The sequence below is a fragment of the Tamandua tetradactyla genome, chromosome 20, assembly GCF_023851605.1.
Source record: "Tamandua tetradactyla isolate mTamTet1 chromosome 20, mTamTet1.pri, whole genome shotgun sequence".
Classification (NCBI taxonomy): Eukaryota; Metazoa; Chordata; class Mammalia; order Pilosa; family Myrmecophagidae; genus Tamandua; species Tamandua tetradactyla.
In genome coordinates this window covers 28,468,779-28,540,867 of record NC_135346.1, presented here as the reverse complement: position 1 = coordinate 28,540,867, position 72,089 = coordinate 28,468,779, and the positions used below count along the sequence as shown (strand labels likewise).

The 72,089-nt window shown below is 37.9% G+C and overlaps 2 protein-coding genes across 2 annotated transcripts; one reads left to right on the top strand and one right to left on the bottom strand.

Moving 5' to 3' along the window:
- Positions 1-21,773: 21,773 nt before the first annotated feature.
- On the top strand, positions 21,774-33,974 carry C20H5orf46 (chromosome 20 C5orf46 homolog). The gene is made up of 4 exons (XM_077137351.1): positions 21,774-21,901; positions 26,213-26,348; positions 29,736-29,793; positions 32,832-33,974. The coding sequence occupies exons 1-3, from the start codon at positions 21,793-21,795 to the stop codon at positions 29,782-29,784; spliced, it is 294 nt and encodes a 97-aa protein (XP_076993466.1). The 5' UTR covers positions 21,774-21,792; the 3' UTR covers positions 29,785-29,793; positions 32,832-33,974.
- Positions 33,975-40,590: 6,616 nt separating this feature from the next.
- SCGB3A2 (secretoglobin family 3A member 2) lies at positions 40,591-45,903 on the bottom strand. Its single transcript, XM_077138063.1, has 3 exons — positions 45,723-45,903; positions 41,149-41,351; positions 40,591-40,749 (listed from the first exon to the last, which is right to left on the bottom strand). Exons 1-3 carry the CDS (start codon positions 45,775-45,777, stop codon positions 40,726-40,728), a joined length of 282 nt encoding a protein of 93 aa, XP_076994178.1. The 5' UTR covers positions 45,778-45,903; the 3' UTR covers positions 40,591-40,725.
- Between the last annotated feature and the right edge of the window lie 26,186 nt (positions 45,904-72,089).

Here is a 72,089-nt window from a genome sequence, read left to right as displayed (position 1 = left end):
AGAATGAAAGAGGGAACGAGATGACGAGATCATTCTAAGACCAGTCTCCATAAGGCTGCTGGTTTTGCAGTAGAGCAATTATCATGGTTATTTATACAAAAAATAACATGTAACGTTGATAGGAAGAATGTTTTACTATTGTCACAGTTTCGTCATTCAAAATAAATTGTGTTAAACTGTTAACGCTTGTATTTTACTTGGAGAAATAGTTTCATTGACCCCATTGTCAAGTTTGCTAGAGATTTATTTATAATCTTACTATTTCTCATTTTCTTACTCCTGTCAGTCATGACTACCTATCAATGAAAAATAGACCGCTTTTACACAGATTTAATATGGTTAATGTCATTCACAGTTTTTAAATTTATTTTTAAATAACAGAAATAAAAAATGCTATAATATGAAAAGGAAACTGTTTTTTGTTTTGATCATTAAATTGATCATTTTTAGGTCTGACCCATAAATCTCTAATTTGAAAGTTCTTCTTTTGTGTTTGCTTGTTTGGTAAGAGTTTTAAATAATTTTTATTTGTTTCTGTGTTTGTATTTGTAACATGTATTTTGGAGAGCAGCAGCAGAATCTTAAAGAATCTATTCAACCACTGAATTCATGGATTTGTGGCAACTTCTGAAACCTACTTTAAGCCAAATGATTGTGACTTTATTTTTAAAGAAAAAAATTGTGTTTGCCATGTTTGGAGATAGGTGAATTTACCCTTTCTTCTTCAGACTGAGATCATGGTATGCTCAGGTCTATTAAGTAATGTTTTCATGTATGATTCTTCTTTCTCCTATTAGCAATTCTTTGTGATCTCATTTCTTTGCTGATTTATTCCCCTCTCCCACTTCACCTCAAAAAATTGGGAGATGTGTATAACAAGGAAAACCTTTGGTCTTTAATCTCAACCACCTTTTAAATAGTTATGGGATGCTCAATGTTCAATTGAATTGCTTTTCTGTTCATCTCTACTGTATACAGTTTTCCCCTATATTCTTAATATTTGTAATTTTTAAAGGTTAGTTTAGCAAATGAATTGAAGTAATACTTAAATATTGGAAAGATTTCAATTAGTGAGATGGATTTTTCAATTTATTTATTTAAGACAAAAATGCATGGCTTTAGGAACTATATGGTTTTAAAGAAATTGTATTACTTGAATTTAAACTAAAAAGTTGCTTTATTGGCTGAAATAAAATGTTGGCATAAGATAAGATGGGAGAAGGGATGTAAATCACCAAAAGACTAATATGCACTATTCTAACCATGAAAATTCCTTATTTTAGTCTCTGAAAATTGTAATCACATGGTATGCCAGAACTAAAAATATTTGTAGATTTAAAGTCATATGCTGACTTTCTTAAAAGCATCATATTGTGAAATCAAAATGAGATTTCTTTCATTTAAAAGTAGTGCCAAGGATGGGCCACCATGGCTCAACAGGCAGAGTTCTCGCCTACCATGCCAGAGACCCGGGTTCGAGTCCAGGTGCCTGCCCAGGCCAGAAAAAAAAAAAAGTAATGCCAAGAACTTCCATATAATGTTTTAAACTTATACTACTTAAGTATAGCTTAATACTTAAGTATTAAGCTTCTTCTTATAGCCCCATTCATTCCCACCCCAGGTGAATGGCAGCCACATGGTTTGTCAAGACTGACCCCAACCAGCTACTAGGGTGGCTCTAACCAACCACCTGCATTGCCCTATCTCCTGTGCCATACTCACTGTGTTAGGAATCAATCAGCATACAACGTCCCTCAGCCTCAGTAAAATAGTTCAGGATAGGACAGGCACATAAATGGGGCAAGTCCAGGAGAAAAACAGGAGTTTTATTTCCAGTGGTTAGGAGGAGAATAAGTATTCTATTTTTCTGATTTGATTTGTTGTAAACTTGAGACCTAAAGAACTACAACCATTTTCCTACATGTGGGAAACTAGCCTGAAGATAGAGACAATACACGAAAGAAAGTAGACCAGAGATTCACATGGAAACCAAGAGAATCACATGGAAATGCTCTGATAAAGCTATTTCTGGACTTTTCAGATAGATGAGCTGATAAATTCCATTTATCATTTAAACGAATTTCAGTTGAATTTTCTTTTTCTTAAAACCAAAACTATCCTACTTGATACATGCAGACCCGAAATCTGGTATATATCCAGCCTCTGATAATAACTTACCTTTTATTATTTCTCTTTATTTTTCACATTCTCCTGCACAGTGCTGTCGAATATAACTTTCTGCATTGATGTAAATGTTCTATATCTCTGCTTCCCAATACAGCAGCCACTAGCCACATGCGACTATAGTGTGACTGAAGAATTGGAAGTTTTAATTTTATTCTATTTTATTTAAACTTATATAGCCATGAGTGGCTAGTGGCTGTCATATCTAACAGTGCAGCTCTAGCTTAATGAAATTTTCTTTGGGAATAAGCCATTCTTTCCATTTGTGTTTGCCTGCTTTGTTCTTTCCACTTGGAGTGCCTCATTTTCTCTCCTTAGATGACTGAAACAAAACATCTTTTAAGTCAAGTTCAAATTCCTTGTATTCTATGATACTTTCTTTGATTACACTATGCAGCACTGTGAACTTCAGGTATGTGGTTTTTTTATTCTCTGGTATTTTTAATAGTATTTTGTGGAGGAAAAAATCAGCATTGATAAGTATTTTAAAAAGTAAGCAAGGGCAAATTTTATATTTTTGTAGTGCATTTCCTAATTTAACTTGTACGGCCAGTTTAGTTGAATACCATATATAAGTATAGGGAGTCTTAAATCGGGCATGAGATTTTGTTGGTTTGTCCAGGCTAATGTGATACTCTGATAAATCCCAGAGTGATTTGGACAGTGAATAAAATATTTGCAAAGTCCCCTTAAAGGAATTGGAAGAAAGGGGAAAAGATCCACCTTCCCCATTTGGAGAATTTCTGATGCTTTCATAAGCAGTGGGGACAACCAAATCAATAGCCAAGCCCTTGATCTTGGTGTTCATCCCTATGAAACTTATTCCTGCAAAGGATAGGTTAAGCCTACTTAAAATTAGGCCTAAGAGTCACCCAGAGAACCTCTTTTATTGCTTAGATGTGGTCTCTCTCTAGCCTACATGACAAGTGGAGCCACAGTCCTCCCCCACTACATGGGACATGACTCCCAGGGGTCTAAATCTCCCTGGCAACGTGGACCAGAAATCCCAGGATGATCGGGGGTCTGGTATCAAGGGATTGAGAAAACCTTCTTGAAGGGAAAGAGAGACGTGGTGTCAGTGGCTGAGAGATTTGAAAATAGAGCCGAGAGGTTATCCTGGAGGTTATCCTTACAGATTATATGGCTATCCCTTTTTAGTTTATGGTGTATTGGAGTGACTAGAGAAAAGTACCTGAAATTGCTGAACTGTGTTCCAGTAACCTTGATTCTTAAAGAAGATTGTATAACTGCATAGCTTTCACAATGTGACTATGTGATTGTGAAAACCTTGTGTCTGATGCTCCTTTTATCTAGGGTATGGACAGATGAGTAAAAAATATGGATAAAAAAATAAAGAAATAATGGGGGAACAAAGGTTAAAATAAATTAGATAGATGGAAATACAAGTGATCGACGAGAGGGAGGGGTTAGGTGTATGGCATGTTTAAGGTTTTTTTTTTATTTCTTTTTCTGGAGTGATGCAAATGTTCTAAAAAATTATCATAGTGCTGAATACAATTATGCGATGATATTGTGGGCCTCTGATTGTACACCATGTATGGAATATTTATATGTTAAGAATGTTTGTGTTTGTGTGTTGTTTTATCAAGAAAAGTATTTTTTTTTAAAGTGGGCAACGGTGTATATACTCAGTACTCTATACAACGAAGAAAGCGACTGTGTTCCCGAGACCAGCTAGCACAGACATCATATTTGTCCCTTTCTTCCCAGGCACATCACCATTGGTTTTGGCTCTCGTTTCACACACATGGACTATTGTCTTTCTCGTCTCTCTTCTCCCTTAAATCCATCCTATATATCACTTCCCGAATAAAAATTTTTAAATTACTGTTTGATCATGCCTCGCACCCACCCTAAAAGCATTGAGGAATCTCTGATCTCCTCTTTCTATTAATTAGAATTAATTCCTTAGAAAGGCACTCAAACGTCTCCCTATGTGACACCCTAACCTACCTCTCATCTTGATTTCAAATACTTTCTATCCCACAGATGAATGTTCCATCGAAGATCTTTGCTTACCGTTTCCACAGAGAACAATTTTCTTTACATGCCCATTCCCTTTACTTCCAACTAAACCTCAAAACCTTTTACTATTAATAATCCTTCAACCATCAGATCACATGCCACCATCTCTACATGGAGAAGGAATAGGATACCTTGAAGCAAATTCAAAGAAGAGCAAGAAAGATATACACGAGCCTTGAAAATATGAAAAGTTTGAAGAAACTGAGATACTTGAAATGAAGGGAAGAGTTAATGATGAGAACACTATTATGGAGAAAGTAGATTCAGACTTGCTGTTCAGGCAAAAGGCAATAACTAGGGCCAATGTTTGGGAATTAGAGAGGAATATTTTAGGGCAATATAATTTTAAAAAATATTCCACCAGTAAAAGCTGTCCAAAGTAAAAATAACATCTATCATTTGTCAAACATATTCTCTGTGCCTCAAGCTGTGCTGTTTTGCTTTGAATGCAACATAACATTTAAGCCTCTTGAGAAAATTGAGAGGTAGGTATTATCATCCTCTGTATTTCATTCACTTCATAAGTGGAGAGGGACCATCACTACCCATCGGTTTGACAGATAAGGAAACCAGCCCTGAGAGAGATTTCCATCCTCACAAGATCTACTTCCTTGCCTCCCACTACCCCCTGCACTAACAAGATGAAGCTCATCACACTATCCACTGACACTCTTCCTACAAGTGTTCAATGACCACCTTGTTGCTCAGTTAATAAAATACCACAATCCTTATCCTCCTTGATCTCTCAGAATTATCCAACACAGCAGTACACTCCCCTCCCCCTTCTGTAACTCCTTTCTTCCCTCGATTTCTAAGCATCCTCTTTTTTCCTTCTTCTGCCCTTCTGACAACTTTATCTAAATTTCTCCTGCATGGCCTTCTTGCACACGTGGTCCTTAGGTATTGAAGTTCCTCAAGCTCCTGCCTAGGTTCTCTTCTCTACTTATCTACCAACTCTCCTTTGATAGCCTCATTACTTCATTTACCATTTGTACAGTGATGACTCCCAAAACCACATTTCAAGTAAGGTCCTCTCTTCTGGATATCAGATTTTTATTAGGTCATATGAAGTGAATAATAAACTAATCACCACCTCATAAGCACTTTAAGTTCAATAGGACCTATACAGAAATGCATGATCTTGCCCCTAAACAAGACTCCTTACCTTATGTTCCCAGTGCTGAATAATGGCACCACAAGCACACTGTCACCCATGACAGAAGCTGTATTTGACTCTCCCTTGCCCTCATACAACAAATCATCCAGACCTGTCAAACTATCAGAATGTCATTCTGATCTAGTGATTCTCGATGGAAATGGCTATATGTCATAATGGGCCCTTTATCATTTTATGGGGGGTTTTGTCTCTAGTGTGGTTATGCCCACACCAAAATACATATTATTTTATTGCTGTTTTTTAAATTGTTAATTATATTAAGAAATTTTACTGATTTTTGAAACTTTGTGTGTTAGTTTGATATATTATATAGTAATTTCAGAATAATAAAAGCAATATTACAAATATTTGTTATAAAAATTCAGCATTAGCAAATTTCAAACATTTAGTAAATTAGATAGCTAGCTAACTAGATGATAGACTTATTAGATAAAATGGATGTGATAATGTGCTGGTTTGAAAGGATTTATGTACCATAGAAAAGCCATGTTTTAATCCTAATCAATCTTGTGGGAGCAACGGTTTCTTCTAATCCCTGTTCAGTACTGTATGTTGGAAACTTTAATTAGCTTATCTCCATGGAGATGTGACTCAGTCAAGTATGGGTATTAAACTTGATTAGGTGGAGCCATGTCTCCACCCATTCCAAGTGGGTTTTGATTGGTTTTACTGGGATCCTTTAAAAGAAGAAGCATTTTGGAGAAAGCTTCAGAACACCATAGCCATGAGAAGCAGAGAGCCCACCAGCCAGTGACCTTTGGAGATGAAGAAGGAGAACACCCCCAGGGGAGCTTCATGAAACAAGAAGCCAAGAGACAAAACTAGCAGACTTAGCCACGTACCCTTCCAGAAGAGAGAGAAACCCTGACCATGTTCGCCATGTGCCTTCCCACTTGAGAGAGAAACCCTGAACTTCATTGACCCTCTTGAATCAAGGTATCTGTCCCTGGATGCCTTAGATTGGACATTTCTATAGCCTTGTTTTAATTTCAACAAATTCATGGCCTTAGAACGATAACATGTAACTTATTAAATTCCCCCTTTTTAAAAGCCATTCCATTTCTGGTATATCACATTCCAGCAGCTAGTAAACTAGAACAGATAAAGTTGGTAAATATGGGTATCTGGGTAGGGGAGGTATTAGAATTTGCTATATTGTTTTTGTACTATGTTGCAACTTCCCAGGAAGTTTGAAATTATTTCACATTAAAAAGTTTTTAAAATTGCAGCATTAGGTCTAATAAGGTTAAAAGCTTCTGCTCAAATTAATCCACTTACCTACGTTATCACTGGCCCTACCCTACCACAAGTCACTAATATCATGAACATGGATCATCATAATACCCTGCTAAATGGGCTCTTTTCTTCACTCTTGGCTCATTCTAATTCATTTTCTGCTAGAGAGAGAAGAATTTTAAAACTAAAATCTGGGGCGGGCCACGGTAGCCCACTGGCAGAGTTCTCATTTGCCATGCCGGAGACCCATGTTCCATTCCCGGTGCCTGCCCATGCAAAAAAAAAAAAAATCTGACCATGTTACTTCTCTATGTAAAAGCCTTGCACAATGTACTCAGAAAAAGTTCTAATTTCTTAAAATACCCTACAGTATTCAGTATGAGCCAACCCTTGGGTATTTTCAAGTCTCTCTATACTACTCTCTGCTTTACTCCAAGTCCAAACTTAGTTACCTACTTCAGCTTCCAATTTGTTATACTCTTTCCGAACTTTAATTCTTTGCTTAATTCTAACTCACCTTTCACATTTCGGCATGGATAACATGCCCCTTGAAATGATTTCCTTGTCCTTCCTTCATTTGCCTATAATATGGTTTTATAGCAATTATGATTCTGAAGTATAATTCCCTGTTAAGTTTGTGTCCCCCATTAGGTTGCTGGTCCCATGGTGACAGGGATAGTACCTATCCAAATTCCTGTTGAATCTCTTGTCATAGTACATGTTTCCTGGTACTGTGTAGGTCAGAATGCATCTGTTGATAAAGGAATAAATGAATGAAGATAAAAGCAAGTAAATACATAAATGAGAAGCATTCCTATCACTGGATTTAGGACGAGATAGAGCTGAGTTCACTAGTGGTGTGACATCACGTTAGTGAATTTAAATACCTTACACATTATTGTGGCTCATTAGTTTGTTCTGTCTTTTTAATAATTTATAATACGAGGATAATTATACCCATCCTGACCTGCATCTTAGGGTAGGGTAATTGTGTGGAATGCATGAATTCCCATATAGAAGAGGGCTTCAGGAATGGGAATTTTCTTACTAAACTCTTATTGAGCTGTGCAATCAAGAGAGACTGAGAGCAGAATGCCTGGCAGTGTGCAAGATAGATGCTTTCCTCATTCATCCCTGCATTCTGGGTGACTGTTGAGGGCAGCTGTTCACATAAACAGCTTGGTAAAGGAAGGCTGTATGAGGAAAAGGGTGGTGGCTGATGAACTCTAGCCATGGAAGTCCACAACACACACCTACCCATAATATATAATGATGCCCCAGAATGTGGACCCAGCCCAGCCCTCAGCAAAAGCACCCAGTTTCAGGGATTGAAGGAATATGAAAACAATCTGAGAAATAGCTTGTTAGTCATCACAGAATGTGGAGGCTAGAAGACACTCCAGTTATTATCCAATCCAACCTTCTCATCGGAAAATTGGAAAAATGTCTGCCCACAGAGGGGAAAAGATGTGCTCAACATCACCTAGCGATGTGGGTAATGCAAATATAAGCCAACAGTCCAATGTATATGCTAATCACCCCCTCCACGCCTTCTACCAGCATTCACAAGCCTATTATAAATTTTTTCTTTCTCTTTATTAAGGTACAATTTACATATAAAAATATTAATGTATAATTTACATGCAATAACATTATCTCTTTTTAGTATAAAGTTCTGTGAGCTTTGTCACATGCAGAAAGTTTTAAAACTATAACCACAATCATGACACAAAATATGTCATTATCCTGAAAAATTCTCTCATGCCCATTTATAGTAAGTACCTCCTACCCTGCTCAGTGCCTGGTAATCACTGATCTGTTTTCTATTCTTATAGGTTTGCCTTTTCTAAAATATTCTATAAGTAGAATTGTAATCACTCAGTATGTAGCATTCTTCTTTCACTTACAATAATACATTTGAAATTCATTCATGCCGTTGGATTAACCATAGCACCTTCCTTTTAGTGCTGAGTATTAGCCCATTATTGCATGAGGTAGATTTACCATGGTTTCTTTATTTATTCACCACTTGAGGTATATTTGGATTGTTTCCGGATAGGGCTATTATAAATTACGATACTATGAACATTTGTGTATGATTTTTCTGAGAACATAAGTATTTATTTTACTAAGTAAACAACTAAGTGTGGGAGTGCTGGGTCAAATGGTCACGTGTATATTTAATTTTAAAAGAAACTGCCAAATTGTTATCCAAAGTGGTTATATCATTTTACATTCCCATCTGCAATGTATGAGAGGTCTAGTTGCTCTGCATACTCTCTAGCATGTATGATTGTCAGTTTTTAATTTTAGCCATTCTAGTAGGTAGATAGTGATATCAGATTGAGGTCTTAATTTGAATTTCTCAAATGACAAATAGTACTGATTACTTTTTATGTATCTATTTGTGACATCCATGTATCTATTTGATGAAATATATTCAAATATTTTGCTTATTTTTAAATTGGGTTGTAGAAATACAAAACAATACCACAATGAGATACCACTTCACGTCCACTAGGATGGCTGTTATCAATAAGACTGTTATCAAATAAGGCTGTTATCAAAATTAGAAAGGTTGACGAAGTGGAGAAAATGGAACTCTCATACATTGCTGGTGGGAATATAATATGGTAAAGATGTTCTGGAAAAGAGTTTGGCAGTTCCTCAAAATATTAAGCATACATATACCATACGACTCAGAAATTCCACTCATGAAAAATGAAAATACATGTCCATACAAGTATTTGTACATGAATATTCACAACACTTACTGTTCATAATCGCCAAAAATGAAAGCGATCCAAATTTCCATCAACTGATGAATAGATAGATAAGATGCGTTATATCCAAAATTGGAGTATTATTTGGCAATTCAAAGGAATGAGGTACTGATACATGCTACAATATGAATGAACCTTGAAAACACTATGCTAAGTGAAAGGAGCCAGTCACAAACTATATAATGTACGATTTTATTTATTTGAAATGTCCAGAATAGGCAAATCAATAGAGAATAAAAAGTAGATTTTTGGTGATTTTGGGCAGAGAGTGAGGTGGGTTAGGGGAAAAAGAGGAATGACTGTTAATGGGAATGGGATTTCTTTTGGGGATGATGAAATAAATGTTCCAAAATGGAATGTGGGAATAGTTGTGTAACTCCATGACTATACTAAAAAGTGGACTATGCACTTTAAATGGGTGAATTTTATGGTAATGTTAATTACATCTCAGTAAAGCATTTTAAAAATGACTAGGGAACTATCCACTCCTCTTTTATATTCTGGAAGAGTTTTCTGTGTCAGGTATTATTCCCTGAAAGTTGATAAAAGTCACCTAATGAAGCTTTCTTATGCTAAGAATTTTCTGCGTTGAAAGGATTTGGTTTTTCATTTGTTTGTTGTTTATTTGTAAATTAAAAGATTTCATTTTTAGAGTAGTTTTAGGTTTACAGAAAAATTAAGCAAAAAGTATCAAGTTTCCACATACCCTCGCACCCTCCATACACATTACGTGTGCACAGCATTTCCCCTATTATTAACATCTTACATTAGTGTGGCACATTTATTACAATTGATGAACCAATATTGATACAATACATTAACGAAAGTCCATAGTTTATGTTAGAATTTCCTCTTTGCGTTGTTCAGTTCTTTGAGTTTTGGCAAATGCACGTGCCATGTATACAGCATTACAGGATTACACAGATTAGTTTCACTGTCCTAAAAATTCCCGAGGCTCCACCTACTCAACCCTCCTCTCTTTTCTTCCAACCCTGACAACCATTGACCTTTTAAATGTATCTATAGTTTTGCCTATTCCAGTATGTCACATAGTTGGAATAATATGTAAGTAGCTTCTCAGACCGGCTTCTTTCACTTACCAATATGCATTTGAGGTTCCTCAACATTTTTTTGTGGTTTGAGATCATTTATTTTAATCATTGAATAATATTCCATTGTATAATTGTACCAAAGTTTGTTTATCCATTCACTTATTAATAACATCTTAGTTGCTTGCAAGTTTTGGCAATTATGAATAAGACTGCCATAAACTTTTGTGTGCATATAAGTATTTAACTTATTTGCATAAAAACCAAGGTATGTGATTGCTAGTTTAGTTAAAAGGTTTTTAAATATGTATAAAATTATCTAATAGATATAGAACTGTTCAGGTTATCTATTTCTTCTTAAGCACCCTTTGACAGTTTGTGTTTTGTTTTGTTTTGTTTTTTGTTTTTAACATGGGCAGGCACCGGGAATCGAACCTGCGTCCTCGGGCATGGCAGTCAAGCATTCTTACCTGCTGAGCCACCGTGGCCCGCCCCAGTTTGTGTTTTGCAAGGAATTTGCCCATTTCCTCTAAATTGTCACATCTATGAATTTAGAGTTAGTCCATATTATTCATTATTCTTTCAATGTCTGTAGGGTGTGTAGCAATGCCCTTATTCAATCCAGATGTTAGTAATTTGTTCTTTTTCTCTTTTCTTTGGCAAGCCTCTCTATATGCTTATCAATTTTATTCTTTCTGCAAATAGCCAGATATGGTTTCATTTTCTTTATGTGTTTTTTCAGTAATTGATTTTTATTATGTTCATTCCTTTGTTTCTGTGTGGTTTGTTTTTTGGGTTTTTTTTTTTTTTTTGCATTAAGTTGCTCTTATTTTTATAGTTTCTTAAGTTGGAAGCCAAGGTTATTGATTTGAGACCTTTCTTCTCTTTCAATATAAATATTTACTGCTACAAATTTCCTTCTGAGTACTGCTTCAGCTGCCTTCCACAAATTTTCATATGGTACATTTTTACTTTTATTCAGTTCAAAATATGTTCCAATATCCATTTTAAAATCCTCTTTAACCTATTGCTTATTTAGAATTTTGTTAAATTCCAAATATTTGTGGACTTGCAACTCATCCTTATTTGATTTTAGATTTTATTCTCTTATAGTATAAAACATTCCTTGTTGAGAAGAGGTATCAACACTAAAAGATTGGGGGATGTAATTAACTGATAATCTTCGAGAGTCTGGTCCCTCTGGGTTTCAGGATTTATCTGACCTAGGAACCCTCTAGGAAATAGTAAGTTCCAGGAAAGTAAACTTGGTGCATGAAACCTTTAAAAGGTTTCAGTTGGAGACCTAGATGTTCTCAAAAGTTCAGGACTGATGCTAGTTGGGGTTTAGCAATCCGTGGCAATCCGCACTAACTGCCTGAAACTTGCAGAAGAGTTGCCTCCAGAATGGCCTCTTGACTCCATGTGTTCTCTCGTGACCAGAATGGGTGTTGGCCAAGGATCCCCATGGTTTGGGAAAGGGACCAGAGGAGAAGGAAGAGGTATAACAGAGAGAATAGAATTTAACTAACAAGTCTGACTGTTGAATCACTCTATCAGTATTCCATCTAGCCTACAGTGTTTTGGAACATTCAGAAGGAAAAATCTGAGATAGTGAAATAGTAGCCTATGATAAACTCTGGGGACTGTTCTGTAACTACTTGTTAAAATGTGCTTTGAAAATTATTGCTTTTTTTCTTTCTTCGCTTTGTATACATGTTATACAATAAAAAAATGTTTAAAAATATATACCTTGCATTATTTAAATTCAGTTAAGCTTTTAAAAGGATTTTTAAGTGTCCCCAAATAAAGTTTATCTTGATTAAAACTCTCTCTGCACATGAAAAAAAATTGTATATTCCACTGTGAGGTGGAGTATTTTATAAATGTCAACTAGGACAATTTGGGTATTAGTGACATGCCGGACTCCTGTACCCTTAAGGGTTTTCCATCTGCTTGTTCTATCAATTATTGAGAACCCAGTGCTTAAGTCAACTGCTTTAATTGTGGGTTTGTCTAAATATCCTTTCTGCTGCATCAGTTTTTGCTTCGTATATTTTCAGAGTCTGTTGTTAATTGCATATACATGTAGGATTGTTAAGTGTTCTTAATGAATTGGCCCGACTATGATTCCAGAATATCATGTACCTTTTTGATCTCTAGTAATATTTCTTTTACTGAACACAGTTTGTTCTCATATTAGTAAACCACTCCAGATTTCTTTTGATTGTTTTTTGATACATATCTTTTCCCACCAATTTACTCTTTTCTTTGTCATTATATTTGTTCTTGTGTATTTATTCTGTCATTATATTAAAGTGTGCTTTTTGTATATAGCATAATCTGATAAACTGTCTTATAATTGATATGCCTACATAGTTTTCCTTTCATATAATCATTAATATGTTTGTGTTAAAATGTACAATCTTGCTAGCTGTTTTATTTTTATTCCATCTATTCTTTCTTTCATTTCCCCCATCTACATTTGGATTAACTGATTATATTTTAAGGTTTCATTTTATGTCCATCATTGACCGAATAGGTATACCTCCTTTAAAAAAATTTAGCAGTTGCCCTAGATTTTACAATATACATTTTAATTAATCACAGTTTCCCTTCAAATAATATCACATGACTTAATGTGTACTGTAAGGCCCTCACAATTGTGTGCTCCTTATTCCCAACCCTGACCCTTTGTAATACTGTTATCACACATTCTACTTGTGTGTATGCTATAAGCACACAATACATTGCTACTGTTTTCCACTAGACAGTCAACTGTTCTTTAAAGCAAGTAAAAATAAGGAACACTAATTTTATATATACCTTTATTTTGCTGGTTTTTCTCAACCTTGGCACTGTTAATAGTTTGGACTGGACATTGTTTATGGCAGAGGTCTATCTTTCCTATGCAGTGAAGAATGATTAGCAGCATCCCTGTCCTTTATCTACTAAAAGTCATAGCAAATGCCCCCCCTCCCCAGTTATGACAATAAAAATATCTCCATGCATTGTCAAATGTCCCCCTTGGTAGGGCAAAATTGCCTCCTGGTTGACCACTGACTTATGCCATTTCCAGCACTTTTCTATTTCTTCACGTAGATCTCAACTTGTCTAGGATCTGATTCCTTCTACCTAGAGAACTTTCTTCAACATTGCTTCAGTGTAGGTAGATCTGATTTTCAATGTTAGTTTGACTAAAAAGTCTTTGTTTGTCATTCTTTTTTTTTTTTGTCTTAGAATAATGAATTTAATTGTGCTGTTTTTTCTTGCTGCCTTCATAATCACTACTCCCAATGTACACATGCACATACAAACACACACACACACACACGCACACACACACACACGCACACACAACCCAACTAGATACATACTCCAAAGCAAGGGGTATGTTTTCTAACAAAGTTTCAGCCACTGATCTAAATGTCCAAGTTGGAGATATGCCACATGAGCTCATCAAATAAGGGAGGGAAGCTGTCTAAGAACATCAGAGTCAATGACAGCTTTGCAAGTGTCCCAACAGAGATGCTTCCCTAACCAGCCTCCAGCCTTCAGTCCTGCCTCACTCCAAACCTATTTTCACAGTGAATTCAAAGCACAAAGAAGTTCAAGCATTACCTTTCTTACCACACTATCTTCTTTGGCTCAATCCCAAACTCTTCCCCAAGTTCTATATATATCCCAAATGTCAGTTGGAATTCCTCGCTCAGTAGAATTTAGAAGTTTGATTCCAGCTCTACCCCAATGCCCAGTGAAAATCCTCATGTTCTCTCTAAGGTTTTGGTAAGTTTCCAGAGCCACCTCTGGACCTCATACTAGCCTTTATTTTTTCGCTCTACATATTGATTCTGTCTTTCCATCTCTGCCATGAAATCACAACAGATATGAGACTTGGGTCTCTTTCTTTGATTTTCATGACTTTGATTTTCATGACTACGAAACAAACTTCCACAAATCCATGTATGTCCTTTGTCCCTGTGGAAGATAGTACAAAATATTTTAGGGAGTGAATATTGGGAATTTGCAGCCCAGTGAAGCAAAAACTTAAAAACTTCATTCTTAAGACTTTGCAACCTTTCATGTTTCTCTTCCTGTTCTTTTATTCTCCACACTCCTTCTCAATCTTTTAATATCCTCAAAACACAAATTCTTGAGGTTATTTCTAATGAAGAGCAATGAAACTTGATTTCACTGCAATCAGCCTTCCTCAGAATCTTACCTTGTAACTCAAAGGTTGATAAATTCCTAATCAATTTTTTTTTCCTTTCTAACCAATTTTCTGGGTCCAATTCCTAATTAAAAAATTTTTTTTCACCTTACCATTCTAAAATCTCCTTCGTTATCTTACTTTATGTCAACAATGTCCTCTTTCCAAACTTCGCATTCTTTGTTCCCAGCATATGTAACTTCATAGGATTTCTAGAATTGTCCAGGGCTCTCTCATCTAGACTTCTGCAGATGTTGCTACTTCTCCTTGGAGGCTCCTTCACTTAAGACCATCTCTGTTCACCCAGATAACTCCTACTTATCTTTCAGATCTCAACATAGAATTCATATCCCAGGGGCTTTCAGTTATGGGCAGAGGCCGTTGTTGTAAGTTTGTAGAACAACTTCAAATAATTGAGCACCTTCAAATATATGACAGTTCTAATTACTCAGCTGAAATTCTCTGGTTACTTTTCTCTTCCTTGACAAAGGGGTTTCAACATTAAATTCCCATTTCCTAAGACAAACTTTGTACTTACTTGTACTTCATGCATAAAAGGCATATATGCATGAAGAAAGAAAGAAACAAAAAAGAGCTTTGCTAAATTGTTTAGTTTAAAACTATAAAACGCTTTCTAATTCACAGCCAATATTTTGGATCAAACTAGAATTCTTTCTTCCTCTAATCTTCATAGCATTTTCTTCACATAGTATTTTGAAAACATTTCAAAATTAGGGAAAATAGTAGTCAATTATTATTTTAGTTTTCAGGCTTAAGTAATTCCTCTTAAAGTATTTTGGTTCTACTAAAGCTATTTCTAAGCTTACAAATCACCTTTTAATGCAATATATTCAAAGCCAATTTAATTCACATCTTTTACCATATCCAAACTTGACATGTTAGAAGCAGTGCAATTTCCCATTCAGCAAAGTTTGAGTGTTCATCAAAACAGACAGATGATTCATATTGCCGCTCAGAGAGAAATGGAATAATTTAGCAAATTGAATTGTGCTGTCTTCCCCAGTAGCAATGAATTGCCCATTATCTGCTGTGAGATGTGTCATTTTCTTCGGACTTTCTCGATATTGTTCATTTCAGTTTCTTTTTTCCTTCTGAAGTATCACATTTTGAATTTGGTACAGTTTCCGTTTTTAGACAATGCTGTTTGAATGTTTTGAGGCTGAGGAAAAATGTCTAAATCAGGCAAAACTTTCTCCCCAAAGACCAGCTGCCCGTGATCCTGAACTCCACTGTCACATGGAAAGGCACATGTGGTGTCTGCTGTTCTCTCCCCACTTTTCTGGGATTCTTTCCTTTCAACTTCTTGCATCCATGACCTTATCATTCTTTTTTTTTTCTTTGTTTGCCTGGGCAGGCACCGGGAATCAAAGCCGTGTCTCGGGCATGGCAGGTGAGAACTCTGCCTGCTGAGCCACCGTGGCCTGCCCCTTATCACTCATTTCTGAAAGACACTTTTGTTCATTATAGAAGTCTGAGTTGGTAATTTGGTAATTTTCTTCTTCAGTACTTCAGAAATGTCACTCCGTTGTCTTCCAGCTGGCGTCATTTCTGATATGAAGGCTGCTGTATTTTTATCTTTGTTAATCTGTATGCAACGTGCTCCCCCTCCTCTCTGGCTGCCTGCGATATTTTTAAATTTATGTTTGGCTTTCAGGAATCCGAATATGATGTATCTAGATGAGTGTATGCTTGGGTTTTTGTGTGTTTTTTGATGGATGTTTTGTTTTTGGTTTAACTTGTTTTGGTGTTCTCTGTGATTCTTGGATGTTTTGTATGTCTTTGAAAAAATTTTGGCCATTATATTGTCATGTATTTCTGCTGCCCCATTTTCTCTTTCTTCTTCTAGATTATATAGCTAGACTATCTGATATTTTCCCACAGCTCTTGGATACTCTGCTCTCTTTTTTTTTCCTATTCTTTTTCCTATTTGTGTTTCAATAGGTAATTTTTTCCCCCGGCTATTCAATTCATTGATATTTCCTTGTCTGTTTTGAGTCTACTGATGAGGTTATCAAATGCTTTCTTCGTTTTAGTTACCATGATTTTTGTTTTTTGATTTCCGTATTATTCTTATGTAACCTTTATCTCCCTGCTCAAATTCCCTCTCTTCATGCATGTTGTATACTTTTTCCACTAAATCCATTAACATATTTATCATGATTATTTTAAACTCCTTGCATGATAATTTCAACATCTAGCCCTTATCTGAGTCTGAGTCTGAGTGTGTAGATTGTTTTTGTCTCTTGACAGTATCTTGTTGTTATCATTTTAACCCATGCTGTGCATATTCAACCTTACCTTCTTCCCATGAACCCCTTCAACCACTAATCTTTTTGCTATCATTTTGCCTTTCCAGGACATCATTTTTGGAACATGCAGTATATAACCTTTCAGTATAGCTTCCTTCACTCAGCAATATGAACTTAAGATTTATCTATGTCTTTTTTGGCTTGATAGGTCATATCTTGTTATTGCTAAATAATATTCCATTGTATGGATGGACCACAGCTTATTTATCCATTCACCTGTTGAGGGATATCTTGGTTGCTTCCTGGTTTGGGATATCATGAATCAAATTACTATAGATATTTGCATGCAGGCTTTTGTGCAGACATGGATTCAAATCAGTTGGTTAAATACCCTAGACTGTAATTTCTGTATCATATGGTGAGACTTGTTGTTTTCTCTTCCAGTATGTCTTCCAAAGTGGCTCTACTATTTTTTTTTATTAGAGAGGCTGTAGGTTTACAGAAAAAACCTACAGAAAATACAGAATATGTTGGTTTTGTTTGCTTCTTTGTATATCTCATAAATTTTCATTGAAAGCCAAACATCTTGTCAGGACCATGCAGATTGAGGTAGATATTTCCATGACCCCCTCCCCAAAGCAATGTTAACCACTCCCTGTTATTCTCTCACAGGAATTGATTCATGACCCTAATAGCATTTGTCACATTTAACTGTGATTACTTCATTATACATCTGCCCTCTCATCAAAGGTGAGGGCAGTAACCATTGTTCTTTTTTTAATTTTCTTGCCCTGGTGCTTAGCAGAGTACCTGGAAAATAGTGCAGGCTCACCATTTGCAGAATAAGAAATGAATAAATGTTTCTGTGACATGAATACTAAGCAAATTATAAGATATGCATAGAAGGATGATTAGGGTGTATGGGCAGCATGGGAACCCTGCCTGAAACTGCTTGCATCCCTTCCCAGAATGATCTGCAACTTCAGATGGACAAGAAAAGAGGAGCTCATGATTTCCTTATGGAATGCAGGGGTAAAACATAACCCAGGTGTAATATTAAAGAGGAATTGGACCCCTTCAATAACTTCCAGTTTCTTCATATGATTCAACCTTCTCACAGACTGCTGTTTAATCATTTATTTGACCCCTCCATCCTATCCTTCACTCCTTCATTCTCTGGCCTGGAGTTCTATGTAAGGAAATAGCCATGAAGGCCTCTCCAGATAGAATTGCCACGTTGAACAAATAAAATTACATGGTGCCCAGTTAAATTTGAATTTCAAATGAACAGGAAAAACATCAATATAAGTAAGTCCCATGCAATATCTAGGACAAACTTATACTGAAAAATAATAATTACTTACCTGAAATTCAAATTTAACTGAGTGCCCTATATTTTATCCAGCAACCCTATTTTCAGGTAACTTTCTACCAAGGATTAAGAGGGCACTATGCCCCTGAATATTCTATAAAGTAAAGAGAGCAACAACAAAGTGAGGTAAACATAGTGGGCCGGACCTGAAATTCTGAAGCCCCTGGGTGAAAGAACAAACATAAATGGACTTGTGGACAAATAAGCTGGTGGCAGCATTGCTCCTTACTTGGCCCAGGGTTTTTGCCAGTTTCTGTGCTGAGCAGTAGCCGTACCAGTTCAACATAACGTCAGAGTTAAGAGCACGGGCTTTGGGGGGGTCACATGTACTTGAATTCAATTACCTGTTCTGGCTTTTATAAAATTTGTAATCCTTGGTGAGTTATTTAACTTCTCCAAACCTAAATTTCCTTATATATAAAATGAGGATAAAAAGGGCAGCCTCCTGACAGCTTTGTTGATAAGTTGCATCTAGTACAGCAATGATTATTATTATTGCAATTGGCCTTGATGCTGCTTGCGTGGCTAAGTGTTACTCCCTCGTCTGGGACAATAGAAGAAAGAACAGAATGAAATAAACAAGTCTATCGGTTTTTATCACTGAGTATGTACACAGCACTGTTCTATCTCTTGGCATGTATTTTCTCATGCAATCCTCCTAACAACCCAGAGAAATATCATTATTCACATTTTATTAGTAATAAATCCAAGGCACAGAGAAATTAGGAGATGTTGCCAATGTCATACAACCGGTAAGTGGCAAAGCTTAAACTCAAACCCAGTTCTGTCTAATCCCAAACTTCATGCTTTCAATGACTAATACACACATTGCAATTCCTCCCAAGATTGCCAACCTATATTGCAATTCTTTCCAACCCTGCAGAAGTAATTTCTGATGATTTTCAATTAAGCATGGAGATGTCCATTTTAATTAAAGCATTCTTTTTTCCTTTCATTTTTGTACCTTCTTGCCCAAGCTAGAATGTCATTCTGAAAGAAACATCTCATCCCCCTCTTCCCAGTTTGGGTAAGATCTCTTTTTCATAATCTCAATTTATCCTGTATGTAAAATCAAATCCATTTGCTCATGCCAATGGAGGATGTCACACCTTCTTAACTCTGATTACTGTGACATAAAGCTTCTTTATAGTTTGTTAGGCATCTTATCTTTATCTAGTATATCCTTAGAATACTGCAGATAAGTAGGCAGGAAATTATATTACATCCCATTTTTACAGATGAAAATCAGAGTAGTATCATTCATTTGCCAAAGTTCCACAAGTAATCACTTACAGAAGTACTGCAAAAATCTAGGTTTAAGTTCTTAATATTACTCATTTATTCAATGTATATGTTGGATATTTTCTATATGAAGGCACTATTCTAGAAACCAGAGCTGCCACAATGAGCAAAATTGATCAGAATCTTTCCCTCCTGGAATTTAATATCTCTTGGGAAGACAGCTATTAAATAATCAAACAAAAATAATGCTTAAAGATTGGAAGAAAAAGTACAGAGTATATAAAAGATTATAATAGAGGAACTAGAATTGGATGAGAGGGTCACAGAAGTTTTCACACATACACGAAAGAGCTATTTTATCTGAGACCTGAAAGTTAAGAAGAATATACAGAGAAATGAGGAGAAATAAGAGCACAGTAAGCACAGAAAACTGAGGGTCAGGCCTAGAGGCTATTTAACCAGGATCACACAATGAGTTAATGGTATGGACAGGATTAGAAGCCAACTCCCCTGGCACCCTGTCACTGCCCTTTCCTTGACCCCAGACCACTGAGGAGACTGATCCAGAATTGCCTGTGTGACCCATACAACTGGTATACCTGAGAAACCAGTAGGCCTCTGTCCTAGGATGCAATATCCAGAGCCTTTGCTTGCCTATACAGTGCTTTTTTGGTTAACTAGAAAAATATGCTCCTCGGAGCTCAAAGCTGGTACAAAGTAAAAGGCATTGCTACCCTTTTCTAGGCAAACACAGCCACTGGCCCCAGGGTTCATGGCATGGCTAACAGAGGGCAGGTTTAGTCATTCCCCCACTAGCCCTTTGGCCAAGCATAGAGCTCAACCATAAGCAGAGACCCTGGTGGCATAAATCTAACTAACTCACTAAAAGCATGTATACCACTGTGTCTAGAGACATCCCTTTGTATAGGACAGGGTCATATTCCCTTGAGCAGACAGACTAGAGAGACCTGGGCAGACCTGCCTGTTTGCTGATAGCTTGTAAAGAGTACTAAATGGGGGGTTGGAGGGACCATGTCCTAGCCTTGGCTCTGAGACTGGGCAAGCCTCCTTTTTTTTCAGACCTCAGTCGGGTTCACCTTTTTTAAAGGGGCCTCTGACACTCACAATTTACAAGTTGTGGTCAATCTATAAGTTTAGGTACCCCCAAGCTTTCAGCCCAATTAACTGCACTTATTCAATTACTAAGAATAACCAGTATCATTTAGACTTCAGTTAAATTTTAACACTTTTGAGTGTTTATATCCAAGAGGAAGGCTATTGACACCTGAGATACACAGCATCACCTCAAGGGCGACGTTCCTTCTCACTGAGTGCAAATGCGTTTAGTTCTGCTCACTTTTTTCTTTATTTGAAATTAACTACATACCTCAGGTAATATGTATTCAACTCTGAAAAGGACAGTTTTTCCCTCAAGCTGCTCACAGTGTGTTGGTGGAGACACTTAAACAGGAGCCTGTGGGGCACATCAAAGGGTCACCCATCTCAACCTGGAAGAATCACATCAGTCTTCCAGAGGAAGTGAATTTAAAACTGAGACTAATGCCAAGCACCATATTAGGCTCCTTTAGGATTCAGTGGTAAAGAAAACATTCTGCCTTTAAGGGATCCACAGCTGAAGGAGAAGAAAACTATGACAATATTTAGTTTTCAAACAATGGGTCAAGGATTCTCTATGACGGATGATAGAGCAGTCAGCTCTGTCTGGAGTAGGATGAAACAGTGATCACGAGGAGGGGACAAGCAAACCTGAACCTAAGGAATGACAGGTGTTCCGAGGGGAGCATGTGGAGAGGGTATTCCAGGAAGAAAAAACAGCAAAGGCGTGGGGATGAGCAAGGACATACCCATGTGTAGATGGGATTAGCTCAAAGCATGGGAGGGGAGTAGGCACACCTCAAAATCTGATTTGTTTCTTCCTCCTAGGCATGAAAGAGTAATTCTACCTGATACTGATCTAATCATCAGCCCTAGCATTGGAATTACCTCCAATGAGCTATTCCAGGTCTTTTACAAGTATACGTTACAGAATCCAAGGGGGGTTTTCTTTCTCTACGGAAAAAAAAATTCAGTTGAAAGATAGGGCAAGGCTTATTAGTATGGATCCAAGAGCAAGCTATGCAGATTATCTTGTGCAACAACCTGAATTCCATAGCAGATGATGTCACCTATACATGCCTTATAAGTAGAGCAAAGCTTCTTGTGCATATGAGCAATTTATCTGCACTGATACCCAGTGCTACAAGAATGGCTGTCTCAGGAGTTCGGCTGGCAGTTGTCCTGGGACTTCTTCTTTTAATCCAGACCTGCCGTGCAGGTAAGTGCTTCTGCCCGCAGTTCACGCATTGTGCAGCTGGCCATATCTGGAGGAAGCTTGCAGCACTGATTCTGAACATAAGGAGGGGGGCCCCATGGGCACCAAGGAAGGAGCTCTGGACTGGGATTTAATACCTTGTGTTTCATCTCTGAGGTCTCTTCTAACCAAAGAAACTAGGGGGAGTGGGGGGTGGTATTAAAATCTGCTTTATTTATAGCCTTTGTGCTAACAGGTTAAGTTTGCAATGATTTTTTGTTGTTGTTTCTTATATATGCATAGGATAGAATGATATTAGATTATACATTCTTTAAGAGTGTTTTATTTTTTCGTAATTATAATACTCAGTGACTAAGAAAAATTGCTCTGGAATAAGACTCCCTGGTCCTGGCTCTACCTCTAACCAAAAATGTGACTTTAGGCAGGTTTTAACTTCCTGTGCCTCAAATATAAAATTGAATATTAATAGTGACCTCCTCATAAAGATTTAATGAAAACTAAAAGAAAGGGACAAAAAAAATTGGAACAATACCTGGTCCATAGTAAGCAACCAAAACATATTAACTTATATTGTTATCATGCATCATTCCATTTGATTCTCATAATAAGCCTATTAAGAAATGTCAACAGTTTTATCAATTCCTTTTTATCAAAGAATAAACATAATAAGATGCACAGCTTTAATAATTTCCCTACTTGCAAGTCAAAAAACTGAGCTTGCAGAGAAGTTATCTGAGCATAGATCTAGTTAGAAGCAGCAGAGCTGAGACTGAAACATAAGTCCCTAATTTTTTTCTGTTAAAACTAAGCATCCACTTCTTTCATACCTGTTCCAAGCACCTAGAAGACAAAACACCATGCAACAAACGTTTTTTACTTTTTGCCTGTCTCTACTCAGAATGATGGGTCAACAAACAGATAGTGCAAATTTTAGTAACAAAGTCCTTTGAGCTGTTCTAAATATAATTCACACACTCAGCCACTCATTGTCCACTGGCACAGCACAGAGACAGCTCTCCAACAGAATTACTGTAGAGATGGCACCTACTCTACTCTTAAAATACTCACACCATGGTAAAACAAAAGGTGAGATTTGGATTTTACAGACCCAGGTTCTGGTACCAGATCTGCCTCTCATGAGCTACAAACTGTGGTTAAATCAACTCTTTGCTATGAACATCAGTTTCTCCATCTGTTAAGTAAACATTTACTTAGCAGGTCAAGTAAACATGCTTTTGTAATCACTTTATCAACTATAAAATCTATACAAATATTAGCAATGCTGTATGTTATTAATTTAGAATTTTATAATCATATTGACTAAGAAAATCATATAAAAGTTGTTGTGAATAAAGGCTATCCCATATTATAATTGAAAAAATAAAACATTCAACTATTGAATTTGGTATTTTGTTACTAGGATGTCAGATTTCTTGATGTTTAACAGCAATTCTTTTTCCTAAAACACTAGGGGTGGAAGACAATTGTAAACAATTTAGTTGCTATCATAAATACTAAAAGTAATAATAATGGAGCTAACATTTATTATGCACTTGACTTGGCCCTGATGTTGTGCTATAAATTTAAATCCTGATAAGAACACAATGAAGAAAGCAAGGTACAGAGTGGTTACGTATATTGTGCAAGGCCACACAGCTAATTTTTGTTGAAAACAAGAACCAAACAAATCTGTAGGACTCCAAAAGATGTGACCAAACAAACTCTGCTACCACTCAAAATATACTTGGTCCAACAGAGAGGAAAAACAACTAGCCTCATGTCACACCCGAAATTACTGATACAGCTGGGGCCAAGGATCTGGACCTCACATACAACTCCAAGTTCAAGCTCCTTGCATATCGATAAACTGGCATTTAGTGTCACTAAAATTCAATTGTTTTATAAGTAGGCAGAAGGGAACACAGCAGAAAAGAACTCATCTTCCATGCCAGGAAGTACTGTTGTGTACGTGCTATTACATAGTGTAAATAACGTTTTTGTGGAGTCAGAAAAAATTAAGGTTCAAACCTTGGCTCAGCTACTTGCTAGATGTGTGATTTTAGGTAAGTCATTTAATTTCTCTCAGCATCTGTTTTCTCTTCTATAAAATTCTAATACCAGTCAAGTCATGGTATTAGAATGCATGCAATGAAAGCACCAGCCCAGCACCTACACAACAGGCACCCCACAAAAATGACTCACTTTCTTTCCCCTTCCCATGATGAAAACAAACTAATTCTTCTGGCCGCTGTGATTGTCCTGAACTTTATGTGAGGATCTTGTCTATGTTTGTCCTTCTTAATCTTAATGCTCAGCATATTCTATGTACATAATAATTAGGCTCATAAAATACTTGTTGAATTAAAGAATCAACAACTGAATGAGCAAACATTTTGTGATTAGTATACTAATTTTAGTTATAGTTCCCAGACTGGTGCTTCTATGAAATCTTTGGTTGTGCCATATTAAATACGACTTAATATTTTACTAATAATTTCTATTTTTTTATGTCAGGGAAGGCTGCCTGGAGGAGGGGGCCCTCATCTTGGAGGACGAGGCAGGGAATGGATGAAGGCCTTGAGGCCACCAGCAGTTCTGGGCCTGTGAGCCTGGCTTACATCCAGTTTCCAGTTATTCTTGAGAAGGATGCAGAGGGACATATTTTCTCCTCCCTCCCTAGCCCTCCTCTTCAGGACTGGGTTCTCAGAGCTCACACAGCGCCCCACTGTTGTTTGAGAACCCACAGGAGAGCCTGCTGGCTCTTGTTGCCTCAATGTGGCTCCCAGCCCAGAGAGGCCCAGGAAAGACCAGCAAAAAAAAATGCTCAGAGTTCTCCAGTGGCAAGCGAGGTTTCCCGTCAAGGTGAAGGTGATAAACTGAGGTCCAGGAGCCTTGTAATATGCTGGACATGTTTCCATAATAGTTTCTATTTTAAGATATAATAGAACTGTAAGGCATCTAATATAATGATAAGCCTCAAAACGAAGAGCTAGTTATATCTCCCTCATTCAAAATCACTCGGTATGCTGTCTAGAAGTTAGGACTTCTTGAATCAAAACTTGTGGTAGGGTTGCCAGGTGAACTTCAGGTAAAAACAATGAATATCTTTTAGTATCTGTATGTCCCCAAAATACTGCATGGGCATTCTTACCCTTAAAAAAAAAAAAAAAAAAAAAAAAAACTATCTGAAATTCATATTTAACTGGGAAGCCTGTATTTTTATTTACCAAATCTTGAAACCCGACATTTGAGGCTACCACAATATTAAATGAAGGTCCACTTCATCCTGTCACGTGGGCCCCTTGGTTGTAAACTGCCACTCTTCCATTCCATTCATCTGAACGATTAAAACTATTAAGCAAAGGCCAAAAACCAACCAAGGGGCCTCGCTAACCAATCTCATTCTCTGGCTCCTTGGCCCCCATTCTAAAGAGCTCTGTAATTATGGTCCCATTTCCTTCACTGGCTATTTGCCAGGTCTTATGCAAGTCATATAATCATTTCTTCAGTTTATCAATCCAGTGAGCTAAAAAACACATATGCCGTAAGATTGTTCAGGGTAAAATTACACAGTGCTTGTAAACTCATTCTTTTCAAAATTATTATATGATGTACGAGTGGCAGAATTTCTCTGTATCATCGTTATTACACTAGTTTCAATCTTATAGCATACTTGTGATAAGAGCATAGCTTTTCTGCCAAGGACTTTTCATTTAATCACAAAGTAGTCAAGAATTCAACTTTTAATACCAGACAGACAAGGGTGTGAATTATATTTCTGCCACTATTTAGCTGTCTGACTTTGAACTAGCTTCTAAACTTGCTGTCAAATTCCATTTCTTTATCTTCAACATTGGTATGATAATTTTGCCTATCTAGAAGGATTGTTGTAAGAATATGAGTGTGCAGGTAGAGGGCTGTCATAGAGTGCATGCTCAATAAATGCTGCTCAATACTATTCTATCCTCAGTGCTGTCATTGCCACTGGGCTGGAGTTTATATGGAGAAACAGTCCCATTTTCAATCCTGGTACAGCATTTACTAGGTGCTTATCGTTACCTGAGTTACTTCGCCTCTGTGGGCTCTAGGCCTACCCTAAGTATCAAGGAGCCTGCCTGTCTGTTTATTTTTAAGACTAAGCAAGATAACACATGTGAAGAGTTTAACCAGGTAAGTATTAAATATTCAATAAATATAACAATTTAAGGCTTACTGAGTATAGGTTGCAAAGGGCTCTGGGGGTTCCCTAGAAAGAAAGAGACAGTCCTTTCTTATTGCTGATAATCACCTCTGAAACTCTGTTCTGTTTTTCAGATGATGAACCAGCTGAGAAGCCAGATAACTCAGGCAAAAACTCAGAGCCAGAGTTCCCAAAATTCCTAAGCCTCCTGGGAACAGAGATCATTGAGAATGCAGTCGAGTTCATTCTCCGCTCTATGTCCAAAAATACGTAAGCAATGAAATAAGCCTATATCTCAAGCTTGAGTATGCCCATAATGACTGCACTGCATTAAAATGAATGAGAAACAAAGTTTGTGGCACATACCAATGACTCATTTTTAATTGAAAAATATGGTCCTGCCTTAAGATGTATTTTCACCTAAATTAATTGCCCTGAACTCTTTTGAGAGTGAGCACATTTCCATCAAGTGGGTGCATATATATATATATATTTTTTTTGCTCAGATCCAGTAGGGAGGAGGAATAACACCCGACCAAGGGACAAAATCCCTTAGATGGTCTTGACATAGGCACTATTTTACTGGGTGACCTTGGACAAGACCTGTTTCGGTTTGCTAAAGCTGCCAGAATGCAGTATGCCAGAAATGGAGTGGCTTTTATAAAGGGGGTTTATTAAGTCACAAGTTACAATTCTAAGGCTGTGAAAATGTCCAAATTAAAGCACCAAGAAGAGGATACTTTCTTGGAGGAAAGCAGCTGGCATCTGGGTTCCTTTGCCACATGGGAAGGCACATGGTAATGTCTGCTGTCCTTCTCTCCCAGCTTCTGGTTTCAGATGTCTTTCTGTTCCTGGTAATTACAACCATCTCAAGCTCTTCACCTTGCTCTATCTTTCTCTGAATTTCACATGGCTAGGGCTTTGTCCTAAAGCTCAAAAAACTGCTCTACAGGGGCGGGCCATGGAGGCTCAGCAGGCAGAGTTCTCACCTGCCATGCTAGAGACCTGGGTTCGATTCCTGATGCCTGCCCATGCAAATAAAAAATAATAATAAAATAAAAACTACCGTACGGGCATTCTTACTGATACTGTCTTCATCTGTTCCCACCCTTTTATTCTCTATTATTTTATCTTGTTATAGTATCATCATAACACTTATCACCATCTGTATGTCATATGTGGTCATATGAAATAAAGAACCAGGTCTGTCAATTTCATCACTATAGTGTACTACCTGGCACATAATATCATACACTCAATAAATGTTTGAATTAATAGATTAATTAACTGAAGGAATGTTAGAGTTCAGATCTAAAGGCCTCTACCTCTCCCTATGTGACTGAAGAATCTTGGGATTCTTTGCTCAAGGCCACAGCATTGCTCAAGGGGACAAATCCAGCTGGTAGGGAGCCAGGACCTAAGGTACACCCATACTCCCTGTCTAAGCAGAGATTATAAATATAAGTGGTGATGAGGAAAGGGAGGAAACAAAGTATTCTTAAGTGCTTAATATGTTTAAAGTAGAAGAACTGTGAAGGGAAAATCTAGACTCTAAATTCTTTATCCTCAAATAATTTGCAGTCCTACAGTAAGATGGCATAAACAAATGCAATGATAACTAAAATGTTTGGCCAGAAAACATCAGCTGAAGATCACAGGCATTTCAAGAGGAAAGAGCTGTCACTGGGGCCAGGGTGTTTAGAGAGATGCATATTGCATCATATGCAATTTGAACCTTGAAGAACTGAATGAAATTTAATTAGAAAAAAAGAGAATGAGAGAATCAGTAGAGCTTCATAAAATGACAATTTTGCTACATTTATTCCAATATTATCTGATGCCTAACTACTGTGTCAGCACATATTAAATGTTAGACATATGCTATCAAGTCAGTGTCCAGATTGGGTTTCTCCCGCCACCTGCCTTCTGGAACACCAAGCTGCTATACCAACTGCATTTTCTTTGCCCCTTTTCTCAAAAATATACTTATTCTTAGCCCCTCTGACTCTTTGAACAGCCCCTAAAATTTCAGAATCTTTTCCCTACCCAGGTTTCCATGACACTTCATTCTCCTGGTGCTTTCTCTCACTTTGGCCAGTCTTTCTCATTTGTTTATTTGACTTTTCTTCATGCTTAGCTTTTCAGACCACAGTGTTCTCACTGGGAATATTGCATATTATCTAATGGCTTCCGCATTCATATTTCTATTGCAGTCATTTTCCCCTGGGCTTCAGATTAAAAAAATTACTTGCTTGATAGAGAAATCCCACCTAGTTTTCCCACCAAATACTTCAAACTCAACTAGTCTAAACCCAAACTTATATTTATAAATTTATAAGTCTCCTCCTTCTCCCATGTCCCGTATCTTAATACATCACATCCCCATTTACCCAACATCCAAAAACTCAGGTGTTCTTGGGTCCTTTCTGCTCATCATCCAATTGGAATCCATCCAGATGCAGACTATTCTAATCCTAAATTTTATCCTATATCGTTCCTTTTCTTTAACTCCATTGACTAGTCATTCTGGTTGAGTCCTTCACCATCTCTTTCCTGAGTTCTTTTGATAGGTTTCTGATTAGGTTCACTGCTTTCTGGCTCTCTTATCTACAATTCATCCTCTACCTACTCTACCATCAGAGTTATTTATCAAAAACACAAATTTGGTCAGATTGCTGCTACTCAGAACCCTTTATGAATTTCCATTGCCTACAAAATTAAGAACAGATGCATTAGTCTTTTCCTGTTGCAATATATTTTTCAGTCACATCCCTCACATCTCCAGCCAAATAACTGATGGTCCAATGACAAATGATTTCTGTGTCAGAACAGGTCACGTTTCTCTAAATCCCTAGTGTCATTGCACATGCTTTTCTCTCTCCTAGCAATGCCTGGTGCCCCAGTTCCAAATCCAGCCTATTTACCTGCAACAATCAAATAATTTTTAAGGTCTAGTTGAAAAGACTAGTTCCGTGAAGATTTCACATACCCCTACTACAAATAGTAGTTATTAATATTTGGGGATTTCATAATGCTTTGTGGGAACCTTCATAACAGCTTTTTTACCACACTGCTTTAAATTACTTGGATCTGATTGTATCTGTTTTCTTCATTAGATGATAAGCTCCTCACAGACCATATTTTAGGGTTTTTTTGCCTTCTTGGCAACCAGTCTTGTGTCTAGTCTGTGAAAAGTAGAGTACAGTGGCCCTGGCATTAAAATGTCCTTTGCAATAATCAGTCATGTGACTTGGATAGTTTGTTCAATCTCTGAGCTTTGGATTTTTTTCATATAAAAACGAGATGATAAAAATTCACTCTTTCATTCCACAAATATTTATTAATTCATAATAGGTGCCTGGCACTATTTTAAACACTGGAGATGCATTACTGAATAAATGCACCAAGATACCTGCCCTCATAGAGCTTATATGCAACTGGATACCTAATAGATTCGTTGGCAGATTCAAAGGGATAATTATGGTTTGTCAACTACAGATTATTAGGCAAAGCTTAGGTCTTATTTCCTTCTGACATAGAAAAATCTGGAGAAGAAAAGTATGACTCAAATGTTACAAGACAACTTTGTAGTGATTCTGACACTCCTGTTTATTCTAAACCATAATTCATTTTCTCTTTATTTTTTTTCTTTTCAAGAGGATTTAATGATTTTGGTGAAAAATCAGGAGAACAGTCATCAAAATGATCTTCCCAGGTAATTCTAACTTCTAACTTACAACTAAAATAATAGTATATTAGACAAAATAAGAGTCTATCAGATTCTATTTAATGAATTTGGGAATCCATGCCTATCTGCAAGCTAAAAATTATACTTTTCCCCTTGTTTTAATAATTTATTTATTTTAAATAGATCTTTTTTTTTTTTTTTTTTTTGGCATGGGCAGGCACCAGGAATCAGACCCGGGTCTCCAACATTAGATGTTTTTTTAATCTTAAAATGAATTTCTTAAGGAAAGAAGTACAATAGTGGGTAAAACAAGTAAAAACTGGGAGTCAGGAGACCCGGTTCCTGTTGCACCTTCGCTAGGAAATTGCTCCATACAAGTTCTGGCTGTGAAACAAGGGACTTGCATTCACTAAAACCTAAGGGCCCATGCAAACGTGATTATTTACTCATGAAAAAAGTAAAATTTGCTGAATCAAATTCTAGGAGAAAGGACTAGCACTCTCTCTATTCCATACAATCTGGTTTATGTGCAAACAATAAGGATTGAGTGCTCAGAAAGACCTGCTTTTTGCTTATTCAATTCTCTCCTGAGAATGGATATTGAAAGATAAAAACAGATATCTATTTTCTCAAATAAATATTAAAGCTAGAAAAATAATATCAGTAGCTGGTATAAACTGAGTACTTACTTCATTTGAGGCTAAGTGCTTCATATATAAACTTACAGATGCAGTACTTTATTTAAATCTAACATCCCTATGAAAAATGGGAGGTGTTATTATTAAATGTTGTAAATAAAGAAACCAAAGTATAAGGAGAGTAATTAACTTGGCCCCAGTTAATAAGAAGGAGGACAGGATTTGAACTCAAGCTACCTGATTCCAGAGTTTGTGCTCTATCACTAAACCACAGTGCTATTGGAGGGATTGGAGGGCAGGGTAGAACAGTATAGGAAGAGGCAACAGAGCATAGTGACTAAGCTATGGGATCTTTGCCAGGTCTCAAGGTTCCCATAGAAATAAACTCTACCCTTTTATACAGTTGTATTACCTTATGTGCATCTCCAAGAAGCATGATGGCCAAACTTTTGTTTGGTATCTGGTCTGGGAAACCTCCTTTTCCATACTGGCTCTGTTTCATAACTTGGGTGTGATTAGTATAAGCTCAGGAAACCACTATGATATTACCCCAGAACTTAATCCAGCCTTCCCCATAAACTTCTAGAGATGGAAATCAGGTTTGGGTGATAAAATCAAATATGTTCATCCCAGGTACTCCTGACTCTTACCCCAAAACCAGCTCAGTTTGTAAAAACTCACTCATGTTTACACTTTTCCCTTCCCATCTTCTCAGGGAATAGCCTACCTATTGTTGCAGACATCCTAAAACTTTGCTTTCATTCAAGCTGCTGGTATATGCTTTACCTACGGATAACCACACCCAAATTCCTTGGAGGACTACCCTAGAGGTTCAGCACATGAGACAGCTCAATAGTCAAGGCTAAAAATACAGACTAGACATAGGTTCAATTTCTAAACTAACCACTTACTGGTTGTGTGACCATAGGTCCCTTCACATCTCTAACCCCTGATTTCCTCAATAGGAACATAATGATATAAACTGGAGATGATCTTAATGTTAAAAATGAGGAGAAATTAATTGTTGGAAATCTTAATGCCAGCATTTTTTTGAACATCTCATAACAAAATTTGAGCTGATCCCTAGGCCAACTGTAGATGCCCTAATGGGCAGAGAATTACTCTGACTAGACACTTAAAAAAATTGGGTTAGAGAGAAGAAAGCCTCTGGGCAGAGATTACATTTTTGGTGGCTTCAGCTCTTTAAGCCCAGTGGTGACTGTGTATTTAATAAGTAGTTTTAAAAATCATATTTGTATGATAATTGCTTCATCAAATCGAAGGCACAGCACCAATTGAGAATTATGTGATTTACATCAATGCTTATTTCTTTAGTCTGGAAATTTTGGTCAAAATGCTAAGTATTTCCTAAATTTAGGTAAATAGAATATAGATTGATCACTCCCATTTTTCTCCTAACATTTACCACCTTTGTACCCACACCTATGATGTATCAGATACGGCCAATGCTACCAAGATGAGTAACATTGTCCAGCCGCTGAGCAGTTTAGTCTGTTCTATTATTTAGCGCAGTGAGCCCCACAAAATGTAGGAAAATGATAAAAAAAATTATATGTACAAGGCCCTTGGGAATGTCTTGTAGAAATGAAACACCTAGAAGGAGGGGTGGAAATCAGAGGGCTTTACAGAGAAGGAGATGTGCATTTAGGATCATTTGATGAACAGAGAGGGGCATAATCACCAGAAAATATATATATTTATATATATAGTTCTCCAATAAGTGGACACCTGATTTATCTGAGACCTTCCCAAAAGAAGTAATGGATGAGAAAACCCTTTATGAATTCTTAATTTCTCTACATATTTATTGATTTAAAAATATAATATGGATATACCAGGTCTCAATCTGGTTAATCTCAATTCTGACTTGCTAGTCAGAACCTCCTGGGAAGGATTTTAGAAATGAGTAAGTTTAACAAGAAATTCTCATACAGCTGGTAATCAAAACTGCAGTTGAACACATCACTCAGTATTCCTTCTATGAAGTCTTGTAGGAAAAGTTTCTCTTAAAATTTAGGGCAAGAAAATATTTGCTTTCCCTAAGGTCAGTTTTCTCTTTTCTGCTTATAAGATTGAGGTGACTTGTTCTGCTTCTTTTATCCTCCTGTGTCTACCCAGAAACTCAGAGTGAAGTTTTTAGCTCAATTTATCCTTTTGTTCAATCTTTTAGTATTCTCCCTTCATCTCTATTGATTTTTCCTTTGTACAACTTGCAATTTCTTTGCTGCTCATCATTTTCTCTATACTTGTTTTATTACATTTCCTTTTCACTAAAAATGATCTCACATTTTAAAATGCAGACATAAAATTATCAATAAAGAAAAAAAATCAACTTTTGTATTTTTCTTATATCTGAAGTGCACTCTAGCTGATAATGTATCCCTCTCTCTGACTTATATTTCCAAGGACACACCTACCTGACTCCTGAAAAATCCAAGGCCAGTCAAATCCTGCTTTTCCAGTTCTTCTGCTTCAGGAGTCTTCCAGGACCAGGCCTCAAAGCAGCTCCCAGAAAGTTCCTAGGATTCGGACCCTCACTTCAACTAGACAACTAACTTTGAACACACTGACTCTGTCCTCTTGCTTCGAGAAAGTCAGACTACCTTTAGTGCCACATAGTTTAGTTTAGTTTCTTGAAAAGTTTTTTGTTGGTGGTAGTAAATTTTCCTGAGCACGTTTAAAGTTGCTAATGTGCCCAAAATACCAAATATATTAAATTATTATTAGCTAAGATAAACAAAGAATGACTTAAAATAAGAAAACCGAAGCCCAGGTAAATTAACAAGTCCAAAATCACAAAGCTCGTAAATTAAAGAGGATTTGAATGTGACTTCAAAAAACAAGCTCTTAAACCCTAATCTTGTATGCAGTTTCAGAGTTAAGAGTTTCACATATCCTTTTTGGAAAGTCTTTCAAAAAATATCTCAGATTACTTTACTGTACTGGTAAAAAGCTACCCAATAGCTCATAACTTAAATATCATAATTTCCCTATAGATGGACATTTATATTGTTTCTAATTTTTTTAGCTTTCCAAATGATGCTGCAATAAACTTCCATATATGTATATGAACTCATACGCTGATTTTTTTTTTTATTTACTAAAATTTCCAAAAAGGAAATTGCTAGATCAGGGAGCACTTTTTAAATTTTTAATAGATATCATCTAAAAACTTTCAAAATGTTGTAGCAATTCTCTCATTTATCCAAATTGACACATTATTGAAAACAATAGCTTAGATCTATCTCTTATAGCATAAAGCAATTTTCACAACTGCTAAGGCATAATCAATATACAATAAATGGCAAATATTTAAAGTATACAATTAAATGCTTACATTTAAAGTATACAATTTAAAGAGTTTTGACCTAAGGGTATGCCCACAAAACCATCACCACAATCTATTACAATCTAAAACCATTACGTCATCCCCCAAATTTCCTTGTGTCCATTGGTTAGCCATCCTTCCCTTCTACCACCCTCTCTGTCATCTTCTGACACTATAAATTAGCTTGCATCTTCTGGAACTATAAAATTGGTTTTAAAGTACTTGTTTGTCCTGTACCATGTCTTTTTTTAATGGACGCTGCTGAGTTCCAGCCCCAGCCAGGGCTCTAGAACTTTAACTAGAGCAGTTTTTGCACTGTATTCTAGTATAATGTCTGCCTTCTTCTGATGTTGCAGATTTATTTACAGGCGGGCCTGGGAACTGGAGAGACTCTGAGTACCCAGCTACCTGCAGGTTGTAAAACTGAGGACACACTGAGGTTTTGTGAGAATGTGGTGTGGGAGGGAGAGGGAGAAGTTGGTCACAGCAGGTGTGTACAGAGTGAGGCAATTGCTATTTATTCTGTGACAGGCCAGATTGTCTTGGAGTAGAACTTGGCAACACTGCATGTCTCCTTGGCTTATGTGTGTCCTGAGCTATGTTAGGAGAGCAAAAAATGCATTATCGGTTACCTACAGCTCCAACTAACATTGAAGGGAAATCAGAAAGACATCTGACTTTTCATAATGTTAACCTAATCTTCTTAGCAATGTGGTTGGGGGGTGCAGTGTTACAATTAATATCTACTAGAGATCTGGCTCTCCTAAATAAAGCACATGGTAAAAATATGTAGAAGGATGGATCATATAAAAATTATAAATTGGATCATGTTATAAATTCATTTACTCATTAAACACTTATTGAATATTAATATGCCCCATGTACTAAGCTGGGTGTTGGACTCTGTATTCTTTGAGTGTGGAAACAAATGGAAGAGAGAGATAGTAATTAAATAGTCATACCTAGGTATATAATCATGTTTCCAGAGACAAGGTCAGGAAACAACATGGTTCCCTTAGATCTTATAACAAATATCTCTCACATGCAGTGATGATCATGAAGGGTTTCCTAAGGAAGTGAGACTTAAACTGAGATCTGAAAAACGAAAACAAAAAAATGATGAGGTGATTAAACATGAGAAATTTCAAGTGAAGGGGAAGAGGCATTTCAAGTTGAGTGACGGCATTTACACAAGCCCTGTGTCAGGCATCCCTTGTTGCAGCAATGAAGAAGGTCAAAGTGGCTGGAAAGCAAATGAGAGTCAGGAAAGGAAGGCAAGTCCTACACCTTGAAGGATGTCAAAGGCCATGGTCAGAATATTATTCCTAACTCTAAGATCAATGGAAGGCTACGCTAGGGTTTTAAGCATTAGAATGAGAGCAGTCAATTTTTCAGTTTGGAATGCTCACCTGGCTGCTGTGCAGACAAAACTGAGGAGTCCAGAGAAGAAGCAGGAAGCCTGCTAGGATGCTATTGTAAGAGATGAAAGCAATATGGACAAGAGAAGTGTCAGTACAGTTGGAGGGATGTGGGAAGACTTAAGAGAATTTTAGGAGGTGAGGTTGGCAGTCGTGGCGATGGGTTGGATCTGGTGTGTCAGGGAGAAGAAAGTACCAAGAATGACTCTGAGGTTCTAATGCAGCAGGATGCATGGTGGTGCCATTCATGGAGATGGAACACACTGGACACAAAACAGCCCAATTCCTTTCCTGGGCTCTTAAAATAAAAACAGTGTCCATCTCCATGGTACCCAACATATGAACTTACCTCAGGCTGCCTGTCTAGCTCACCACCATGCTGGTGGCCCCTCCCTGTGGCTTTCTCTGTGTCTGAATTTCTTCAGTTTATAAAGGACTCCCCTGTAATTTAGATTAAGACGCATTCAGTTGGTCCACACTTTAACTAAAGATAACATCTTCAAGAGCTCCTATTTATTTACAATGAGTTCACACCCATGGGAATGGAGATTGAAATTAAGAACAGGTCTAAATTTTGGCATTTAATTCAGTTTATCACAAATCACTTCCCTCTAGTCCTGACCCTCTCCTTAAACCCTGACAGCCACAAATCTATCTCCATTTCTATAATTTCATACTTCAAGTATATTATACAAATATAATTACAGAGCACACAGTAGTTAACCTTTGGGACTGGCTTTTTTTTTACTCGGCATATTCTCTGAAGATAAATCCAGATTGTTGCGTGAATCAGCAGTTTGTTTCTTTTTATTACATATAGCATTCCATGGTCTGGACATATAGCAGTTTAACCATTGTGTTTAGCCATTCACCCATTGAAAGACATTGAGGTTATTTCCAATTTGAGGCAAATAAATTGCTATAAACATTTGTATACAGGTTTTTGTGTGAACCCAAGTTTTCATTTATCTGGAATAAGTGCCCAGTAATGCAAGTGCTTGGTTGTACCATACTTGAAGGTTTCATTTTTAAAGAAACGGTCAAACTGTTTTCCAGAATGACTATACCACTTATATTCTCATCAGCCATGTATGAATAGTCTAATTTCTCTATATCCTACTCAATATTTAGTGTTTTTGCTTTTATATCAATGTTTATCATCAATTTCTGCCTAGCTTCCAAACATTATCTGTCCTTAAATTCTCTCTTAATTCAACACTCTTAACACATCCCTAGAACAAACCTCCAGCCCCAATTAATTGCCATATATATTGATTACCATGTCTCAGAGCTTGATGATACAGAAATCAATCCTCAGTCTTTTCCAGTTAGCACTATGAATGAAAGCATAGAATCAGCTTTCTCAATATGCAAAATATACCAATCTGAGAGAGATGAATAGCTTAATAGTGCAACTGATGGCAGAAAACAAAGGGATCAACCTAATAAGATAAAACTTAATGGGGACAAATCTATTTATTTAATAAATTGAACCAGCACTGACTACCGTCAGGCTCTATGCTATACACTGGAGATACAGACATAAATAAGATAGGGCCCTATACTTTTGGGTAAAACAGTCTAGTAAGAAGAATGAAAATAAGTATGTCTAGAGCTATGTTATGAATATGTATGTTGCTTTTAAATAGTGTCTTTGTTAAAAATTGGCACTGGGAAACTATCAAAGATTTTGGCACTGGGGTATGATTTTTGTATTTTAGGAAACCACTTTTTGTGCCATGTGCCTGATGGATTGGAGGGGATCAGGTTTGGAGTTACAGAGGTCATCTGCGAGATTGACACACTATTGCAGTGACTGATGACAAGGTTTTGAGAAGAGCAGTAGCAGGAGAGATAATAAAAAATATATGCAATAGATAAGAAAATATTTATAATGAAAAGGGGTTGCTCATTCATTAGAAGGTAAAGCTGAGGAAAGAGAGCACTTAGGATTATTTCCATGTTTCTGACCCAGGCAACCAGATTATAATTTGTGCTATAATTTGAGCTAAGAAATAGGGGCATAGATGCTTGTTTTAAGGGAAGATAAAGAGTTCAGGTGGCACTCTGTTGAGTTGAACATTAAAAGGGGCATCTGGGGCAGGCCACGGTGGCTCAGCAGGCAGAATTTTTTCCTGCCATGCTGGAGACCCGGGCTGCATTCCCAGTGCCTGCCCATGCAAAAAAAAGATGTGGGGGGGGGGGACATCTGGTGGAAGTATCTTGTTGGTAACCGAATGTATAGAGATGTAAACTGTAGCTATAGATTTTGGAGTTTGCATCATGGAAGAGATATTGGCAGCTATATATGAACGCCCATAATAGAGGTTATATATAAGTGAAAAAAGAAAAGAAATCAAATTTAGAAACTTTGGAAGGCACCAACATTCAGGGAATATCATAAAAAGAAGGTCGGTTTAAAGAAACTGAGAAATATGGTCAAGTAGTAGAGAGGAAAGCAGGAATGGGGAAAAGACAGCAAATGATTCAAAAGAGAAGAAAATTTCAGGTAGAATTAAGACATCTCAAGTGGAAGTTCCTTTGAAGAGGTCAAACAATAGGGTAAATTAAATTATATTAACCCATATTTGGTGCCCTCACTGCAGAAGCATCATACAGCGCCTTCCAAATAAGTCAGGCATGGTTGTGTGATTTGCTTTGGCCAATGAAACATGTCTGGAAGTGAAGTATATCATATCCAAACAGAAGCTGTAAAAGTTGGCCCATGACCCCTACATCATGATGATTAGCAGTGTTCCAAACAAAGACTGTGCCACCATTTCTGGATCACAGAATTCACACAACATGGGGAGGAACTATAGGTAACCCAAGAAAACCACATAGTGTGGGGAACAATTAAAATGTTGTGGAAGTAAGGCCCTAGAGATTTGGGGTTGTTTCTTACTACAGAGGTATAATCTAACCTAGTCTCACAGACACAGGTAAGGAGAAGAATGAAGACAGGAAGTTTCATGAAATGAAATATGATAACCAAGAAATAGCAAATTGTGAAATCAAGATAACCTTCATAGAGGAGATAACATTTAACATTGTATCTGTACGTATGATGGTTAAGTTCATATGTCAACTTGGCTAGGTTATGACATCCAGTTGTTTGGCCAAGCAATCACTGGCCTGATTGTTACTGTGAAGGTATTTCATAGATTTAAATCATGAGTCAGTTGAATGCCTCTATCACTGATTGCATCTATAATCAACTAAGGAGATTGACTTTAACAAGAGAAGACTCCTCATCCAACAAGTTGATGTCCTTAAAGAGAGAATGATAATTTCAGCAATCAGAAATAATTTCTATCTTTATTTTAGCCAGCCAACTTCTCCTGGAGAATTCATTAAAACCTTCACCAAAGTTCTTAATTTGCTGTCTGTTTTTTGGGGTTAGGATTTGCCAATCCTCAAAGTCACATGAGCCAGTTCTTATAATAAATCTCTTGGTATTTACATATATGTCCATCCTGTTGGTTCTGTTTCTCTGGACAATCCTGACTGATGCACCAGGGAATAGAAATTACTCTAAGTATTTACAACACAGAGAATATAATGCAAAGAACAGATTAAATGGATGATAGAAGAGCTAAAAAGACAAATGGGTGATAGGAAGATAACCTAGAAACTTGCCAACAGCAGGAACCCTTACTAACCTTGAGTATACAGGCAAAGAAAAGAGGTGGTGTAATCAGAGCCCAGGTACCAGAGTAACTTGGTAGAAGCTGGAACCAATACAAGCCTGTCCATTGGGACATGGAAACTCAGAGATGGTGTAGTCACTTCTAGAGACTCCTCAAAAGATAGAGAGGATATGGGAGAGAATATCTAGATCCCATATAATCAATAAAGGTTTAATATCCAGAATATATTAAAAAATCATTCCACTTAAAAGCAAACAAACAAACAACCCAATTTAAAAATGCTTGAACAGACATCTCTCCAAAGAAGATATATAGATGGCCAGAAAGCACATGAAAAGATGCTCAACATCATTAACCATCAGAGAAATGCAAACCAAAACCACAATGAGATGCCATTTTACATTCACTAGAATGGCTGCTATTAAAAAAAAAGAAAGAAACATAAGTGTTGGAGAAGATGTGGAGAAATAAGAACATTCATTCATTGCTCATGGCAATATAAAATGGTGCAATAACTGTTGAAGACAATTTAACAGTTCCTCAAAAAGTTAGGTACAGAACTACCATATGACCAGGCAATACTATTATTAAGTATATTCCCAAAAGAACTGAAAGCAGGGACTCAAATTGATATTTGCACATCTATATTCACAGTGGCATTACTCACAATTGCCAGAAGATGGAAGCAATCCAAGTGTCCATCAATGGATGAAAGATAAATAAAATGTGGTATTTATATATAAATGGAATATTATTCAGCTATAAAAAAGAATGCAGTCCAGATACATGTGACAACATAGACCAACGATGAAGACATCAAGTTGAGTGAAATAAACCAGACACAAAAGGACAAACCACCAAAACGTGGAAATCAGCCCTAAAGACAGCTGACAAAAGGACTTGAGAAACACAACCTGAAATGCTCTGCATCATGTCTCCTTCTACCCTCAATACAGAGGGTGAGGAATAGATCTGGGAACAAACAGTCCCAAGACTGGCCCAATAGCAGATATGAAGGCAGGCCATGGCAGGCATTGTAGGTGGACTGAAACCTGATTTTTTGTAATGGTATGTAAGTGCTGGCAAGAAAGGGAATTGGTTAGTTTTTCTGTGTGGCTGGAACTAGAGCACATAAGAAGAAAGATACATTAATGAGACTAGATATGTAAGCAAGGGCCAGATCTTGAAGGACCTTGTATGCCATATCAAGGAACTTGAAATCTATCTTACAGGTGCCATAATATAATAAGAATTATGTTTTGGAAAGATAATTCTTCCATCATTGTAGAATACACAGTGGGGAATAGGAAAGAATAGTTCAGAACCCATTTGCCTAAGGATGATGTAGTAAAGGCCAAACTTAGAAGAAGGGTATGTGATCACTCTGATGGTCTTCATATAATCACAATCTTTTCAGCAACGAGAGTTCTGATGAGAGACTCCAAACCAATGGAGTTAGTAAGACCCTAGACTTGTTAGAGAATACTTTGAAAATTCGTTCACATTTTACCTTTTAAAATGTCTTTAGAAGTGAGGTAGACTAGAAAAGTGAGGGGCCTGAGACACCGTGAGATAAAAAACAGTTGAGTGGAGATGAGAATGTTTAGTTTAGAGATAAGGAAAGGGGAAGGAAGCAGCATAAGTCTTACATAAATGTTGGGTTTATCTTTATAACAAGAGCTTTCTGGAGTTTATGACCCAAGTGGAAAATTACCTCGTTAGGCCTCTCCGAATAGATCTCACCAAAATAAAAATAGGACAAACCAAAATTCTACTGAATTGCTTTATTCATTCTTTTCAGGGATCACCACATTTGAAGATGTTTAGTTTATAATTGCATGAAAAGAATTTCAGCCAGGGAGAATGGGCGCATCCTCTGCCTTCCACGTCTGCTTCGCTTCTGGTCATACCAAGTGGGATAGGGCTTCCTGAAAGGTAGAAGGACAATAATAGTAAGAGCAGCTCACATGTAATTAGCATCTTCTACAAAAGAGGTTAACCCTCACTATCCTGTTTAGACACCATTTTATTGACAGGAAACAAAGTCTTGGAATGGCTGAGACTAGAGATAGTAAATAGGAAAGTCATATAAACCAGAATACAGGTCTTCCATTATGCAAAAATCCTTCTGTAAATGTAGAAATGGCACATTCCTTGAGATCCTAGAATCTGTGCATATAACTTAACTCTGTCAGTTAAAGAGAAATGCACATTTACAAGTAAGAATAGGATGGGGTAGGAGAGGGGTGGGAGGAGGGTGGGAAGAGTAGGCTTTCAGTGTGACGAACTGCCCCCCTTGACAAATTAACTCCTAAAACTATAATTACCAGCAGTTTCTTCACTGATTCAGAAGCCTCTGGTCCCAGTTCATTCACACACTTCCTTAGTCCTTCTACAAGGTGCTCAACAGAAATGCCAAGAGTTTTCAGAAGAAGCTTTAATGGATCCATGAAGGGAAGAACATTATCCAACGGTAAGGGTAAGACATTGTTGACAGGACGAGCCAAACTACTGATGAGGAAGGCACTCACTGAAGAGCAAAAGATAAACCAAATAAAGCATGCACATGTCATCTGTCTTCATTCTATGACCTAATTACCCCCCACTCTGTCTATTTATGCCTCCATTCTGTCCTCTCTCATCTTGATTTCTCATGGAACCTTTGCACTTCCTGCCCCATGTCCATAGAACTTTCTGTCCTCATATAGCTATGTATCTTTCTTCCTTACTTTATTCAGTCTCTTCTCAAATTTTATATCTTCAGAGACCTGTAGTGGCCACTGAATCTAAAATAGCCCTGTCTGTCACTCTATTTCTTTATCCATCTTTGTTTTCCTTCATAGTCCTTACCACTGCCTAAAAGGTAAATCTTTTCTTTTTCTCTCTCATCTTAAAAATGTAGGCTCTATAAGAAAAAAGTATTTGTGTTTTGTTCATGCTGTATCCCCCTGTACACCAGACTCTGGCAAATAATAAGTTCTGGTGGTTGACTGAATAGGGGGTGCTTTGCTTTTGGTCATTTTCAAACAAGGGAATTCACCCTCTGTCCATGGCTTTGAGGCTGAATAGGTGATGTTATACTGAATCTCCACTCAGAGACATGAACACATTCAACCATGGCCCAAGAAATGGCTCCCAACCAGTTCAACTTAAGGCCACAAACATAATCAAGTATCAACTCTATGCCAGTTGCAGCGTATACGTGGAAGAAGGCAAGATGCTGCATTCAGAGGACTAGCAGTCTGGTGGGCAATAAAGATCTATTTTTGCTGCAGTGAGGTATGTGCTATGCTACCATTATGGACAAAGCTCTGAAGAAGCACAAAGGAAGTGATGACTAATTCTAATGGAGAAGGTTATTGCAGAAGTCTACCCAGAGGAGATGATTCTGGAGCTGTGTCTTGAGATAAATGTCAGAATAACATCAAATAAAGAAGGGGGCAGCATTTTAAGAGGAAGATTAGGAAAGGCACTGGGATGCTAGGATCAAAGTGTGTTCACAGAATGGTGAGCCTTCTGCCCAGAGTGGTCAGAGTGCAGAAGTGCAGTATAGTAGGGTGGGCAAGTGAGTGGGAAGGGGAAAAAGAAGGAGAGGCTGCAAAAACTAGGTGAGGTTTTGAATGCCATTCCATGGGGTTTGCTTGTTTGTTTGTTTATTTATTTATTTATTTATTTATGTTTTGAGGGCGATGGGGATCCATCAAGGCTTTTAAAAGGGTCATTTGCTTTTTGCATCTTTGACTTTAGAAAGACAGTTTTCACCTTAGAGGATGGATCATAGGAAAAGAATAGAGCTTGGAAAAATACAAATGATAGATATTTTTACGAAAACATGTGCAGATGTATAAAAACATGAACATGTGTGGATACACATGTCCTCCTGCTGGCTAAAGCACTACCAGGGGCCATTTTCCTTTGGAATTCTTATTTTCCCTTCATATCCTAAAAATATAGCCTCTGTACCTGCCTTCCCTTTGTCTTCTACCACTTATTTCCTCTCCAAAATTCTCTTCCAGATTTTGTAGGTTAGTCCAGAGTGATGCCCTGATAAATCCCAGAGTGATGTGAACAGTGAATAAAAAAGTATTTGCAAAGTCCCCTTGGGGGAATGGCAAGAAAGGGGAAAATTCAACTTCCCCATGTGAAGAATTCCTAATAGTCTCACAAGCAGTGGGGACAACCAAAGCAATAGGCCGAGCCCTCAATCTTGGGGTTTGCTCATATGAAACTTATCACCTCAAAGGATAGGCTAAGCCTACTTATAATTAGGCCTAAGAGTCACCCCCAGAGAACCTCTTTTGTTGCTCAGATGTATTCTTTCCCTCTCAGCCAACACAACAAGCAAACTCACTGCCCTCCCCCTCTCTATATGGGACATGACTCCCAGGGGTGTAAACCTTCCTGGCAGCATGGGACAAAAATCCTATAATGAGCTGGGACTCAGCATCAAGGGATTGAGAAAACCTTCTTGACCAAAAGTGGTAAGAGAGAAATGAGACAAAATAAAGTGTCAATGGCTAAGAGATTACAAACAGAGTCAAGAGATTATCCTGGAGGTTACTCTTACGCATTATTTAATATCACCTTTTTTAATTAAGGCTTATCGGAGAGGCTGGAGGGAAGTGCCTGAAAATGTAGAGCTGTGTTCCAGTAGCCATGATTCTTGAAGATGATTGTAGAATGATATAGCTTTCAAAATGTGACCATATGATTGTGAAAACCTTGTGTCTGATGCTCCTTTTATCTATGGTATGGACAGATGAGTAAAACATATGGATTAAAAATAAATAAATAAAAGGGGGAACAAATGTTAAAATAAATTTAGTAGATTGAAATGCTAGTGATCAATGAAAGGGAGTGATAAGGGGTATAGAAAAAAACAGGGGAAAGAAAGGCTTAAATATATTGGATAGATGGAAATATTAGCAGTCAATGACAGGGAGAGGTAAGGGGTATAGTATGTATAAGTCTTTTTTTTCTTTTTATTTCTTTTCTGAATTGATGCAAATGTTCTAAGAAATGGTCATGGTAATGAATATACAAAGAAAAAAGTTCTTTCCCAGAGTGAGGCTATTTTTTTTTCACCACCTCATTTCTTTCTGCTGTCATCCCTGCTCATAGATACTTGTTCCTGGCTACTAAAAAGCAACAAAAATAACCAAAACTGGTGAAGTTATAAATTCTTCCAAAAATTCAATAAAAATCACAAGTCAAAGTTGCCAGTATAGATGTTGGCAGCACCCATTTCCTCATAAATGTTTCTTCCTCATTCTTATTTTTAGACCCTTTGGTGAATGTCTTCTCCACAACATACATATATATTCCTGGGAGAAGACCCTTAAAGCTTCCTGTTTTCTGAATAAGCAGTGGCCACCATGAAACATTTTTCATATGCACCCAAATATATCTTCCTATTAGTTAAAATGACACCTTTTTAAAAGAATGGATCAATTCCCACTCTCCTCCAAGAAGTAAGATTCTATGCCTCTACTTGGGAATTGAACTTTTTCCACTCAGTGCTCCCACAGAACTTTATCTGTAGAACTTATTCTGCATTTATAGCAGTCTGGCATTGTAGTAACTTCTGTAGAAATCTTATACCCCTTGCCAGACTATAAGCACCATGAAGACGATGTTTATGTCTGATTCATGCCTGAATCTTCCCATTCTCATCCAGTATCCACTAGGTTGTAGCCATTATATATCAAGTAAATGAACAGGTAAATGTAGCTGTGACTCAGGAGAACCAACCTGGAAACCTAGCTGATTGGAAAAGATAGCAATGATAATTTCCAAAGCACATACAAAAGAAGTTACAAAGTCATATTTTGACTCAAGATTAAGGAAAAGTAATGGTGACCAGTGTCCAACAATGAACATCCTCAATGGTAGTTGGTTCACTTCCCATTTAGGATGTATTAGGGGAGGACTTATATTGGGTTAGAGCTTGGGTCTAGAGGACACCTAAAATCTCTCCCAACCTTACTGTTGTATGGTTATAAAACCCCCTCCATCCCCCATCCCTCTCTAAGCCTACACAGTAAGTAAACTCACTGGCCTCCCTGCCTGCCCCTCCTCCCCCCCCCCCCCACCAATGTGGGACATCACTGCCAGGGGTAAAAATCTCCCTGGTAACATGGGATAGAAACCTGAGAATGAACTAGAACTTGGCATCAAAGGATTGAGAAAACCTTATTGACCAAAAGGGGGAAGAGAGAAATGAGGCAAAATAAAGTGTCAATGACTAAGAGATTTCAAACAGTCAAGAAGTTATCCTGGAGATTATTCTCACACATTATATAGATATCCTTTTTTAGTTTATGGTGTATTAGAGTGGCTATAGGGAAATACCTGAAATTGTAGAGCTGTGTTCCAGTAGCCTTGTTTCTTGAAGATGATTGTATAATGATATAACTTTTGCTATAATGTGACTGTGTGATTGTGAAAACCTTGTGTCTGATGCTCCCTTTATGTAGGGTATGGACAAATGAGTAAAAGATATGGATAAGAAATAAACAAATAATAAGGGGAACAAAGGTTAAAATAAATTGAGTAGATTGAAATACTAGTGGTCAGTGAGAGGGAGGGGTAAGGGGTATGGCATGTATGAGATTTTTCTTTTTTCTTTCTTTTGCTGGAGATGTGCAAACGTTCAAAAAAAGTGATCATGGTGATGAATACACAACTATGTGATGATATTGTGAGCCATTGATTGTAACCATGTCAAGAATGTTTGTATGTCAAGGATGTTTGTATGTTTGTTTATTGTTTACAATAAAAATATAAATGAAAAATAAATAAAACCCCCTCCGCCATATTCCACTGTTGGTGAGCTTAGACTTACTATTATGTCCCTAGTAACAGAAATGCAGAGAAATATCATATAATCCAGACTACTTACCAGAGTAACTGCAAATGCCAATGGTCATCAACAGGAAGACAGTTACCAGCTTCATCACAGATATCTATGATGCTTACCTGGAGTTTAAAATAGAACTGGGAAACCCAGTAAATTCAATGAACCAGCACAAAGCCTGAGAGCTAGATTTGCACACATACATTTATCCACCCAGTGAGGATATGAATTTCAGCTACCACCACTTGACTCGCCCCACCAGAGAAGAGCTTGAGGGTCAAGTTACCTCACTAAACAAATGGGAGGTTTTTCCTCTCTCTCATGTTCCCATGAGAAACAAAGCACTGAACTGAAGCACCCTCAAGGACATCTTACGCAAACCCTTGCACAAAGGTGGAAGACAAAAAACCCCTAAGAGCCCTTCTCCTGGAAAAACACTGAAAAGAAGTGGAGGTTTTGCACTGGAATTTAAAGGAGTGACAAGTTTTGTTTTGCTTTTGTCCTCTTGTTTTTCTATTCATGTAAAGTTTGGAGACTCACATTATCCAGATGGATATGCAACTACCCTGTTGTAAGAAGTAACCTGGAGATTATATTAGCCCTGGTATAACACAAGTCAGCTTAATGATTTTCAGTGCAATATTTCTCTGCATTTTATTTCCCTTCCCTCCCCTTCATATAACTACTGTGGCAAGATCTCTATTTCCTTTTCCAGTGCCTTCCACTTTGGGAGTCCCCACTGTCTTCTTTGTGCTCTCATATACAGAATGACAGACATAGGGTTTGGAATCAAAATACCTTTCAGAGAGTGGGAGAAACAGCAAAGGTGATGGCAGAGTTATACAGAGTAGGTAGGGTTTGTTTAACAGATGAGTATGAATGCTGAATCATTACATTGATATTTCTTTTAGTCTCCAATACTTTAGAGCACCTAGAAGTAAAAACCTAAAATTGTGGAATTGTAACCCATACCAAACTCTGAAAGCTGATCTACAGTTAATTGTTGGGATACACTTTGAAATGTATTGCTTTTTTTGTATATATGTTATTTATCATGAAAAAGAGGAGTATAAAAGAGAAGATAGGTTTTAACAAATGAATATGACTGCTGAATCGTTATATTGATATTTCTTTTGGTCTCTAGTGTCTTGGAGCAGCTAGAAGAAAAAAACAAAAAATTGTGGACCTGTAACCCGTATCAAACTTTAAAATCTATTCTATAACTTCTTATTAAAATGTACTTGGAAATGTATTGCTTTTTTGTATATATGTTATATTTTACAATAAAAAAGTTAAAAAACATTTAAATGCCTCCTAGAAATACAGGTTTCAATATGCATTAGTTGCACAATGTTGGATTACATACTCTTATCTGTACTAATTAGTCTTCTCATCTAAAATGGGAACATTAGTAGCAGGGCCCCCTAGGGTATATGAACCTGAGAAAATTTTTTTTTTGCAAGGGCATTGTCGACATAAATAATATGAGTCCCTCAAACTATGCATTGCAGAACCATCTGGCAGGCCAATCTCATGCAGTCATACAGAAGAAATTCTGTGCTGGCCTGTGGGAACAGACTATCTGACACACAGCTCACCTGGAACCAGGGTTCATTCATGGGGCCCCAGGATAACCCTATAGGCGCAATCCTGACAGTTATTGAAGCATCTAGTCTACTCCATATTCAAAACAGAGAGTAAGAGAGTACTTCAAAGGGGAGAAATGGGGATCAGGGCCTGATAGGTCCCCGACCCAGCTCAGTGCTCCCTGGCCAAATGGCCCTGCTGGCTCTGCCATCCGCAACACTGGAAATAGATTCAGAAAATTTCAAGGAAGACAAGCCAAGTACAGAGCCCCCCAAAGTACTCTGGGCCTCCCAAAGTACAGAGAGAAGCATAGGTGCCTGCTTACCCTGTCTGAGGGTGGTCCTACCATGGTACTGTTATGAAGATTTAATAAAGTTACGCAGAGAAAGCATACAACCATGCAAACCAAGATTAATACTGAATAAATGTCATCTGCTATCAATCCTATAAGCTATCAAATTTAACTACCATTTCTTTATCTTGTTGCAGTTTATAAAGTTGCAGGAAGAACATCATATATAAGCCCAATCCTGTCACTTCTACTGCTTTCTTTTCTCCTTGGTATTGCCACCTGTGCCAGTGGTAACAATGTGCTAAAATTCTCAAAGTCCCAAGGTTTTTGTGCCAAAGTGGTAGGTGGCGTGTTGACATTTTTAATTATTATGTTATGATCTCTTTTGGGATAGTAAACCCATCCTGTCCTGAATCTGTGCTTGCCATTTATCAGTTTTCTTTCAAATTCATTATCTGCACATATGCTCCTCTACTCTGTATTACAGAGAGTAGAGTTTTCTCAGGCTCTCTTGCCATCTACTTCTGGTTAGGTTCAGCCACTGGAAGCCATTGGTAAAAACTTGGAAAGAGAGAGAGGAAGGGAGAAACCTAGGTATTTCCCATGTTTTCATTCTCTGTTGCTCTAGCTCCTTCCAGAAACCCCCCCCCCCTCCCCTGCCACCTGTGACCCCTCCCTGGCCATGGAGACCCACTATTGTTTCAGCTTCTACTGTATTACCTCAGCTCCCAGGCCCCATCTCCTCACTCAGTCCCTTCTAGCCTAGAAACAGCAGCAGCTTTCTACATTTGCTCATCCCAGGATTGAATCACCTTTCCCTGGTTGTTTTTACTGCATTTCCAGCAGCTTGTAAATTATCCTCCACATTAAATTCTTCCTTTTTGATCACCTAGTGTGGTTTTGATTGTCTGGCTGGACTCTGACTGATAGCACATCCTAAAATGTTGCATAGCTTTTAGTATAAAAGCCTTTCAATTGTTAAACATAGCCGCCTCTCACACGTGTGCCAAGGCATGAGCCCATGAAGCACAGGACCAGGACCTATGCAAGAGAAACACTGGATTGCACAAGCACAAGCAGAAATTCATCTCCCTTCCAAACCCACAAGTGCTGGTACTCTCAAGCATGTCTGCCAGGTTTCTTAGTCTTGGGGAGTGAGTTCTTTCCCAGGAGGTTCCTTAGCCCCTCTGCAAATAGATCTACGAAGGACCTCCCTAGAAGTTCCCCAGACGTGCAGAAATGCCAACACCTAGTAGTAGACATGGTTGTTTCAGATTAAAGACTCAAATTTGCTCCACACAAAACACACACTCACATACACCCCTAGATATGCACATGCTCGCACATATCTGCACAGTAATATGTGCCTATGTGCATGAACAAACACACACACACACACACAAACCTAGCAGACACTATCCTTTTCAAACATTTGCTCAATAAATGCTTACTGTGTGCCAGACAACATGCCAGAAACTAGGACTAGGGCAGTAAACTAAGCAAGAAATTTCTTGCCCTCATAGAGCTGACAGAATAATGGGGTAAACAGCCAAGAAAAGGGTAATCAAACAAGGAAAGAGAAAAACTAGTGGTAACTGTTATTTAGAAACAAATAGGGTGCTAAAATAGAGAGCCAGTGGATTGAGGTTCAGGCTTTGAAAGAGCTCTGCCTTGGCTACTTCCATGCTTTTGAAGTTTTGAGTCCCCCAGGCTTTCCTTGAGCCTTTGTTATGGTGCTGATACATCCTCATTTGCATTATAATTATTTGTCTTTCCTCCCAGGATGAGTCAGTCTTGTTCATCTTTGGATCCCAACACACCTAATAATATCATTAGGAAACACTTATCAGTGCCAGACATTCCACCATGCACACAGTATCCGTTTCATTCTCACAGAACCCCTAACACAAGCGCTTTTGTCTTCTTTATACAAGTGGGAAATCTGAAGCTGGAAACAATGAATTAACTTCAAGGCCATTTAGCTATAATAAGTAACATAATCAGAACATGAATCCTTTCCATAGCTGATTTGTATTTCTTTACTTTTAAACAGTATGTGCTTCCTGTAAGCATTTATTAAGTAAATTAATTCTTGAAGAGAAATGAAGCAAAAAGAAAATGAATGTCAATATTTCTAGGTTAATTTTAATGTGCTTTTCAAACGGATGTTTGCAAACATTGAATTTATAATCAGAGTAGAAATTCAGTTAGCCATTTAACAGTATTTATTGGGCATGTTTGGTGTATCCATCTGTGACAGGTTTTGGGAATACCACACTAACACAAGCAGGCATGGCCCCTGCCCTCATTTTAATTCCATTAAAGGAAACTATTAGAAGCAAGTGTGGTAGTTAGATTCAGTTGTCAACTTGGCCAGGTGAACATACCTAGTTCTGTTGCTGCAGACATGAGCTAATGGTACGTGAACCTCATCTGTTGCTGATTTACAACTGCAGTCGGCTAGGAGGCGTGTCTGCTGCTATGAGTGGCGTTTGACTTAATTGGCTGGTGCTTAAATGAGAGAATGCAATGTAGCACAGCCTAAGCAGCTCGGCATTCCTCATCTCAGCACTCGCAGCTCAGCCCAGGCCTTTGGAGATACAGAAAGAACTCAGCCCGGGGAAAGTTGTTGGAACCCAGAGGCCTGGAAAGAAGACCAGCAGAGACCATCCTGTGCCTTCCACATAAGAAAGAACCTCAGTGGAAAGTTAGCTGCCTTTCCTCTGGAGAACCAACAAAATAAATCCCCTTTTATTAAAAGCCAATCCGTCTCTGGTGTGTTGCATTCCGGCAGCTAGCAAACTAGAACAGCAAGTGACTGTGTTTTGTTTATCTCTGTGCAGGAAATAACAAGTATAAGTAAGACAACTGAATGTAAATATAAGACACTAATAAAGAAAAAGAAAAAAATTTTTTGACTGAGAGTTTACCTAATACCCTTCCCTGTAGCTGAACAAGGAACAGTCACTGGAAAGTCACATTGGAAATATAGAATGAAGTTTGTTATATTCCATTTTGCTTGCTGGAAATCACATGGTCAAGGAGCAGACTAAACAAGTCTATATAAGACAGGAACAATAATCTTAAATTTTAGCTCTACAAATCTAAGTATATAAAATACAATCAAAATATTATCATTGCATCAACCTTATAAACTTTGGAGAAAAGCAAAAATCTGCTCCTAGCTCCCTTCCATGTTGATTGAATTATTTAGTGAAAATCAATACATGTCATTCAAGGCTAACTTTTAGCCCCTTTCTAAGTACTGAAGGGAAATAGAAATGGAGCATAAACTATGCAAGATGAGAGAAATTAAATGAAGGGTTACCAAGAGAGAATCAAAGCAAAATCTAAAGGACATCAGAAGGGAAGATAAATCAGGGTGGGATTGAATTTTTCAAGGAAGATGTAATGAATTTAAGTAGTTGTTGAATTCAAAGTTTTGGATTAGCAGAAAAGATGAGAAATAAAATTAGAATTTGTGAAGACTTATTTCAGATAACAGATTGAGACCATTATCTGGGCTGAACAGAAAATGCATATCAGTAAAAAGACAGTGTCTCTTTCATCTTTCTATGCCTAGTATTGTTCAGAGTATCTATGCATGGCAGATAACAAACAAATGTTTTGTTCATGAATCAATCACTCAATCAATGAGTTGTATCAGATGAGTTAGACAGGAAGGTGTGGCTATGAAATACTAAACTCTGATGGCCTAAATGATATTTGCACTTGATCTGGCAACACTTGATCAAATAGTAAGAAATACAGATTTTTGAGCAGGGAAAAATATGGTCATAGGAGTATATAAAACAGATTAAGAATCAGTTTCACAGAGTTGAAAAGGGAGGTAGAAAGGCCTACAGTGATCAGAGGCTATTGAATGGGGGCTTGTTCCAGCTGTCAAGAACTCTGGACTTAGAAACCACACACTGCCAATCATGAGTGCATGCTCAGATTTTCAGTCTCCACTCCAACATTCACAGCTGATGTCATTGTTTTCCTAGGGACCAGGACAGAGTCTTCCGTACTTTCCTTCCAGCAAAGGATGCCAAGCCTTCACAGGGGGAAGCTCTTCAGTGTCCAGCAGGCATTTTCCACAGTATGATCCTGATCTACGTCCTTTCAGCTGCCTTCTGTAGGGAAATTGTTCTACCCTGGCTACTTTCAGGCATTCATTTACACAGGCAAAGACTTGAACCACAACTTATCTGAGTTTTATCTGATCCTTCTAGAGCACCAGAGGATAAGAGGCTGTAAGGATCTGCTGAGGTCATCTCCTGCTGGCCTCCCTATCTCCAGTGAGAAGCTATCTGATAAGTCTCATTGCCTCCTAGTTCTCATGAGGCCTGGGACTTTCTCCCTGACCCCTCTGAATAGAGCTGCAGAATATATGATCCATCCCCTGAAGTCTGGATTTGGCTCCTCACCAAGGAGATATCCAACAACTTGCGTTGCAACGATCAGGCCCTGTTGTTTCAATGTCAATTTTTTTTACGTTAAAGGACAAGGATCACAGGGAGCTGACACTTTTGACTTAAGTCTACTTTCTGACAACTTTATAATTAATAAACTATCTAAATATAAAAGTGGCTCATTGTATCTCTATGAGGGAGTCAGTCAGGCCTTGGCCTTGACATGTCTTCACACTCTCGAAATAAACTGCCAAATGGCACATTCACCAAGCTGTGTGGCTCAAAGAACATCAAAAGTTCTGCTTGAGACAGAGCAAGATGGTGGCATAAGGAGGTGTGGAATCTAGTTAGTCCTCTAGAGCAGCTAGTAAACAGGCAGGAACTGTCTGGAACAACAGTTTGGGGGAGATCCGTAGCTGGACACACATCATACACCAGTCTGGAATGGGTAGAAGGGCGGAGACCACACCACCAAACTGTGAGTAAAGGTCTCAACATCCAGAGGCTGGCGCCCTTCCCCCACTGGCACAGCCAGCTCAGTAGGAAACACTTCCCTGGGGAAAAAAGAAAAAGTCTCTGCTGGGAGCAAGGGAGGGCAGCTCAGCCAAGCCCCAACTGCAGTTTTAATTAACAGATTTGGACTGCTGAATATAAACACAAAGCACAGACAAATTGAGAGCAAGCAGGAGAGGAATCCTGAAGTTTCTCCCATCAGACAGGAGGGGAGGCTGATGTTAAAAATAAAACAAGCAAAAAATGAGACTTTCAGATTTAGCACAGCTCAGAATACTGGAAAAGGCAATAGAGCCAGGTACCAACTCCCGCTCTCAACAGGCAAACCTTGGGGGACTGGGGACTGTCTCTGAAAAGGAATTTTTAAAAAATACTCTAAGTAGCTTATTAGAGAAAGTCTAGGGCATTTTCAATTGCCAGCCCTGACAAGGCAAAGGTCGAGTTAAGATAGGTCTGAGATGTGTCCCTGTACCAGATGAGTCCTGAAATGCAGAGGGGCCAGCCTTTCCAGAACATCAACTAGTTCCATACCCGATCCCATATTACTGACAGCCACTTTCATCATGAAAAAGTTAAAATAGGCACAGCCCAAACACCCCTAAAGAGTGGGAGAAAGATCAATGGTGATGGTGGAGTTATACAGAGAAGGTTGGGTTTAAAAATGAGTATGATTGCTGAATCATTATGTTGATATTTCTTTTAGCCTCCAGTACCTTAGAACAACTAGAAATAAAAACCTAAAATTGTAGAAGTGTAAACCATATCAAACTCTGAAATCTGTTCTACAACTAACTGTTGCCATATATTTTGAAATTTATTGCTTTTTTTTTTTCAACTTTTTTATTGTATAATATAACATATATACAAAGCAAATAAAAAAGCAAGTTTTCAAAGCACTCTTCAGATTTTTCCTGCTAGCTGCTCCACAATATAGGAGGCTAGAAGGCATAAATATTTTTTATCATTACAATTAACTTTTTTCTTTTTCTTGTGGAAAATAACATCTATACAAAAAAAGTAATAAATTTCAAAGCACAGCACCACAATTAGTTGAAGAATATATTCCAGAGTTTGACTTGGGTTACAATTTCACAATTTTAGGTTTTTACTTCTAGCTGTTCTAAGATACTGGAGACTAAACAAGATATCAATTTAATGATATAGCAATCATATTAATTTGTTAAATCCTATCTTCTCTGCATAACTTCACCATCACCTTTGATCTTTTTATTCCTCTCTTTAGGGTGTTTGGGCTATGACCATTCTAACTTTTTCATGTTGGAAGGCGCTGTCAATAATATGGCGTAGGGAGATGGAACTAGCTGATGCTCTGGAGATTTATTGCTTTTATGTATATACATTATTTAAAGAGATGGCGGAATATAACAGAGAAGATGGGATTCAACAAATGGGTATGACTGCTGAATCATATGGATATTTCTGTTGGTCTCCAGTGTCTTGAAGCAGCTAGAAGAAAAAATGAAAAATTCTGGAACTGTAACCCATACCAAACTTCAAAATCTTTCAATAACTACTTATTAAAATGTACTTGGAAATTTGTTGCTATTTTATATATATATTATATTTCACAATTAAAAAAACTGCAAAAAAAAAACAAAAAGAGGTCTGACAGACAAAGTAACAAGTCAAGTGAAGGACGTAATTCCCTAAAGAATATATCTTCCCAGGGAAGGGTAGGGCAGGGCCCAGGTCAAGTGGGGGCCCTCAATCAGAGAATTCAGTCCCCAGGGGTTAAGCCTTAAGCCCACTTCCTACCTCAACCTCTTTCTCAGCCTTGCCCCTGACAGCTATAGGGTCTGCTTAGAATTAAAGGCACCACACCACTTTACACCAGTGGGGAGCTGCAAGCTGACAAGAAACATCTGCTGGGAAGGACAGGAAAAGTACACAGTCCAGAGGCTTCACAGAAGTCTCTAACAACCAGCTAAGTCTCATCCCCAGGGAAACGAGATACTGATCACAGCATCGTTCTGAGACCTGTGCCTCTCTTGTCTGGGATAATCTGACTGGGGTTGATGATATCTGGGGAAACAATCCTAAAAAAAACAAAGGTTCCATTAGGCAGGGCAAGAATCAGAAAAACAATAGCTGAAAAATTCTAAACAGCTAAATAGAAGCTATGCTAGAGGTCTATCATAAGTTGAACTGAAAGTACACACAAAAAAAAGCCAACCAACAAGAAAACTCTAGATAAAAGAGTGAAAATGACCTCCAGAATAAACTAATCAAGGAAATCAGATGTTGAGATATCAACAAAAAATTACAAGTCACAATAGGAAAAACAAAGATATGGTCCAGTCAAAGGAACAAACTAACACTTCAAATGAGATACTGGAGTTGAAACAAATAATTAATGTTCAATCAAGCATGCTAAATCAAGTCAAAAATCAAATCAATGAGTTGACAGGAGATATGGCAAAAGAGGTAAAAGATTTAAAGACATTTGTGTGAACATAAAGAAGAACTCCAAAGCTTGAAAAGACAAATGGCAGAATTTATGGGAATGAAAGGCACAATAGAAGAAATTAAAAACACAATGGAGACTTAAAACAACAGAAGAAAGGATTAGTGAAACTTGAGGACAGGGTATCTGAAATCCTACACACAAAAGAACAGATAGGGAAAAGTCTGAGCAAGGTCTGTCTGTCTCAGGAAATTGAATGACAATATGAAGCACACAAATATATATATTAAGGGTGTCCTAGAAGGAGAGGAGGGGAAAGGGGCAGAAAGAATAATGAAGGACATCATCATTGAAAATTTCCTGTCTCTTAGGAAAGACATAAAATTACAGATCCAAGAAGCGCAACATAACCCAAACAGAATAGATTAGTATAGATCTCCTCCAAGATATTCACTAATCAGATCAACAAATATCAAAGACAAAGAGAGAATTCTGAAAGCAGCAAGAGAAATGCAATCCATCCTATACACAGTGTGCAGGTTGGAAGGATTATGTGCCCTAGAAAAGCCATGTTTTAATCCTACGTGGAGACAGCCATTTCTTTAATTCCCTATTCAGTACTGTAGGATGAAACTTGATTAGATTATCTCCACAGAGATGTGACGCAGCCAATTTTGGGCATTAAACTTGATTATAGGGAGATGTGACTCCACCCATTCTACGTGGGTCTTGATTAATTTACTGGAATCCTTTAAAAGAGTAAGCAATTTGGAGAGAGCTGCAGAGCCCATGAGAGCCCACACAGCCAGAGATCTTTGGACCTGAAGAAGGAAAATGCCCCCCATCCCATGGGGAACTTCATGAAACAAGAAGCTTGGAGAGAAAGCTAGCAGAAGTTGCCATGTTCACCAAGTGCCTTTCCAGTTAAGAGAAAAAGCCTGAACTTCATCAGCCTTTCTTGAGTGAAGGTAACCTCTTGTTGGTGCCTTAATTTGGATATTTTTATAGACTTGCTCTAATTGGAACATTTTCACAGCCTTAGAACTGTAAACTTATAACTTAATAAGTTCCCCTTTTAAAAAGCTTTTCTTGGGCAGGCCACAGTGGCTCAGCAGGCAAGAATGCTTTGCCTGCCATGCCAGAGGACCCAGGTTCAATTCCTGGTGCCTGCCCATGTAAAAAAAAAAGCTTTTCTTTTTCTGCTGTATTACATTCCAGCAGCTAGCAAACTAGAACACAAGACACAAGAGAAGCTCAATAAGACAATTTGTGTACTTCTCAGGAGAAACCATGGAGGTCAGAAGACAGTGGCAGATGAAAGAGTTGTGACTGAGACTGGTTCTATAAGAATAATAAAGGGAATATTCTAGGCAGATAGGAAAAGACAGGAGAGAGAGGTCTGGAGAAGAGTATAAAAATGAAGACTATCAGTTAGGGTAAAAAAAGAGAGAGAGAAAAAAAATGCGATATGACATACAAAAAACCAAAAGACAAAATGGAGAAGAAAGTACTGCCTTTACAGTAATAACATTAAATGTTAACGGATTAAACTTCCCAATCAAAAGAGATAGATTGGCAGAACGGATTTAAGAAAACAGAACCCATCTATATGCTGTTTATAAGAGACTTACTTTAGACCCAAGGACAAAAGGACAAAAACAGGTTGGAAAAAGATATTTCATTCAAACAACAACCAGAACAGAGCAGGGTAGCTATACCAATATCTGACAAGTTAAATTTCAAATGTAAAACAATTAAAAGAGACAAAGGAAGACACTATGTATTAATAAAAGGAACAATTCACCAAGAAGACTTAATCATAAATATTTATGCACCAAGCCAGAGTGCCTAAAATACATGAAGCAATCACTGACAACACTGAAGGGAGAAGTAGACACCTCTATAATAATAGTTGGAGACTTCAATACACCGCTGTTATCAATAGATAGAGCACATAGACAGAGGATCAATAGGGAAACAGAGATTTTGAATTATACAATAAATGAACTAGTTTTAGCAGATACTTATAGAACATTACCCCCACAACAGCAGGATACACAGTTTTCTGGCTATTTTTATTGGCTATTGGGGAAATGCAAATAAAACCACCTACTATCATCTCACACCTACTAGAATTGCCATTAATAATAAAAAATTTAAAAAAAACAGAAAGCGACAATTGTCTGAGAGGATATGGAAAATGAGTCACACTTACTCACTGTTGGTGGGAATGTAGAATGATTCAACCACTCTGGAACATGGTTTGGTAGTTCCTCAAAAAGTTAAGTATAAACTGCCATATGATCCAGCAATCCCATTACTAGGTATATGTTCAGAGGAACTGAAGACAAGGACACAGACATTTTCACACTGATATTTATAGTAGCATTATTCCTGATAGACTAGATATGGTTCAGCCCAAATGTCCATCAACAGACAAGTGGCTTAAAAATTGTGCTACATACATATGAAGAAATATTATACGGCTATAAGATAGAATTATGTCCTGAAGCATATAACAATGTGGATGAACCTTGAGGACAGTATGCTAAGTTAAAATAGCAAGAAAGAAAAAGGACAAACACTGTATGATCTCACCAGTATGACCTTACATCAATGATTGAACTTTGAGAGTTAAAGTTAAGAACACAGTTATCAAGAGATAGAAAGAGGGTAAATATTAGGCATTTGATGCTGAAGGAATACAAATGTTCAGCAGTACTGATTGTAAAGATCCAAACATTGATAGAATAATACTATCTGATGGCAGCACAATATTTTAAGTACACTCAACAAAGGTGAGTGTGAGTATGATTGAGGGAGAAGGGCTGGGGGCATGTATGACACCAGAAGGAAAGATAGAGGATAAAAACTGAAACAGTAAAAGTTAGCAATGCCTAGAGTAGACAATGATAGTGACTGAACGTACAAATATAAGAATACGTTTGCATGAGGGAGAACAAATGAATGTTAACATTGCAAGGTATTGAAAATGAGATGGTATAATGGGGAAAAATATAATCAATGCAAACTAGGGTCTGTAGTTAACAGTAACATTGTAATATGCTTCCATTGAATGTAACATAAGCAATATGCTAAAGTTAAATGTCAATAAGTGGAAGATTTGGGGAAGAGGTATGGGATTCTTTGTGGAAGAAATGGAATGTCCTTGTGTAGACTGTGGTGGTGAAGACATGGCTATGTGATTATACTGGGAACCACTGATTTTTTTACTTAGATTGGATTGTATGATGTTTTGAATAAACTGCTTAAAAATGAACAGAGAGATACAAGTGCTGAAGAAAATGTGAAGAGAGAGATGTACCTATGGGTGCAGTTGGCATATGATCTTGCAACCTCCTAGTTAGGTGTATACATGGAGGAACTGAGAGTAGGGACATGAATGGACATTTGCATACTGGTGTTTATGGCAGCAGTGTTTGCATTTTGCAATGGATGGAGGTGGCCTAATGGAAGGGGAACTGTGATGTATACATACAATGAACTATTGAGTGGCTAAAGAAAGAATGAAGTCCTGAGGCATGCAACTAGGTGAATGGACATTGAGGACAGTATGTTGAATGGAATAATCCAGAAAGTAAAAGACAAATATTAAAATGTCTCACTAATACGGACTAACTATAATGTGCAAACTCTCAGAATTGAATTTGAGAGTATAGGTTACCAGGGGATGACCTATTATAAAGGTTTCTAGAGTGTAAGCTCTTACAGCAGTCACATCTATTCCAGAGCTATAATTGTTATTTCTAAATTTTGAGATGCTGAGCTCTTTGTGTATAGCTTGGTTGTTTCCAGAAATTTTGGGTATGTGACACCTGATACTCAGAGTTAGAGTTCTACAGATATGAAAGTCAGCATTACACCATACAGCAACTGTTAAAAACACTGAAAAAGTAATCAGACTTCAATTAGAGATTCGAATGAAGCTGATTTGGGTAGGACTAAGGTAAAACAGACTGAAAGGTAAAGGATGATATTGACTGAATTTTAAAACTTCAACTTGTGTGTGAGACCGAAGGAAGATATGTTTATTTGGTGCATCATTTATATTTTAGGTAGCACACTATCTAATCTAACTTGTATGGTCAGCTTATTCAAACACCAAAACAACATGGAATAGGAAGTGAGATCTTGTTGGTTTGTACAGTTTTGTGTGATGTCCTGATGCATTCTAGAGTGATCTGGGCAGAAAATAAAAAGTATTTACAAAGTCCCACTAAGGAAGAGCTGATATTCTCACAATCATTGGGGAATGCCAATTTGACGGGCCAGGCCCTCCATCTTGGGGCTTGCCCTTATGAAACGTATTCCTGCAAAGCCTACCTATGACTGTGCCTAAGAGTCCTCCAGAGAACCTCTTTTGTTGCTCGGCTGTGGCCTCTCTCTTTAAGCCAACTCGGCAGGTAAACTCATTGCCCTCCCCAGCCCTACAGTGAGCCTGTACCTGGCATCGTGGAATTGAGAAGGATTTCTGGACCAAAAGGTAGAAGAAAAATGAAAATAAAGTTTCACTGGCTGAGAGATTTCAAATAGAGTCAAGAGGTCATCCTGGAGATTATTCTTATTAAGTATATAGATACCTCTTTTCCAATTTTGGTGTATTGGAGTAGCTAGAGGGAAATACCTGAAACTGTTGAACTGTAGTTCAATAGCCTTAATTCTTGAAGATGACTGAATAACTATATAGCTTTTACAGTGTGACCACGTGATCCTAAAAACCTTGTGACTGGCACTCCCTTTATCCAGTATATGGACAGATGAGTAAGAAAAAGATAAAAGATAAACAGGAGGTTTGGGGGTATGAGATGTTTTGGGTGTTTTTGCTTTACCTTTTTTGGGGGGGAGTAATGAATTGTTCAAAAATTGCTTGTGATGAATGCACAGCTATATGATGATACTGTGAACCACGGATTGTACATTTGGATGATAATATGATATGTGAATATCTCAAAGCTGCATTTAAAAAGTTTATGCTGCACTTTGCCAAGTTATAAGTCTTCAACGCGAAATCATTTCTCCCATTACAAATGTTTACACTCTTATTCTTTTAACCAATAGTACAGGGTGGGGGGGGGGCTTTTTACTAATATGCTTGAATACCTGGCAAGCTTTTTACAAATGCACATAATTGATGATGTTTGGTCAATAATGTCTACAGCTTCTTCAAAACTTCCTAGTACTGAGACTTGCTCTTTTGTCTCTTAAAAATGCTTATTCTTAGTTTAAAAATTAAGAGCATAGGTCACAGTAACAGCATGTATGAATCTGTGTTTAGCTCCCCCACTAGATGTGACTTTGGAAAAATTAGTTCAACTATCTGGGCCTTAGTTTGATCAACTATAAAATGGGACCAATAAAACTTACTTCTGTGTTTGACTGTTATGAGGAAAAATGAGAACAAATGCAAAACGCTTAGAAAAATTAGTTGCTACAAGAGCACTCAATCTGTTAGATATTATCATTACCACCTCCACCTTTACTTTTAGTTTTCCAGCTTCATAACCATAACTTCAAAACATCAGCCACCATCCCTAATGAGTGCAAGAATGCTACTTTTCATTTATTTAATGTTGAGTGATTTAGGAGTTTTATTTATCATTTCTCTTTAAAGAAGTCCATACTTTATTTGGTTTGCTGCATAGAAGGATGGAAATGGATAATCACTGTATCCAGCAAACAATGGATTTTTTTTTGTATAAGGTTTCTAAGTTGAAACAATTTCAGACTCACAGAAAAGATGTGAGTACAATGCAAAGAATTTTGTTTTTTCTGAACGATTTGAAGGAAAGTTTCTGACTCAATGCCCCATCACTCCCTATTGCTTTAGTTAGTGTATATTACAAACAAAGATATTCCTCTGGGTAACAAGATAACCATCAAATTAGGAACTTTGCATCGATACGTTATTACCATCTGATCCTCAGATCCCATCAACTTTTGTAGCTGTCCCAATAATGCCGTTTATAGCAAAAGAAACCAGTTCAGAATCATGCATTGCATGAATATCTACTCTGTCTCCTTGAGTGTGGAAGTCTTTGACTTTCATGACCTTGACATTTTTTTAAATCATAAGTCAGGAGTTTTTTTTTTTTTTTGTAGAATGTCAACTCAATTTGGGTTTGTCTGATGTTTCTTCATGGTTAGATTCAGGTTGTCAGGAATGTTTCTGCCAAGAAAATCAGAGAATTGATGCTGTGTTCTTCTTATTGCATTTTATAAGTTTGTGCATGATTTTGATTTGTACTTTTACTGTCTTGTTCCTCTGATCACTTGATTAAGGTGATATGCTGGTTTGAAAGTATTATGTACCCCAGAAAAGCCATGTTTTAATCCTGATTCCATCTTGTGGGGGCAGCTGTTTCTTTTAATCCTGATTCAATATTGTAGGTGGAAACTTTTGATTAGATTGTCTCCAAGGAGATGTTATACATCCAATCGTGGGTGTGAACTTTTGATTAGATGGAGAGGTACTGCCACGCATTCCAGGTGGGTCTGGATTAGTTTACTGGAGTCCTTTAAAAGAGGAAACACTTTGGAGAGAGTTCAGAGCTGACAGCAGAGCTGGCAAGATGCCAACACTAGAAGGATAGAGACACAGATGTATGGAGATGCCTGGAGCCCAGCAGACATTGCCATGAGATGTTAAGTAAGCAAGAACCAGGAGAGAGCCAAGGGAACACAAAAAATGAAAACCAGCCCTGGAGAAGCAAAGTGAGAAACTGCCACAGGAACAGAGGCTAAAAGCAATGGAGCCCAGGAACAAGGGACCAGCAAATGCCAGCCATATGACTACTCAGATGACAGAGGTGTTCCTGACCCATCAGCCTCCCTTGAATTAAGATATCTTTCCCTGGACACCTTAGTTTGGACATTTTTACAAGCTCAGAACTGTAAACCTGTAACTTAGTAAATTCCCCTTTACTAAGCCATCCCAGTTCTGGTATATCACAATCTGGCAGCTTGCAAACTAATACAGGTAGAGTCTGCCAGGCTTCTCTGCTACACGTTACTCCTTTTTCTTCATAATTCACAAGTATTTCTTTTTTTAATTTTTTACATAGGCAGGCACCGGGAATCGAACCCGGGGTCTGGCATGGCAGGCAAGCATTCTTGCCTGCTGAGCCACCGTGGCCCGCCCTTCACAAGTATTTCATGGGAAGTTGTGAAACTATGTACATAACCATTCATCAAACTTTAGATTATTTTAATATTACTGTAGACTTAAACTTCCTACTTTATTAAATGGGTTATAATCTATGACTATTATTTGATATCCAAATTGTCCCAAGTTTTGCCCATGAGACATCTTCAAACTGGCTCCTTTGTCTTTAGATAAGTCCCCATCATATATATATATATATAGTTTTGTTTTTTTTTTTTTTAACATTTCCTTAGTTTCTGGAAGAAGATGCTGCAGGCTCATCTTCAACATTCCCTGGCCTGGCCTTGGAAGAAGTCATTTCTCTAAGGAGTAATTCCTGGTTCTTTTGAGTAGAAGAATGATATGTAGAAGATGAGATTCAGGCACTAGGTTTCCTCATTTCTATTGAGGTATCCAGCCCCACGTACTTCTTAGTGTACAGAACTGAGGAATATATGTTTGTATATGTAAATGCTCCCCACCTCCTCAGCTTTTGACTCTCTTGTTGGTCAAGTGAATGTCCTCGTCAGCTCACTTCCACTCCAATACTCCACTCTGACCCTTCCGCCTGTGTGGACACCTCTTCATACTGTTCAGACTCTCTACACCAGATTGGTTTTGTCTGTGGATACTCTTCTCCCCAGTTAGTTTCCAAGATCCCTTGTTAAGCATTCCCTTATATGGATGCTCCTCTCACCTTGCTTGAGCTCTGCCTCCCAACCCCAGGTATCCAACATGAGCACCCCACATTTGTATGCTTTCTTTATCCCACTTGGGCACTGACTTTCCCTGTATCACTTCTATCCACCCACCCACTGGATTGCTCTCCTCACTTATTTTAGTTAAATCCACTCTCCAATAAAGAAGTTGTTGTGTTCCTATAGATATCCAGTCCTCAGTTTACTATCCCTACCTGTTTATATTGATGATGAAATAATAAGAGTAGTTGACAGGGAGTTAGCTAAATATTGATTGAGTTCAATCATTTTTATTTGTTCCCATAGCAAAACCATTTCACCTTTCCAGTCTCCATATTTCTCATCTATAAAGAAGGATCATAAATATATACTATTTATGGTTATGTGAAGTAACTGAGATAACGTAAATGCAAGCCTTTGGCTTATAGCTAAGTATTGTACAAATGAAAATAATCGTCATTGTGTCATGCCTAGAGATAATTCAGGATATCCTCTTTGATTCATTTATTGATTTCCAGAAGAGGGAACTGAGGGATAAGTTGTAGATCTAATTAATTTCAACAGTTTTTCTTTTTAAGACAACATGAGCAATAACTTTTCTGGTCTCAGAAATTATTTCTAATCCCACAGGTTATGAATACATAGCTATAAAAATCTGTTGGAATTATATAATGCTGATATCTAAATCAAAAAGAAAATTAATTTCAATTTATGTACTGCTTATTAGTCACAGCCAATACATTCAATTTAGATCTGAACCAACACTTTAAGGCTATTCACAATCCAGACCTCTCATTTATGTACTGCTGTATAACAAAATATTCCAAAACTCTGTGATCTGAAACAACCACAGTCTACTACTTCTCACAATTCTTTATAATAGGGTAGTTCTTCTGCTTCACTGATGTCAGCTGGGGCCCTGGGATGAGCAGAAACCCAAAACAGCTGGCGGTTGGTGTTGGCTTTATCTAGGAGCTCAGCTGGGGTAGGCTGGGTTGCACTGGACCTGGGTTGTCCATGGTAATAAGATATGAGATTTAGCATCAAAAGATACACAGCATCCCTTCTGTTACATTTTATTGGTCAAATCAACTCATAGATCAGCCCAGATCCAATGTAAGAAGAAAGAGACTCTACTTCTTAGAAGTAATCATTGCAAATAATTTCTAGTCATGTTTAATCCATGACACCCATCTTAATAAGGATAATCAAGTTTTTGAAGGACCATATGAGAGATGGTTAAAGAATTTGGGAACATGAACCTGGAGAAAAACCAATTCAGAGGCCCTTAAGATAATGTTCAAATATTTGCAGGGTTGTCACAATGGAACAAAAATAGACTTTGATATAGACTAGAATTTGAGATTTTGAAACATGACCAAAAATTAGAAAAAAAATGTACAATTTAGTGTTTCAATAATGAAGCCCATGAATACTGGTTGACTACTGTCAAATTTACTAAGAAGCAGTTTTGCAACAGGTAAGAGGATGCATTAGACTGTCTTTATTGCCCTTTCTAATTCTATGATCATATGTCTCCAACAGCTTCCTTAGCTTGAGGCTTAATTCAAGATGAAAGGGCTTAATTTGTTTTAGGAAACAAACAAATCACTTTAAAATTGATTGTTTCTCATCTACCATTTCTTAGACTCTATCGCTAGGAAAAGTTTTGAAGTCGGTTAAGTGTTGATCCACAAATTATTTTTCCCTATAGTCACCAATTATTTGAAGATTTTGTCTATCAAATAATTGAAACTAAAATAATAAGTGAGCTTGAACCTTAAAAAAAATAGATAATATTTCTTTTAGATGCTTTTGAAGTATTTAAAATAACTTATGATGCCTCCCACCATTTTAGAGAAGAATGAGACTGTCCCACTGAGATTTGGGTCCTTTGGATCGATAACCTGGATTGGATTATATCTGATATCCCTCCCAGCTCTAGAAACCTCATTATTGTACATTTTATTTTTTCTAGGGCTGAATAAGAAATCTAAACCATGGGAAACCATGAAGATTTGTGAAATGCGACGATGAACAAAAATGACTCTCAAAATGGTGCACTAATGCCCTCTAGTGGTTAGTTCAAATTGCATTCAGTTTGGCCACAAACTAAACAAGGCAAATTAATCAGATGATAGCCTAGTAAATATTTTCTTTATTATAGACCCTGTGCCAGGGAAATAATAATAAAAATAACAAAAATAATGTCAAAGTAAAAAAACAAATAGTGGTAATGTATTGTTGGCTTTTGTTTTATTTTAAGATACGCTAAAAGAAGCACTATCTCAAATATAGCAGAAAGTTTGGAAATCCTTATACTGGATTTGGGGATAAGTGAAGGCAGAGTAATCAAATAGGCTGATGCATTTGGCAGTTCCTGTAAGTGTTCAACCCTCAAAGATTTTTAAGATCCCCTGAAAAATTATCACTGTAGGTAGGGGGAGACTTCAGGATCAATCTGCCATGCCAGGATCTTGCTAAATAAAGACATTCTGTCAAACCCATGATGCATTAATATTCTATCTTTCCTGCACTCTTTAACCCATGGGTGCCAAATCCAGGACTTTCATAATTTTTGCCATCAACACTAATGGGAAGCATTAGAAAGGGTAAAGATAAGTTTAAGACCTGGACAGAAACTTAGAAAGCAGGACCAATAAGAGGAGGCCCAGGCCACATTGGGATACCCAAGATCAGCCATAATTACACATTTGTATTACGCTTTCTGATTGTTGAATTACTTCCATTAACTGGATTTATTTAGGCCTCACAAGAGTCTTATTACTGCTCTTACAACTGAAGCCCAATGAGGTTAAATTCACTTTGCAACTGAGACTCAAAGTTGAAACTCAAAAAACGAATCCTTCAAAGTTCAATGATTTCATTGCTTTCTGTGATCAAGCAATTTACCCTCCCATCTCCATATGATAGTTGCTTCCAGAAGCTGGTACCACCATTCAGAGTTGATTTATTGTCGAGATGAAGCCAGAAAGCAGAGCCAGGTGCTACTGACTGCTCAGAGGACAGTAGAAGGTGGGCTACAGGCAGCAGCCACAAAGACCACAACAAAAGTGTTGGGGGCTTGGAATAATGACATTGCTACCAAAGAAAGAAGAGGAGAAACCCTGCCCATAGGTTTTCCCCACAGAAAACTGCTTTTAAAGGAATCAGTGATAATCTATTGAATATTCAATTCTAGGTATAATTTTGACATTTAAGACATGGCCTAGAAGAACATTCTGAAACTCTGTAACTCAAAGCTGCAGAAATAGATCTAAATCCTCAAAAAAAAAAAAAATGGAATTGAAAGTGGAGCACAGTCAGGGTCCGGCCGAGTCACCTAATGCTGGGATGGGAATGAGGATAAGTGGCCTCAGGGTGGGAAGCTGAGGCACACAGGCTGTGGAGAGCAGGCAAAGCCTGAGGAAGTTGTTGTGGAGGGTCTGAATTGAGGCCAGGCCGGGCCTTCACTGAGCAGAATCTAGGAAGCTGTGAGTAGGTGAGGGAGAATTGGTGTGGCACAGAGAATTCCAGTTACATTTTACTGAAACGGAGATGTAGTCAGAAGCCCAAGTCACCAGTGAGAGCCTAGCTAAAATCTGTACCAGAAACAAACTACTAAAATTACAACAGTATTTGAGGTCAGAATGTTGCATTCTTGGTTTTGTGAAAAACCAAGCCTAGGGTAAAATGCAAGTGAAGCACTTGCTTAAGGAGCAAAAATTAAGAGGCTGCAAAAAAACCTCAGCAATCAAAGTAAATATTTTAATTCAACATTTTTTTAATAAAAATTAACATAAAAAAATCCATGATATAGAAAATCCATTTTAAATAAAGACAGGATCCTACCCTTCAATTGAAAGATTCAACCTCACTTGCCTTACCCTAATCCCATCCTCGAGCAAGAGCCTGTTTCATCACAAAAGAGAAAATTAGCTCATTAAACTCTACACAGTAAATAGGAACAGAGACTAACACACTCTACAATACATACATTCAACAAGGATTGAAAACTAAAAATATCGTATGAGATCATTAACACTGGAGGCACCAGATCTTTCAGTGAATTTTAGGAAACTATTTTTATGGTGACAAATATTTAATAACAAATACATTTTGGGAGAGAGTCATCATTTAAAGCCAAGTCTATGAATCATAGAGACAAACTGATGTTTTGTTTAAGCTGTGGAAAATACTGTGCCATGGGGGCTGGAGAAGAGTTCTTGTCTTTGGTAACTCACTGTCTATATATAGATATGCAAGTTCTAAAATGTAGAGGGAACAGCGATAGACATGTATAAAGGCCTAAACACCTAGGGTGCTGAATTCCATATGGCGAAGACAAGGAAGGCTTCACAGAGAAGGTATACCTAAAGAGCAAAACCTGGATGAGCAAATAAAAAATTAAAACATTAAAACCAAGAGAGGACAGCCACAGGATGACACTGTGAACCATGATTGTACACTTTGAATGATTATATGATATGTGACTATGTATCAATAAAATTTCATTTTCAAAAAAAGAGAGGCGAGAGGTGAGCACAGGAATGGAGATACGCTGCTTGAAAAACCTGAGATTATTAGAAATAATAACACCGAAAATTCTAAAATTGCAAAAGTTCATTGTTTTAACAGTGAATGTTGAGAGAGAAAGAGATCTAGTCAAGGGCCAGATTTTATTTTTGCAAAATTACCACATTGTCATGGTTTAAATTATTAAAATTGTCATTTATCCTTTGAGCATTTCTTTATGTTCATAGAAGCAATTACAAATAACTTGTCCCATTTACCCTCTTTGGTACACAAAAGGCAGCACACTGTGTGTGTTTCTACACCTGCCTTTTCCCTTCACTTAAGGATATATCCCAGAGCCCTTTCCTATCAATACACAAGAGGATTTCCTTTTTCTTTTCTCAATTGCATAATATTCCAACATAGGGATGCAATGCTGTTTACTTATTAAAAGCCAGGTTTGGAATTTTAAATGTCTGATTGAGAAGTTCATACATTTTTTTCCTAGAGGTAATAAAGGGCCAGGAAAGTTTTTTGCTCTAAGTGGCATAGATAAGAACCATATTTCAGAAAATTTACTCTCACAACAATATAGATTTGCAGGGAGGCAGTGGCGATTGTTAAAGAAGGTTTGAGAAGAGAAAACACAAGAAAAAAAGGAGTACATCATTTCTATCCTAGTACTTCTTCAACATAGGAATTGAATCATTTACGTATGTGGATACATGAGGCAGCCTGCTGCTGTGGAAAGAACTTAGCAGATGGTGAAATTGGCTTTGGTTCCTTGCTCTACTATGAAGTAGCGAAGTGACTTTTTCTGGGTTGAGTTTTCCAAATGACAGTTGCTGTGTTTGATGATTCCTGAGTTTCCTTCCAGGTCTAGCATTCTAGAAATCTACAGTCATGCCTGCCTCCCTTAGCCCCGCACTCATTTTGCTGAGCTTTACCTCAGGGATCAAGAAGGTTGACTGTCTCCCAAATGAGTGTGGGGTGTCTGAGAAGGAAGGCCAAGAGCCAAGAGCGACAGATCTCCTGTGATATGCAAAAGCTGTGGCAACTAATTTCTAATCTCCTGACAGTTTTCCTTCCAGCAACTTCATCAAAGATCTTCCCCAATGAGTCTCGCTATTTCATAAGCTTCTGGACAAAGCTCTGCCTATCATGCAGTATTTCTGGGGTAAATTGTTCTTGTCTGGACAAGAACAGCAGGCCTATTTCCCTAGAGCCTCACAACTGCTCAAAATTTACCACCTCTGAATTACTGCTTTCTTTGATCTCTAATTTTTCTCTGGCTCCACTGTTTGCAAAGCTGAGTGGTAATGCTCAAAGACCAACATCATCATCTTCATCTCCACCGTCATTGTCATGATTACTGATCATATTTTACAAGTTGATTGCATATATTATTTCATGTAATATTCACAAAAATCATTGGAATTTGTCAAGTATTATCTCCAATATACAGAAGGAAAAACAGGTTCAGAGTTTATTTGAAATGGTCCCAATGTCCTCCAATGAGTTAATAGCTGGAATTAAAATGCAGGCTACTGGGCGGGCCATGGTGGTTCAGCAGGCAAGAATGCTTGCCTGTGATGCCAGAGGACCCGGGTTTGATTCCCGGTGCCTGTCCATGTAAAAAAAAAAAAAAAGAAAGAAAGGAAAAAAAATGTAGGTTGCTTGCATCTTAATTTAAGTTGCTTCTTGCTACCCATTAGGCAGAGACCACAGCTTCCCATCAGGTTGTTTTCCTAGTGTCCTGTCATCATCCTCAAATCTGAGTGCTCTAGCCGGAATTAAGTGCTTGGTCAGATCAGTATCTAAAATGCTATTTGGAGAGGCATCTGTGGCCCTGATCCAGCCTCATAAATCACTTGGTCTATTGCCAGCCTCTCTTTCAGGGAATACAAAAGATGATGAGGTCCCAAATAACCTGTAGAAGAGAAATAAAATTATATTCTCCAAGCACCTGGTCCCAGATCACTCAGCTGCTAAAAATCAATGTATCTTACAATTGTTTCAGTAAGAATCTCGGATGAAACCACTTACACAGAATTTTGCTTCTCAATATTAAAGGCATCACCTGAAAACTTGTTAATAAATTCTCTGGCTCCCTCCCAGACCTAATGAATTAAAGACTCTGGGGTACAGTCTTGGGGTTTGTTCATATGAAACTTAACCCCACAAAGGATAAGTCAAGCCTACTTAAAATTAGGCCTAAGAGTCACCCCCAAGAGAACCTCTTTTGCTCAGATGTGGCCTCTCTCTCCAGCCAACACAACAAGCAAACTCACCACCCTCCCCCTGTCTACATGGGACATGACTCCCAGGGGTGTGGACCTTCCTGGCAACATGGGACAGAAATCCTAGAATGAGCTGAGACTCAGCATCAAGGGATTGAGAAAATCTTCTCAACCAAAAGGGGGAAGAGTGAAATGAGGCAAAATAAAGTGTCAATGGCTGAGAGATTCCAAACAGAATCAACAGGTTATCCTGGAGGTGATTCTTATGCATTAAGTAGATATCACCTTGTTAGTCAAGATGTAGTGGAGAGGCTGGAGGGAACTGCCTGAAAATGTAGAGCTGTGTTTCAGTAGTCATGTTTCTTGAAGATGATTGTATAATGATATAGCATTCACAATGTGACTGTGTGATTGTGAAAACCTTGTGTCTGATGGTCCTTCTATCTACCTTATCAACAGATGAGTAAAACATGGAATAGGACTTCCGGAGAAGATGGCGGCTTAGTAAGATGCGCGGATCTTAATTTCTCCTCCAGAACAGCTACTAGGGGAGTAGAAATGATACAGAACAGTTCCCAAAGCCACGACAGAGATAAAAAAGACAGCGTACCCCATCCTGGAACGGCTGGCTGGCTGAGAGAACGCGCTCTGGTGAGATCGCCGAGGGGCGTGGACTTCACCGGGCGGGGCGGCAAGCGGCCGGAGTCACTCCCTTCCCCCTTCCCAGGCCGGCTGGGAGAATTGGACAGGCGGTCCCCTTAAACCGCAGCGGCTGGCGCCCACACCACGTGCGGCCCCCTGGACCAACTGAGAGAATTGGATCGGAAATCCCCAGGCCGTGGAGAACGGCGACGGGGGGGGGGGGCCCTTCCAAACCCGTGACTCCCCGGAAGGGCCGCTGCGGCTGGCGCCCTCCTGCCACCAGGCCGACTAGGAAATTCAGACGGGTGCTTTCCCGGGCTGCGGCGGCCAGCGATCCTCCCCGAGTTTGGACCCCGGGCCAGTTGGCACCCTTCCAAGCCGCTTCGGCTAGCGAACCTCCCGGACGGCGAGAGTTTTCCAAAGTTAAAGGACCCACAGCACCTTTTACTGGTGGGACCCACAGACAAACGTGTGCCACGAGCGCCACCTACTGGGCAGGATAAGAAAAACAGAACCCAGAGATTTCACAGAAAAATCTTACAACCTTGTCGGGTCCGACACCCAGGGGAATCTGACTAAATGCCCAGACGCCAGCAACAGAAGATAACTATCCACACTCAGAAGCTTGAGAATATGGCCCAGTCAAAGGAACAAACCAATAGTTCAAATGAGATACAAGAGCTGAGACAACTAATGCTGAATATACGAACAGAAATGGAAAACCTCTTCAAAAATGAAATCGATAAATTGAGGGAGGACATGAAGAAGACATGGGCTGAACATAAAGAAGAAATAGAAAAACTGAAAAAACAAATCGCAGAACTTATGGAAGTGAAGGATAAAGTAGAAAAGATGGAAAAAACAATGGATACCTACAATGATAGATTTAAAGAGACAGAAGATAGAATTAGTGATTTGGAGGATGGAACATCTGAATTCCAAAAAGAAACAGAAACTATCGGGAAAAGAATGGAAAAATTTGAACAGGGTATCAGGGAACTCAAGGACAATATGAACCGCACAAATATACGTGTTGTGGGTGTCCCAGAAGGAGAAGAGCAGGGAAAAGGAGGAGAAAAACTAATGGAAGAAATTATCACTGAAAATTTCCCAACTCTTATGAAAGACCTAAAATTACAGATCCAAGAAGTGCAGCGCACCCCAAAGAGATTAGACCCAAATAGGTGTTCTCCAAGACACTTACTAGTTAGAATGTCAGAGGTCAAAGAGAAAGAGAGGATCTTGAAAGCAGCAAGAGAAAAACAATCCATCACATACAAGGGAAACACAATAAGACTATGTGTAGATTTCTCAGCAGAAACCAAGGAAGCTAGAAGACAGTGGGATGATATATTTAATTTACTAAAAGAGAAAAACTGCCAACCAAGACTCCTATATCCAGCAAAATTGTCCTTCAAAAATGAGGGAGAAATTAAAACATTCTCAGACAAAAAGTCACTGAAAGAATTTGTGACCAAGAGACCAGCTCTGCAAGAAATACTAAAGGGAGCACTAGAGTCAGATACAAAAAGACAGAAGAGAGAGGTATGGAGAAGAGTGGAGAAAGAAGGAAAATTAGATATGATATATATAATACAAAAGGCAAAATGGTAGAGGAAAATATTATCCAAGCAGTAATAACACTAAATGTTAATGGACTGAATTCCCCAATCAAAAGACATAGATTGGCAGAATGGATTGAAAAACAGGATCCTTCTATATGCTGTCTACAGGAAACACATCTTAGACCCAAAGATAAACATAGGTTGAAAGTGAAAGGTTGGGAAAAGATATTTCATGCAAATAACAACCAGAAAATAGCAGGAGTGGCTACACTAATATCCAACAAATTAGACTTCAAATGTAAAGCAGTTAAAAGAGACAAAGAAGGACACTATATACTAATAAAAGGAACAATTAAAC

What these genes read in the sequence shown, in the direction of transcription:
- C20H5orf46 (XM_077137351.1), top strand. Translation starts at nt 21,793, where the DNA reads ATGAGCAATTTATCTGCACTGATACCCAGTGCTACAAGAATGGCTGTC. An exon ending in AATCCAGACCTGCCGTGCAG is followed by an intron (nt 21,902 to 26,212) that starts GTAAGTGCTTCT and finishes TCTGTTTTTCAG; the next exon opens with ATGATGAACCAGCTGAGAAG. An exon ending in CGCTCTATGTCCAAAAATAC is followed by an intron (nt 26,349 to 29,735) that starts GTAAGCAATGAA and finishes TTTCTTTTCAAG; the next exon opens with AGGATTTAATGATTTTGGTG.
- SCGB3A2 (XM_077138063.1), bottom strand. Translation starts at nt 45,777, where the DNA reads ATGAAGCTGGTAACTGTCTTCCTGTTGATGACCATTGGCATTTGCAGT. An exon ending in TGGCATTTGCAGTTACTCTG is followed by an intron (nt 41,352 to 45,722) that starts GTAAGTAGTCTG and finishes TTTGCTCTTCAG; the next exon opens with TGAGTGCCTTCCTCATCAGT. An exon ending in AATCAGTGAAGAAACTGCTG is followed by an intron (nt 40,750 to 41,148) that starts GTAATTATAGTT and finishes TCTACCTTTCAG; the next exon opens with GAAGCCCTATCCCACTTGGT.